This window comes from Haemaphysalis longicornis, unplaced genomic scaffold (assembly GCF_048455015.1).
Source record: "Haemaphysalis longicornis isolate Haplotype H1 unplaced genomic scaffold, Haemaphysalis longicornis Haplotype H1 scaffold_1, whole genome shotgun sequence".
NCBI classification, from domain to species: Eukaryota; Metazoa; Arthropoda; class Arachnida; order Ixodida; family Ixodidae; genus Haemaphysalis; species Haemaphysalis longicornis.
The window spans coordinates 463,024,902-463,096,397 of record NW_027526203.1 but is presented as its reverse complement, the minus strand read 5'-3'; the positions used below and the strand labels follow the sequence as shown (position 1 = coordinate 463,096,397).

Genomic DNA, 71,496 nt, shown 5'->3' with positions numbered 1-71,496 from the left:
GCCACTTAAGGCCAGCTAGCACAGTGTCCATGACTCTTTGAAACGTCGCTGGTGCTGTGCACAGCCCAAACGGCATCACCTTGAACTCGTATAGGCCGTCTGGGGTTATAAATGCAGTCTTCTCTCGGTCTCTCTCGTCCACTTCAATTTGCCAGTAGCCGGTCTTCAGGTCCATCGATGAGAAGTACTTCGCGTGGCAGAGGTGGTCGAGGGCGTCGTCGATTCGGGGGAGGGGGTACACGTCCTTTTTCGTGATTTTGTTCAGTCGCCGGTAGTCAACACAAAACCTTAATGTGCCGTCTTTTTTCTTTACGAGTACGACGGGCGCAGCCCAGGGGCTTTTCGATGCCTGTATAATGTCGTCGCTGAGCATGTCGTCGACTTGAGTCCGGATGGCTTCCCGTTCGTGTGAAGAGACGCGGTACGGTGACTGTCGGGTAGGTCGGGCTCCATCTTCGGTTATTATTCGGTGCTTCGCTAGAGGGGTCTGACGTAGTTTTGCGCTCGACGAAAAACATTCGCTATAGCGACGCAGCAAAGCCAATAATTTGTTCCGTTGTTCTTGCGGTAGCGCCGGATTCACGTCGAAGGGCTGCGGGAGCTTGAAGGTTTCTACGGGGGTGCGTTCAAAGTCGGCGACCGCGATCACGTCACTTGCTTCTTGCGTTTCTTCGAGGAATGCAATTGCCGCGCCCTTGTTTAAATGCTGGTACTCCTCGGTGAAATTAGTAACCAAAATGTGGGATTGGTGTTCCTTGAAGCGCGCAATGCCTCTTGCGACAGACACACCGCGGTCAAGAAGCAACCTTTGGTCACTCTCCACGATAGCGTCAACGTCAGGAGCAGCACCTTCACAGTAGACGGTGATCATCAAACTTGCGCGGGGTGGCAGGGTGACATGATCATCGGCTATCCTTACAGCTGCACGGATTTCGGGGTTCGATTCCGGCGTCATGGAGTGGTCGGAGGAAAACGTTATCGACTTCGTCTGCAGATCGATTATTGCGCCGTTGTCCGTCAAAAAGTCCATTCCGAGAATTACGTCGCGGGAGCAGTTGGGCAAAACGACGAACACTGCAGGGTACGTCGTGCCGTCTATGGTGACGCGCGATGTGCACGTTCCACTTGGCGTCACGAGGTGGCCTCCTGCTGTGCGTATGTGCGGACCGTCCCATCTGGTCATAACCTTCTTCAGCTTAGACGCAAATGGTCCGCTCAACACGGAGTAGTCGGCTCCCGTGTCTACGAGGGCGACTACATCAAAGCCGTCGATGGACACCTTGACGTCGGATGCCGCCTTCCTCGAGTTCCGGGTGCGTCGGGGCGTCGCATCTCGGCTTGTGCGTGTTGACGGTCGGGCACTGTGCGTCGTCGTTGTCATCGTCTTCTCAGCGGACGTCTCGGTCCGGTCGGGTGCGCGTCGCGGCGTATAGCTGTCGTCGTGTACGGAAGTCTCGTCAGGTCTGGGTCGGATCGTCGGGATGAGGGCATGTTGTGAGTCACTGTTTTCCGCGAGTCGTTGCGTCGTTGGAGGGTTTTCATTTTTCCGCGATCGTGCAACTTTACCTCCAGAAGTTGCTGCTTTTAGTTTCCCCCGCGTGGGCTGGGGGACCTTCCACGTGAGAACTCAGCATTGCTACGGCGGTTCGGCGACTGGTATGGGTAGGGTGACGGCGAACGGTTGAAACGGGCTGGTCGACGGCTGGTGTTGGACAGGTACTCTTCGATCTCCGATGGGCGCTGGCCAGTTCGGGGGCGGGGTGCGTCGACGGAGAACCCTCGCAAACCGAGCCTCCTGTAGGGGCAGCGACGGTAGACGTGGTCGGCCTCTCCGCAGTGGTAGCACAGCGGACGATTGTCGGACGTTCGCCACACGTCGGTCTTCCTTGGGGCAGGGGGTTGCGCCGCAGGTGGTCGGGCCGGCGAGAGGGGACGACGGTACGGAGCCTCGTGACGATAGGGTGCAGGTGGGCGAGGGCGATGTACAGCAGCCGCGTAGGTCATGGCTTGCGGCTCGCGAGGTGCTACTGGCGTCGTTGAAGTTCCCAGTGCTTGCTGCACTTCTTCTCTAATGACGTCGGTAAGAGAAGCGACTTGTGGTTGCGGCGGCGTCGGGAGCAGTTTCCGCAGCTCCTCCCTCACTATTTCGCGGATAGTGTCGCGTAGTGAGTCGGAGTTGATAGCGCTGGCACCAAGCGTCTCCGAAACCAGCGCATTGATTGGGCGGTCGTACTGCCTCGTTCTGATTTCGAGCGTCTTCTCCATCGCGGCGGCCTCAGACGCGAATTCGGACACGGTCTTGGGGGGGTTGCGAACAAGGCACGCGAAGAGCTCTTGCTTCACACCTCGCATCAGAAACCGTAGTTTCTTTTCTTCCGTCATTCCTGGGTCCGCACGGCGGAAAAGTCGCTTCATTTTCTCGACGAAGATTACGACTCCTTCGTTCGGGTGTTGCGTTCGAGTTTCCAGTAAAATCGCAGCTCGTTCTTTTCTCACCACGGTCGTGAAGGTCTTAAGGAACTCGCTTTTGAATTGCGTCCAGTCGGTCAAGGCGCTCTCGTGGTTTTCAAACCAAGTTCGGGCTGCATCCTCCAAGTAAAAGAAAACATGCCGGAAGGTTTCTTCATCGTCCCACCTGTTGAAGATCCGCACGCGCTCCAGCTTCTCCAACCATTCCTCTGGATCTTCAGCGGGGGCTCCCCGGAACGATGGCGGTTCCCGGGGCTGCTGCAGCATGATTGGCGACGTTGTTTCTTGTACCATGGTGTTGGTTGCAGCGTTCCTTCTCTTGGGCCCTTCTGGCATCAAACCGAACTCGGGTGGTAAACCTTGCAGGCGGAGGCTGGCTCTTCTTGGACTGGCTTGGCGGCTTCCCGAGGTTGCAGTGGGCATGAAGGGTGCGTACCCCGCACCTCCACCAGATGTCACGAAGCCAAGGACGACGCAGTTGTCTTGCAGGAGAAACAAGTTTATTGGAGCGAACTTGTGCTCCCCTAACAACTCAAAAGAATACAGAGGCGGCGAAGCAGCGGTCAACAAAGTGAATTGCGTCAGCGAGCGTCGCAGAATCGAATGCCCCGGCGTCCGCACTGCAGGCTTTTTATCTTTCGGTGCACGTGGTTCTCGAAACGTCGATTCACATCGAGAACATAGTAGATCCAAGTAGATTATTCTGGGCTGTACACGTTAGATCGGAATGCTCTCCCTATCACGACAGATAACAGATGCGGCACAGAAAGAAAGAATGGAACACGCGCTTCCCTTGGCGCAGAGATAACACAGACCGGCGCAGCCGGGCGGTAAAAGCAAAACACAAATAAACAAACCCAATGTATGGTTCGCGGCAATATTATATGACCTTTGCAGCGACTGTATCGTTATGCCGAGTTTTGTCTACGTGTCATAGTTCAGAAAGAAGTTGTAAGCGTTACAGTATTCCCATCTGCAGTCATTCCTGAAGCGTCCTGTCGACATCCCTGCTTCTATCCAGCCAGAAGAAAACATCTTCCCTATTGTCATCATGGTGTCGTCAATCCGACGGAATTTTATGCGAGTTCACAAGTGGAAGACGACTGGGAAAAGGTGGGCTCTCTGTCTCTCTTTGTCCCTCGCTTACAGCGGATTGTCCCCAAACATATTATATGACCTTTGCAGCGACTGTATCATTACGCCGAGTTTTGTCTACGTGTCATAGTTCAGAAAGAAGTTGTAAGCGTTACAGTATTCCCATCTGCAGTCATTCCTGAAGCGTCCTGTCGACATCCCTGCTTCTATCCAGCCGGAAGAAAACGTCTTCCCTATTGTCATCATGGTGTCGTCTATCCGACGGAATTTTATGCGAGTTCACAAGTGGAAGACGACTGGGAAAAGGTGGGCTCTCTGTCTCTTTTTGTCCCTCGCTTACAGCGGATTGTCCCCAAACATATTATATGACCTTTGCAGCGACTGTATCGTTATGCCGAGTTTTGTCTACGTGTCATAGTTCAGAAAGAAGTTGTAAGCGTTACAGTATTCCCATCTGCAGTCATTCCTGAAGCGTCCTGTCGACATCCCTGCTTCTATCCAGCCGGAAGAAAACGTCTTCCCTATCGTCGTCATGGTGTCGTCAATCCGACGGAATTTTATGCGAGTTCACAAGTGGAAGACGACTGGGAAAAGGTGGGTTCTCTTTCTCTTTTTCTCCCTCGCTTACAGCAGATTGTCCCCAAACATATTATATGACCTTTGCAGCGACTGTATCGTTATGCCGAGTTTTGTCTACGTGTCATAGTTCAGAAAGAAGTTGTAAGCGTTACAGTATTCCCATCTGCAGTCATTCCTGAAGCGTCCTGTCGACATCCCTGCTTCTATCCAGCCGGAAGAAAACGTCTTCCCTATTGTCATCATGGTGTCGTCAATCCGACGGAATTTTATGCGAGTTCACAAGTGGAAGACGACTTGGAAAAGGTGGGTTCTCTTTCTCTTTTTCTCCCTCGCTTACAGCAGATTGTCCCCAAACATATTATATGACCTTTGCAGCGACTGTATCATTACGCCGAGTTTTGTCTACGTGTCATAGTTCAGAAAGAAGTTGTAAGCGTTACAGTATTCCCATCTGCAGTCATTCCTGAAGCGTCCTGTCGACATCTCTGCTTCTATCCAGCCGGAAGAAAACGTCTTCCCTATTGTCATCATGGTGTCGTCAATCCGACGGAATTTTATGCGAGTTCACAAGTGGAAGACGACTTGGAAAAGGTGGGTTCTCTTTCTCTTTTTCTCCCTCGCTTACAGCAGATTGTCCCCAAACATATTATATGACCTTTGCAGCGACTGTATCATTACGCTGAGTTTCGTCTACGTGTAATAGTTCATAAAGAAGTTGTAAGCGTTACAGTATTCCCATCTGCAGTCATTCCTGAAGCGTCCTGTCGACATCCCTGCTTCTATCCAGCCGGAAGAAAACATCTTCCCTATTGTCATCATGGTGTCGTCAATCCGACGGAATTTTATGCGAGTTCACAAGTGGAAGACGACTGGGAAAAGGTGGGCTCTCTGTCTCTCTTTGTCCCTCGCTTACAGCGGATTGTCCCCAAACATATTATATGACCTTTGCAGCGACTGTATCATTACGCCGAGTTTTGTCTACGTGTCATAGTTCAGAAAGAAGTTGTAAGCGTTACAGTATTCCCATCTGCAGTCATTCCTGAAGCGTCCTGTCGACATCCCTGCTTCTATCCAGCTGGAAGAAAACGTCTTCCCTATTGTCATCATGGTGTCGTCAATCCGACGGAATTTTATGCGAGTTCACAAGTGGAAGACGACTTGGAAAAGGTGGGTTCTCTTTCTCTTTTTCTCCCTCGCTTACAGCAGATTGTCCCCAAACATTATATGACCTTTGCAGCGACTGTATCGTTATGCCGAGTTTTGTCTACGTGTCATAGTTCAGAAAGAAGTTGTAAGCGTTACAGTATTCCCATCTGCAGTCATTCCTGAAGCGTCCTGTCGACATCCCTGCTTCTATCCAGCCGGAAGAAAACGTCTTCCCTATTGTCATCATGGTGTCGTCAATCCGACGGAATTTTATGCGAGTTCACAAGTGGAAGACGACTTGGAAAAGGTGGGTTCTCTTTCTCTTTTTCTCCCTCGCTTACAGCAGATTGTCCCCAAACATATTATATGACCTTTGCAGCGACTGTATCATTACGCTGAGTTTCGTCTACATGTAATAGTTCATAAAGAAGTTGTAAGCGTTACAGTATTCCCATCTGCAGTCATTCCTGAAGCGTCCTGTCGACATCTCTGCTTCTATCCAGCAGGAAGAAAACATCTTCCCTATTGTCATCATGGTGTCGTCAATCCGACGGAATTTTATGCGAGTTCACAAGTGGAAGACGAATGGGAAAAGGTGGGCTCTCTTTCTCTTTTTGTCCCTCGCTTACAGCAGATTGTCCCCAAACATATTATATGACCTTTGCAGCGACTGCATCATTACGCCGAGTTTCGTCTACGTGTAATAGTTCAGAAAGAAGTTGTAACCGTTACAGTATTCCCATCTGCAGTCATTCCTGAAGCGTCCTGTCGACATTCCTGCTTCTATCCAGCCGGAAGAAAACGTCTTCCCTATTATCATCATGGTGTCGTCAATCCAACGGAATTTTATGCGAGTTCACAAGTGGAAGACGAATGGGAAAATATGGGCTCTCTTAATCTTTTTGTCCCTCGCTTACAGCGGATTGTCCCCAAACATATTATATGGCCTTTGCAGCGACTATCATTACGCCGAGTTTCGTCTACGTGTAATAGTTCAGAAAGAAGTTGTAAGCGTTACAGTATTCCCATCTGCAGTCATTCCTGAAGCGTCCTGTCGACATCTCTGCTTCTATCCAGCAGGAAGAAAACATCTTCCCTATTGTCATCATGGTGTCGTCAATCCGACGGAATTTTATGCGAGTTCACAAGTGGAAGACGACTGGGAAAAGGTGGGTTCTCTTTCTCTTTTTCTCCCTCGCTTACAGCAGATTGTCCCCAAACATATTATATGACCTTTGCAGCGACTGTATCATTATGCCGAGTTTTGTCTACGTGTCATAGTTCAGAAAGAAGTTATAAGCGTTACAGTATTCCCATCTGCAGTCATTCCTGAAGCGTCCTGTCGACATCCCTGCTTCTATCCAGCTGGAAGAAAACGTCTTCCCTATTGTCATCATGGTGTCGTCAATCCGACGGAATTTTATGCGAGTTCACAAGTGGAAGACGACTGGGAAAAGGTGGGTTCTCTTTCTCTTTTTCTCCCTCGCTTACAGCAGATTGTCCCCAAACATATTATATGACCTTTGCAGCGACTGTATCGTTATGCCGAGTTTTGTCTACGTGTCATAGTTCAGAAAGAAGTTGTAAGCGTTACAGTATTCCCATCTGCAGTCATTCCTGAAGCGTCCTGTCGACATCCCTGCTTCTATCCAGCCGGAAGAAAACGTCTTCCCTATTATCATCATGGTGTCGTCAATCCGACGGAATTTTATGCGAGTTCACAAGTGGAAGACGACTTGGAAAAGGTGGGTTCTCTTTCTCTTTTTCTCCCTCGCTTACAGCAGATTGTCCCCAAACATATTATATGACCTTTGCAGCGACTGTATCATTACGCTGAGTTTCGTCTACGTGTAATAGTTCATAAAGAAGTTGTAAGCGTTACAGTATTCCCATCTGCAGTCATTCCTGAAGCGTCCTGTCGACATCTCTGCTTCTATCCAGCAGGAAGAAAACATCTTCCCTATTGTCATCATGGTGTCGTCAATCCGACGGAATTTTATGCGAGTTCACAAGTGGAAGACGAATGGGAAAAGGTGGGCTCTCTTTCTCTTTTTGTCCCTCGCTTACAGCAGATTGTCCCCAAACATATTATATGACCTTTGCAGCGACTGCATCATTACGCCGAGTTTCGTCTACGTGTAATAGTTCAGAAAGAAGTTGTAACCGTTACAGTATTCCCATCTGCAGTCATTCCTGAAGCGTCCTGTCGACATTCCTGCTTCTATCCAGCCGGAAGAAAACGTCTTCCCTATTATCATCATGGTGTCGTCAATCCAACGGAATTTTATGCGAGTTCACAAGTGGAAGACGAATGGGAAAATATGGGCTCTCTTAATCTTTTTGTCCCTCGCTTACAGCGGATTGTCCCCAAACATATTATATGGCCTTTGCAGCGACTATCATTACGCCGAGTTTCGTCTACGTGTAATAGTTCAGAAAGAAGTTGTAAGCGTTACAGTATTCCCATCTGCAGTCATTCCTGAAGCGTCCTGTCGACATCTCTGCTTCTATCCAGCAGGAAGAAAACATCTTCCCTATTGTCATCATGGTGTCGTCAATCCGACGGAATTTTATGCGAGTTCACAAGTGGAAGACGACTTGGAAAAGGTGGGTTCTCTTTCTCTTTTTGTCCTTCGCTTACAGCGGATTGTCCCCAAACATATATGACCTTTGCAGCGACTGTATCATTACGCCGAGTTTTGTCTACGTGTCATAGTTCAGAAAGAAGTTGTAAGCGTTACAGTATTCCCATCTGCAGTCATTCCTAAAGCGTCCTGTCGACATCTCTGCTTCTATCCTGCCGGAAGAAAACGTCTTCCCTATTGTCATCATGGTGTCGCCAATCCGACGGAATTTTATGCGAGTTCACAAGTGGAAGACGACTGGGAAAAGGTGGGTTCTCTTTCTCTTTTTCTCCCTCGCTTACAGCAGATTGTCCCCAAACATATTATATGACCTTTGCAGCGACTGTATCGTTATGCCGAGTTTTGTCTACGTGTCATAGTTCAGAAAGAAGTTGTAAGCGTTACAGTATTCCCATCTGCAGTCATTCCTGAAGCGTCCTGTCGACATCCCTGCTTCTATCCAGCCGGAAGAAAACGTCTTCCCTATTGTCATCATGGTGTCGTCAATCCGACGGAATTTTATGCGAGTTCACAAGTGGAAGACGACTGGGAAAAGGTGGGTTCTCTTTCTCTTTTTCTCCCTCGCTTACAGCAGATTGTCCCCAAACATATTATATGACCTTTGCAGCGACTGTATCGTTATGCCGAGTTTTGTCTACGTGTCATAGTTCAGAAAGAAGTTGTAAGCGTTACAGTATTCCCATCTGCAGTCATTCCTGAAGCGTCCTGTCGACATCCCTGCTTCTATCCAGCCGGAAGAAAACATCTTCCCTATTGTCATCATGGTGTCGTCAATCCGACGGAATTTTATGCGAGTTCACAAGTGGAAGACGACTGGGAAAAGGTGGGCTTTCTGTCTCTCTTTGTCCCTCGCTTACAGCGGATTGTCCCCAAACATATTATATGACCTCCCTAGCAAAAATTCTGATACAAATTCTAATACACGTATATGCTTATTGCCACTAATAGACCTATCAGTCTGTATTAGTCTATTAGGTCTATCAGTTTGTATCAGCCTATTAGTCCTATCAGTCTGTATTAGTCTATTAGGTCTATTAGTCTGTATTAGGTCTATCAGTGTGTATTAGTCTGGTAGGTCTATCAGACTGTATTAGTCTGATAGGTCGACCAGAGTGTACTAGTTCTATCAGAACCAGTGCAAGTTCGAACAAAGCAATGAAACATGGCAACACATTTTATTATCAGGGTACACAGGCAAATTCCTCTGGCTGACAGAAATCTGGCTGAATAATTTAATGTTACATAAGTTCGTAACCTGATTAAGAACGAACGAATAAATTGCAATGCGAATCCACAAAATAGCTGCAGCATGCAATCAGAAAAGCTCGTCAAACCTGTACGGTCCAGCCATAGGTACATATCGAGCGCATTAATGGCCGATTGAACACCATTCCCATTTCGATGCAACTTCAAAACGGCATTCACCCTTCCGCAACACGCGATTAGAATGGAGTCTCTTCTTCGTGAGGCATTCCGTTGAGAATGAACAAAGGAGTCCGAAGCGGCGAGGTGACGGGTCAAAGATGGGTCGGGCGGCGGCCCGGATCACATTTGTCAATGTTCGGCGGGCGCTAGACACAGCGCCAACACTTCTGGATGACGTGATGCACACGCTTTCTTCGATGTCAGGCGTTCGTTAAACAGCATAGCAGACAGAGCAAAGATGTCCGGAGCCGCGAGGTGACGGGTCCATGATGGATCGCGCTGCGGCCTGGTTCATACTTGCCAAAGTTATACGGGCGTTAGACACATCTCCAACACTTCTACATGACGCGATGCACACGCGTCTGATGTGAAATAACGCTAGAAGCCGCTTCCTTCTAACCGTCTTCTTCCCGAACGTACACACACGCCAGCCGCACTTTGATACCGTCGCCATCTTGGCTACCCAACGAAGACCATTGGCATGGCTTGGCTTGACTTCGTTGCAGTTTTTTCGGCTTCGTTAGATTTCTTGCTGCTCTTCTTGCAGCCTCGCAGGTACGGTCAGGTTAAAGTCCGATCATCTGCTTTAACGCCGATCAAGGGCCTTTAGGTCAGGTTAGCGTCACTAAATAAAGGCGTAGCTTATTTAGTGACGCTAGGTCAGGTAAGGTGGCTTATCGCTGGCGCAGCACTCCCAGCTCCCATCAGCGCTCTTAATGTAGCGCATTTTTAGGAGCGAAAATGAAAAAAAAAAAGTTGACCTATTTTGCATAAGAATTTGGTTGGAGATTTACGGAGATTTGTTAGTGAACAAAACGCTTCATAATAATATACCAAATAAACATTATTGCTCAAGGGCGATCATTTCAACCTTTTTTGGCTTGTGATTTTCCAGAAAAAATAAAAATTCAGGAAATCGCACTTTGCGGGTTCATTTGTATTAGTTCTTATTAAAACCAATATGTCTCTATTAGTTCGTATTAGACTCAGGTCTATCAGATCTATTAGTATTTGTAAACTAATACAAACTAATAGGTGTATTTGTATTAGACTAATACAACTTGTATATGAAACTTATAAAACTGATACAAGTTTGTATAAGACTAATACATGTCTTATACACCTAATACAAAAATGTATAAGACTAATACAAGTTTCTATCAGAATTTTTGCTAGGGCTTTGCAGCGACTGTATCATTACGCCGAGTTTTGTCTACGTGTCATAGTTCAGAAAGAAGTTGTAAGCGTTACAGTATTCCCATCTGCAGTCATTCCTGAAGCGTCCTGTCGACATCCCTGCTTCTATCCAGCCGGAAGAAAACGTCTTCCCTATTGTCATCATGGTGTCGTCAATCCGACGGAATTTTATGCGAGTTCACAAGTGGAAGACGACTGGGAAAAGGTGGGTTCTCTTTCTCTTTTTCTCCCTCGCTTACAGCAGATTGTCCCCAAACATATTATATGACCTTTGCAGCGACTGTATCGTTATGCCGAGTTTTGTCTACGTGTCATAGTTCAGAAAGAAGTTGTAAGCGTTACAGTATTCCCATCTGCAGTCATTCCTGAAGCGTCCTGTCGACATCCCTGCTTCTATCCAGCCGGAAGAAAACGTCTTCCCTATTATCATCATGGTGTCGTCAATCCGACGGAATTTTATGCGAGTTCACAAGTGGAAGACGAATGGGAAAATATGGGCTCTCTTAATCTTTTTGTCCCTCGCTTACAGCGGATTGTCCCCAAACATATTATATGGCCTTTGCAGCGACTATCATTACGCCAAGTTTCGTCTACGTGTAATAGTTCAGAAAGAAGTTGTCAGCGTTACAGTATTCCCATCTGCAGTCATTCCTGAAGCGTCCTGTCGACATCTCTGCTTCTATCCAGCAGGAAGAAAACATCTTCCCTATTGTCATCATGGTGTCGTCAATCCGACGGAATTTTATGCGAGTTCACAAGTGGAAGACGACTGGGAAAAGGTGCGCTCTCTGTCTCTCTTTGTCCCTCGCTTACAGCGGATTGTCCCCAAACATATTATATGACCTTTGCAGCGACTGTATCATTACGCCGAGTTTTGTCTACGTGTCATAGTTCAGAAAGAAGTTGTAAGCGTTACAGTATTCCCATCTGCAGTCATTCCTGAAGCGTCCTGTCGACATCCCTGCTTCTATCCAGCCGGAAGAAAACGTCTTCCCTATTGTCATCATGGTGTCGTCAATCCGACGGAATTTTATGCGAGTTCACAAGTGGAAGACGACTGGGAAAAGGTGGGTTCTCTTTCTCTTTTTCTCCCTCGCTTACAGCAGATTGTCCCCAAACATATTATATGACCTTTGCAGCGACTGTATCGTTATGCCGAGTTTTGTCTACGTGTCATAGTTCAGAAAGAAGTTGTAAGCGTTACAGTATTCCCATCTGCAGTCATTCCTGAAGCGTCCTGTCGACATCCCTGCTTCTATCCAGCCGGAAGAAAACGTCTTCCCTATTGTCATCATGGTGTCGTCAATCCGACGGAATTTTATGCGAGTTCACAAGTGGAAGACGACTTGGAAAAGGTGGGTTCTCTTTCTCTTTTTCTCCCTCGCTTACAGCAGATTGTCCCCAAACATATTATATGACCTTTGCAGCGACTGTATCATTACGCTGAGTTTCGTCTACGTGTAATAGTTCATAAAGAAGTTGTAAGCGTTACAGTATTCCCATCTGCAGTCATTCCTGAAGCGTCCTGTCGACATCTCTGCTTCTATCCAGCAAGAAGAAAACATCTTCCCTATTGTCATCATGGTGTCGTCAATCCGACGGAATTTTATGCGAGTTCACAAGTGGAAGACGAATGGGAAAAGGTGGGCTCTCTTTCTCTTTTTGTCCCTCGCTTACAGCAGATTGTCCCCAAACATATTATATGACCTTTGCAGCGACTGTATCATTACGCCGAGTTTCGTCTACGTGTAATAGTTCAGAAAGAAGTTGTAACCGTTACAGTATTCCCATCTGCAGTCATTCCTGAAGCGTCCTGTCGACATTCCTGCTTCTATCCAGCCGGAAGAAAACGTCTTCCCTATTATCATCATGGTGTCGTCTATCCAACGGAATTTTATGCGAGTTCACAAGTGGAAGACGAATGGGAAAATATGGGCTCTCTTAATCTTTTTGTCCCACGCTTACAGCGGATTGTCCCCAAACATATTATATGGCCTTTGCAGCGACTATTATTACGCCGAGTTTCGTCTACGTGTAATAGTTCAGAAAGAAGTTGTAAGCGTTACAGTATTCCCATCTGCAGTCATTCCTGAAGCGTCCTGTCGACATCTCTGCTTCTATCCAGCAGGAAGAAAACATCTTCCCTATTGTCATCATGGTGTCGTCAATCCGACGGAATTTTATGCGAGTTCACAAGTGGAAGACGACTGGGAAAAGGTGGGTTCTCTTTCTCTTTTTCTCCCTCGCTTACAGCAGATTGTCCCCAAACATATTATATGACCTTTGCAGCGACTGTATCATTATGCCGAGTTTTGTCTACGTGTCATAGTTCAGAAAGAAGTTGTAAGCGTTACAGTATTCCCATCTGCAGTCATTCCTGAAGCGTCCTGTCGACATCCCTGCTTCTATCCAGCTGGAAGAAAACGTCTTCCCTATTGTCATCATGGTGTCGTCAATCCGACGGAATTTTGTGCGAGTTCACAAGTGGAAGACGACTGGGAAAAGGGGGGCTCTCTGTCTCTTTTTGTCCCTCGCTTACAGCGGATTGTCCCCAAACATATTATATGACCATTGCAGCGACTGTATCATTACGCCGAGTTTTGTCTACGTGTCATAGTTCAGAAAGAAGTTGTAAGCGTTACAGTATTCCCATCTGCAGTCATTCCTAAAGCGTCCAGTCGACATCTCTGCTTTTATCCAGCCGGAAGAAAACGTCTTCCCTATTGTCATCATGGTGTCGTCAATCCGACGGAATTTTATGCGAGTTCACAAGTGGAAGACGACTTGGAAAAGGTGGGTTCTCTTTCTCTTTTTCTCCCTCGCTTACAGCAGATTGTCCCCAAACATATTATATGACCTTTGCAGCAACTGTATCATTACGCTGATTTTCGTCTACGTGTAATAGTTCATAAAGAAGTTGTAAGCGTTACAGTATTCCCATCTGCAGTCATTCCTGAAGCGTCCTGTCGACATCTCTGCTTCTATCCAGCAGGAAGAAAACATCTTCCCTATTGTCATCATGGTGTCGTCAATTCGACGGAATTTTATGCGAGTTCACAAGTGGAAGACGACTTGGAAAAGGTGGGTTCTCTTTCTCTTTTTGTCCATCGCTTACAGCGGATTGTCCCCAAACATATTATATGACCTTTGCAGCGACTGTATCATTACGCCGAGTTTTGTCTACGTGTCATAGTTCAGAAAGAAGTTGTAAGCGTTACAGTATTCCCATCTGCAGTCATTCCTGAAGCGTCCTGTCGAAATCTCTGCTTTTATCCAGCCGGAAGAAAACGTCTTCCCTATTGTCATCATGGTGTCGTCAATCCGACGGAATTTTATGCGAGTTCAAAAGTGGAAGACGACTTGGAAAAGGTGGGTTCTCTTTCTCTTTTTCTCCCTCGCTTACAGCAGATTGTCCCCAAACATATTATATGACCTTTGCAGCGACTGTATCATTACGCTGAGTTTCGTCTACGTGTAATAGTTCATAAAGAAGTTGTAAGCGTTACAGTATTTCCATCTGCAGTCATTCCTGAAGCGTCCTGTCAACATCTCTGCTTCTATCCAGCAGGAAGAAAACATCTTCCCTATTGTCATCATGGTGTCGTCAATCCGACGGAATTTTATGCGAGTTCACAAGTGGAAGACGACTTGGAAAAGGTGGGTTCTCTTTCTCTTTTTGTCTTTCGCTTACAGCGGATTGTCCCCAAACATATATGACCTTTGCAGCGACTGTATCATTACGCCGAGTTTTGTCTACGTGTCATAGTTCAGAAAGAAGTTGTAAGCGTTACAGTATTCCCATCTGCAGTCATTCCTAAAGCGTCCTGTCGACATCTCTGCTTCTATCCAGCCGGAAGAAAACGTCTTCCCTATTGTCATCATGGTGTCGCCAATCCGACGGAATTTTATGCGAGTTCACAAGTGGAAGACGACTGGGAAAAGGTGGGTTCTCTTTCTCTTTTTCTCCCTCGCTTACAGCAGATTGTCCCCAAACATATTATATGACCTTTGCAGCGACTGTATCGTTATGCCGAGTTTTGTCTACGTGTCATAGTTCAGAAAGAAGTTGTAAGCGTTACAGTATTCCCATCTGCAGTCATTCCTGAAGCGTCCTGTCGACATCCCTGCTTCTATCCAGCCGGAAGAAAACATCTTCCCTATTGTCATCATGGTGTCGTCAATCCGACGGAATTTTATGCGAGTTCACAAGTGGAAGACGACTGGGAAAAGGTGGGCTCTCTGTCTCTCTTTGTCCCTCGCTTACAGCGGATTGTCCCCAAACATATTATATGACCTTTGCAGCGACTGTATCATTACGCCGAGTTTTGTCTACGTGTCATAGTTCAGAAAGAAGTTGTAAGCGTTACAGTATTCCCATCTGCAGTCATTCCTGAAGCGTCCTGTCGACATCCCTGCTTCTATCCAGCCGAAAGAAAACGTCTTCCCTATTGTCATCATGGTGTCGTCAATCCGACGGAATTTTATGCGAGTTCACAAGTGGAAGACGACTGGGAAAAGGTGGGTTCTCTTTCTCTTTTTCTCCCTCGCTTACAGCAGATTGTCCCCAAACATATTATATGACCTTTGCAGCGACTGTATCGTTATGCCGAGTTTTGTCTACGTGTCATAGTTCAGAAAGAAGTTGTAAGCGTTACAGTATTCCCATCTGCAGTCATTCCTGAAGCGTCCTGTCGACATCTCTGCTTCTATCCAGCAGGAAGAAAACATCTTCCCTATTGTCATCATGGTGTCGTCAATCCGACGGAATTTTATGCGAGTTCACAAGTGGAAGACGAATGGGAAAAGGTGGGCTCTCTTTCTCTTTTTGTCCCTCGCTTACAGCAGATTGTCCCCAAACATATTATATGACCTTTGCAGCGACTGTATCATTACGCCGAGTTTCGTCTACGTGTAATAGTTCAGAAAGAAGTTGTAACCGTTACAGTATTCCCATCTGCAGTCATTCCTGAAGCGTCCTGTCGACATTCCTGCTTCTATCCAGCCGGAAGAAAACGTCTTCCCTATTATCATCATGGTGTCGTCAATCCAACGGAATTTTATGCGAGTTCACAAGTGGAAGACGAATGGGAAAATATGGGCTCTCTTAATCTTTTTGTCCCTCGCTTACAGCGGATTGTCCCCAAACATATTATATGGCCTTTGCAGCGACTATCATTACGCCGAGTTTCGTCTACGTGTAATAGTTCAGAAAGAAGTTGTCAGCGTTACAGTATTCCCATCTGCAGTCATTCCTGAAGCGTCCTGTCGACATCTCTGCTTCTATCCAGCCAGAAGAAAACGTCTTCCCTATTGTCATCATGGTGTCGTCAATCCGACGGAATTTTATGCGAGTTCACAAGTGGAAGACGACTTGGAAAAGGTGGGTTCTCTTTCTCTTTTTCTCCCTCGCTTACAGCAGATTGTCCCCAAACATATTATATGACCTTTGCAGCGACTGTATTATTACGCTGAGTTTCGTCTACGTGTAATAGTTCATAAAGAAGTTGTAAGCGTTACAGTATTCCCATCTGCAGTCATTCCTGAAGCGTCCTGTCGACATCTCTGCTTCTATCCAGCAGGAAGAAAACATCTTCCCTATTGTCATCATGGTGTCGTCAATCCGACGGAATTTTATGCGAATTCACAAGTGGAAGACGACTTGGAAAAGGTGGGTTCTCTTTCTCTTTTTGTCCATCGCTTACAGCGGATTGTCCCCAAACATATTATATGACCTTTGCAGCGACTGTATCATTACGCCGAGTTTCGTCTACGTGTCATAGTTCAGAAAGAAGTTGTAAGCGTTACAGTATTCCCATCTGCAGTCATTCCTGAAGCGTCCTGTCGAAATCTCTGCTTCTATCCAGCCGGAAGAAAACGTCTTCCCTATTGTCATCATGGTGTCGTCAATCCGACGGAATTTTATGCGAGTTCACAAGTGGAAGACGACTTGGAAAAGGTGGGTTCTCTTTCTCTTTTTCTCCCTCGCTTACAGCAGATTGTCCCCAAACATATTATATGACCTTTGCAGCGACTGTATCATTACGCTGAGTTTCGTCTACGTGTAATAGTTCATAAAGAAGTTGTAAGCGTTACAGTATTTCCATCTGCAGTCATTCCTGAAGCGTCCTGTCAACATCTCTGCTTCTATCCAGCAGGAAGAAAACATCTTCCCTATTGTCATCATGGTGTCGTCAATCCGACGGAATTTTATGCGAGTTCACAAGTGGAAGACGACTTGGAAAAGGTGGGTTCTCTTTCTCTTTTTGTCCTTCGCTTACAGCGGATTGTCCCCAAACATATATGACCTTTGCAGCGACTGTATCATTACGCCGAGTTTTGTCTACGTGTCATAGTTCAGAAAGAAGTTGTAAGCGTTACAGTATTCCCATCTGCAGTCATTCCTAAAGCGTCCTGTCGACATCTCTGCTTCTATCCAGCCGGAAGAAAACGTCTTCCCTATTGTCATCATGGGGTCGCCAATCCGACGGAATTTTATGCGAGTTCACAAGTGGAAGACGACTGGGAAAAGGTGGGTTCTCTTCCTCTTTTTCTCCCTCGCTTACAGCAGATTGTCCCCAAACATATTATATGACCTTTGCAGCGACTGTATCGTTATGCCGAGTTTTGTCTACGTGTCATAGTTCAGAAAGAAGTTGTAAGCGTTACAGTATTCCCATCTGCAGTCATTCCTGAAGCGTCCTGTCGACATCCCTGCTTCTATCCAGCCGGAAGAAAACGTCTTCCCTATTGTCATCATGGTGTCGTCAATCCGACGGAATTTTATGCGAGTTCACAAGTGGAAGACGACTGGGAAAAGGTGGGTTCTTTTTCTCTTTTTCTCCCTCGCTTACAGCAGATTGTCCCCAAACATATTATATGACCTTTGCAGCGACTGTATCGTTATGCCGAGTTTTGTCTACGTGTCATAGTTCAGAAAGAAGTTGTAAGCGTTACAGTATTCCCATCTGCAGTCATTCCTGAAGCGTCCTGTCGACATCCCTGCTTCTATCCAGCCGGAAGAAAACATCTTCCCTATTGTCATCATGGTGTCGTCAATCCGACGGAATTTTATGCGAGTTCACAAGTGGAAGACGACTGGGAAAAGGTGGGCTCTCTGTCTCTCTTTGTCCCTCGCTTACAGCGGATTGTCCCCAAACATATTATATGACCTTTGCAGCGACTGTATCATTACGCCGAGTTTTGTCTACGTGTCATAGTTCAGAAAGAAGTTGTAAGCGTTACAGTATTCCCATCTGCAGTCATTCCTGAAGCGTCCTGTCGACATCCCTGCTTCTATCCAGCCGGAAGAAAACGTCTTCCCTATTGTCATCATGGTGTCGTCAATCCGACGGAATTTTATGCGAGTTCACAAGTGGAAGACGACTGGGAAAAGGTGGGTTCTCTTTCTCTTTTTCTCCCTCGCTTACAGCAGATTGTCCCCAAACATATTATATGACCTTTGCAGCGACTGTATCGTTATGCCGAGTTTTGTCTATGTGTCATAGTTCAGAAAGAAGTTGTAAGCGTTACAGTATTCCCATCTGCAGTCATTCCTGAAGCGTCCTGTCGACATCCCTGCTTCTATCCAGCCGGAAGAAAACGTCTTCCCTATTGTCATCATGGTGTCGTCAATCCGACGGAATTTTATGCGAGTTCACAAGTGGAAGACGACTTGGAAAAGGTGGGTTCTCTTTCTCTTTTTCTCCCTCGCTTACAGCAGATTGTCCCCAAACATATTATATGACCTTTGCAGCGACTGTATCATTACGCTGAGTTTCGTCTACGTGTAATAGTTCATAAAGAAGTTGTAAGCGTTACAGTATTCCCATCTGCAGTCATTCCTGAAGCGTCCTGTCGACATCTCTGCTTCTATCCAGCAGGAAGAAAACATCTTCCCTATTGTCATCATGGTGTCGTCAATTCGACGGAATTTTATGCGAGTTCACAAGTGGAAGACGACTTGGAAAAGGTGGGTTCTCTTTCTCTTTTTGTCCATCGCTTACAGCGGATTGTCCCCAAACATATTATATGACCTTTGCAGCGACTGTATCATTACGCCGAGTTTTGTCTACGTGTCATAGTTCAGAAAGAAGTTGTAAGCGTTACAGTATTCCCATCTGCAGTCATTCCTGAAGCGTCCTGTCGAAATCTCTGCTTTTATCCAGCCGGAAGAAAACGTCTTCCCTATTGTCATCATGGTGTCGTCAATCCGACGGAATTTTATGCGAGTTCAAAAGTGGAAGACGACTTGGAAAAGGTGGGTTCTCTTTCTCTTTTTCTCCCTCGCTTACAGCAGATTGTCCCCAAACATATTATATGACCTTTGCAGCGACTGTATCATTACGCTGAGTTTCGTCTACGTGTAATAGTTCATAAAGAAGTTGTAAGCGTTACAGTATTTCCATCTGCAGTCATTCCTGAAGCGTCCTGTCAACATCTCTGCTTCTATCCAGCAGGAAGAAAACATCTTCCCTATTGTCATCATGGTGTCGTCAATCCGACGGAATTTTATGCGAGTTCACAAGTGGAAGACGACTTGGAAAAGGTGGGTTCTCTTTCTCTTTTTGTCTTTCGCTTACAGCGGATTGTCCCCAAACATATATGACCTTTGCAGCGACTGTATCATTACGCCGAGTTTTGTCTACGTGTCATAGTTCAGAAAGAAGTTGTAAGCGTTACAGTATTCCCATCTGCAGTCATTCCTAAAGCGTCCTGTCGACATCTCTGCTTCTATCCAGCCGGAAGAAAACGTCTTCCCTATTGTCATCATGGTGTCGCCAATCCGACGGAATTTTATGCGAGTTCACAAGTGGAAGACGACTGGGAAAAGGTGGGTTCTCTTTCTCTTTTTCTCCCTCGCTTACAGCAGATTGTCCCCAAACATATTATATGACCTTTGCAGCGACTGTATCGTTATGCCGAGTTTTGTCTACGTGTCATAGTTCAGAAAGAAGTTGTAAGCGTTACAGTATTCCCATCTGCAGTCATTCCTGAAGCGTCCTGTCGACATCCCTGCTTCTATCCAGCCGGAAGAAAACATCTTCCCTATTGTCATCATGGTGTCGTCAATCCGACGGAATTTTATGCGAGTTCACAAGTGGAAGACGACTGGGAAAAGGTGGGCTCTCTGTCTCTCTTTGTCCCTCGCTTACAGCGGATTGTCCCCAAACATATTATATGACCTTTGCAGCGACTGTATCATTACGCCGAGTTTTGTCTACGTGTCATAGTTCAGAAAGAAGTTGTAAGCGTTACAGTATTCCCATCTGCAGTCATTCCTGAAGCGTCCTGTCGACATCCCTGCTTCTATCCAGCCGAAAGAAAACGTCTTCCCTATTGTCATCATGGTGTCGTCAATCCGACGGAATTTTATGCGAGTTCACAAGTGGAAGACGACTGGGAAAAGGTGGGTTCTCTTTCTCTTTTTCTCCCTCGCTTACAGCAGATTGTCCCCAAACATATTATATGACCTTTGCAGCGACTGTATCGTTATGCCGAGTTTTGTCTACGTGTCATAGTTCAGAAAGAAGTTGTAAGCGTTACAGTATTCCCATCTGCAGTCATTCCTGAAGCGTCCTGTCGACATCTCTGCTTCTATCCAGCAGGAAGAAAACATCTTCCCTATTGTCATCATGGTGTCGTCAATCCGACGGAATTTTATGCGAGTTCACAAGTGGAAGACGAATGGGAAAAGGTGGGCTCTCTTTCTCTTTTTGTCCCTCGCTTACAGCAGATTGTCCCCAAACATATTATATGACCTTTGCAGCGACTGTATCATTACGCCGAGTTTCGTCTACGTGTAATAGTTCAGAAAGAAGTTGTAACCGTTACAGTATTCCCATCTGCAGTCATTCCTGAAGCGTCCTGTCGACATTCCTGCTTCTATCCAGCCGGAAGAAAACGTCTTCCCTATTATCATCATGGTGTCGTCAATCCAACGGAATTTTATGCGAGTTCACAAGTGGAAGACGAATGGGAAAATATGGGCTCTCTTAATCTTTTTGTCCCTCGCTTACAGCGGATTGTCCCCAAACATATTATATGGCCTTTGCAGCGACTATCATTACGCCGAGTTTCGTCTACGTGTAATAGTTCAGAAAGAAGTTGTCAGCGTTACAGTATTCCCATCTGCAGTCATTCCTGAAGCGTCCTGTCGACATCTCTGCTTCTATCCAGCCAGAAGAAAACGTCTTCCCTATTGTCATCATGGTGTCGTCAATCCGACGGAATTTTATGCGAGTTCACAAGTGGAAGACGACTTGGAAAAGGTGGGTTCTCTTTCTCTTTTTCTCCCTCGCTTACAGCAGATTGTCCCCAAACATATTATATGACCTTTGCAGCGACTGTATTATTACGCTGAGTTTCGTCTACGTGTAATAGTTCATAAAGAAGTTGTAAGCGTTACAGTATTCCCATCTGCAGTCATTCCTGAAGCGTCCTGTCGACATCTCTGCTTCTATCCAGCAGGAAGAAAACATCTTCCCTATTGTCATCATGGTGTCGTCAATCCGACGGAATTTTATGCGAATTCACAAGTGGAAGACGACTTGGAAAAGGTGGGTTCTCTTTCTCTTTTTGTCCATCGCTTACAGCGGATTGTCCCCAAACATATTATATGACCTTTGCAGCGACTGTATCATTACGCCGAGTTTCGTCTACGTGTCATAGTTCAGAAAGAAGTTGTAAGCGTTACAGTATTCCCATCTGCAGTCATTCCTGAAGCGTCCTGTCGAAATCTCTGCTTCTATCCAGCCGGAAGAAAACGTCTTCCCTATTGTCATCATGGTGTCGTCAATCCGACGGAATTTTATGCGAGTTCACAAGTGGAAGACGACTTGGAAAAGGTGGGTTCTCTTTCTCTTTTTCTCCCTCGCTTACAGCAGATTGTCCCCAAACATATTATATGACCTTTGCAGCGACTGTATCATTACGCTGAGTTTCGTCTACGTGTAATAGTTCATAAAGAAGTTGTAAGCGTTACAGTATTTCCATCTGCAGTCATTCCTGAAGCGTCCTGTCAACATCTCTGCTTCTATCCAGCAGGAAGAAAACATCTTCCCTATTGTCATCATGGTGTCGTCAATCCGACGGAATTTTATGCGAGTTCACAAGTGGAAGACGACTTGGAAAAGGTGGGTTCTCTTTCTCTTTTTGTCCTTCGCTTACAGCGGATTGTCCCCAAACATATATGACCTTTGCAGCGACTGTATCATTACGCCGAGTTTTGTCTACGTGTCATAGTTCAGAAAGAAGTTGTAAGCGTTACAGTATTCCCATCTGCAGTCATTCCTAAAGCGTCCTGTCGACATCTCTGCTTCTATCCAGCCGGAAGAAAACGTCTTCCCTATTGTCATCATGGGGTCGCCAATCCGACGGAATTTTATGCGAGTTCACAAGTGGAAGACGACTGGGAAAAGGTGGGTTCTCTTCCTCTTTTTCTCCCTCGCTTACAGCAGATTGTCCCCAAACATATTATATGACCTTTGCAGCGACTGTATCGTTATGCCGAGTTTTGTCTACGTGTCATAGTTCAGAAAGAAGTTGTAAGCGTTACAGTATTCCCATCTGCAGTCATTCCTGAAGCGTCCTGTCGACATCCCTGCTTCTATCCAGCCGGAAGAAAACGTCTTCCCTATTGTCATCATGGTGTCGTCAATCCGACGGAATTGTATGCGAGTTCACAAGTGGAAGACGACTGGGAAAAGGTGGGTTCTCTTTCTCTTTTTCTCCCTCGCTTACAGCAGATTGTCCCCAAACATATTATATGACCTTTGCAGCGACTGTATCGTTATGCCGAGTTTTGTCTACGTGTCATAGTTCAGAAAGAAGTTGTAAGCGTTACAGTATTCCCATCTGCAGTCATTCCTGAAGCGTCCTGTCGACATCCCTGCTTCTATCCAGCCGGAAGAAAACATCTTCCCTATTGTCATCATGGTGTCGTCAATCCGACGGAATTTTATGCGAGTTCACAAGTGGAAGACGACTGGGAAAAGGTGGGCTCTCTGTCTCTCTTTGTCCCTCGCTTACAGCGGATTGTCCCCAAACATATTATATGACCTTTGCAGCGACTGTATCATTACGCCGAGTTTTGTCTACGTGTCATAGTTCAGAAAGAAGTTGTAAGCGTTACAGTATTCCCATCTGCAGTCATTCCTGAAGCGTCCTGTCGACATCCCTGCTTCTATCCAGCCGGAAGAAAACGTCTTCCCTATTGTCATCATGGTGTCGTCAATCCGACGGAATTTTATGCGAGTTCACAAGTGGAAGACGACTGGGAAAAGGTGGGTTCTCTTTCTCTTTTTCTCCCTCGCTTACAGCAGATTGTCCCCAAACATATTATATGACCTTTGCAGCGACTGTATCGTTATGCCGAGTTTTGTCTATGTGTCATAGTTCAGAAAGAAGTTGTAAGCGTTACAGTATTCCCATCTGCAGTCATTCCTGAAGCGTCCTGTCGACATCCCTGCTTCTATCCAGCCGGAAGAAAACGTCTTCCCTATTGTCATCATGGTGTCGTCAATCCGACGGAATTTTATGCGAGTTCACAAGTGGAAGACGACTTGGAAAAGGTGGGTTCTCTTTCTCTTTTTCTCCCTCGCTTACAGCAGATTGTCCCCAAACATATTATATGACCTTTGCAGCGACTGTATCATTACGCTGAGTTTCGTCTACGTGTAATAGTTCATAAAGAAGTTGTAAGCGTTACAGTATTCCCATCTGCAGTCATTCCTGAAGCGTCCTGTCGACATCTCTGCTTCTATCCAGCAGGAAGAAAACATCTTCCCTATTGTCATCATGGTGTCGTCAATCCGACGGAATTTTATGCGAGTTCACAAGTGGGAGACGAATGGGAAAAGGTGGGCTCTCTTTCTCTTTTTGTCCCTCGCTTACAGCAGATTGTCCCCAAACATATTATATGACCTTTGCAGCGACTGTATCATTACGCCGAGTTTCGTCTACGTGTAATAGTTCAGAAAGAAGTTGTAACCGTTACAGTATTCCCATCTGCAGTCATTCCTGAAGCGTCCTGTCGACATTCCTGCTTCTATCCAGCCGGAAGAAAACGTCTTCCCTATTATCATCATGGTGTCGTCAATCCAACGGAATTTTATGCGAGTTCACAAGTGGAAGACGAATGGGAAAATATGGGCTCTCTTAATCTTTTTGTCCCTCGCTTACAGCGGATTGTCCCCAAACATATTATATGGCCTTTGCAGCGACTATCATTACGCCGAGTTTCGTCTACGTGTAATAGTTCAGAAAGAAGTTGTAAGCGTTACAGTATTCCCATCTGCAGTCATTCCTGAAGCGTCCTGTCGACATCTCTGCTTCTATCCAGCAGGAAGAAAACATCTTCCCTATTGTCATCATGGTGTCGTCAATCCGACGGAATTTTATGCGAGTTCACAAGTGGAAGACGACTTGGAAAAGGTGGGTTCTCTTTCTCTTTTTGTCCTTCGCTTACAGCGGATTGTCCCCAAACATATATGACCTTTGCAGCGACTGTATCATTACGCCGAGTTTCGTCTACGTGTAATAGTTCAGAAAGAAGTTGTAAGCGTTACTAGTATTCCCATCTGCAGTCATTCCTGAAGCGTCCTGTCGACATCTCTGCTTCTATCCAGCCGGAAGAAAACGTCTTCCCTATTGTCATCATGGTGTCGTCAATCCGACGGAATTTTATGCGAGTTCACAAGTGGAAGACGACTGGGAAAAGGTGGGTTCTCTTTCTCTTTTTCTCCCTCGCTTACAGCAGATTGTCCCCAAACATATTATATGACCTTTGGAGCGACTGTATCATTATGCCGAGTTTCGTCTACGTGTAATAGTTCAGAAAGAAGTTGTAAGCGTTACAGTATTCCCATCTGCAGTCATTCCTGAAGCGTCCTGTCGACATCCCTGCTTCTATCCAGCCGGAAGAAAACGTCTTCCCTATTGTCATCATGGTGTCGTCAATCCGACGGAATTGTATGCGAGTTCACAAGTGGAAGACGACTGGGAAAAGGTGGGTTCTCTTTCTCTTTTTCTCCCTCGCTTACAGCAGATTGTCCCCAAACATATTATATGACCTTTGCAGCGACTGTATCGTTATGCCGAGTTTTGTCTACGTGTCATAGTTCAGAAAGAAGTTGTAAGCGTTACAGTATTCCCATCTGCAGTCATTCCTGAAGCGTCCTGTCGACATCCCTGCTTCTATCCAGCCGGAAGAAAACATCTTCCCTATTGTCATCATGGTGTCGTCAATCCGACGGAATTTTATGCGAGTTCACAAGTGGAAGACGACTGGGAAAAGGTGGGCTCTCTGTCTCTCTTTGTCCCTCGCTTACAGCGGATTGTCCCCAAACATATTATATGACCTTTGCAGCGACTGTATCATTACGCCGAGTTTTGTCTACGTGTCATAGTTCAGAAAGAAGTTGTAAGCGTTACAGTATTCCCATCTGCAGTCATTCCTGAAGCGTCCTGTCGACATCCCTGCTTCTATCCAGCCGGAAGAAAACGTCTTCCCTATTGTCATCATGGTGTCGTCAATCCGACGGAATTTTATGCGAGTTCACAAGTGGAAGACGACTGGGAAAAGGTGGGTTCTCTTTCTCTTTTTCTCCCTCGCTTACAGCAGATTGTCCCCAAACATATTATATGACCTTTGCAGCGACTGTATCGTTATGCCGAGTTTTGTCTATGTGTCATAGTTCAGAAAGAAGTTGTAAGCGTTACAGTATTCCCATCTGCAGTCATTCCTGAAGCGTCCTGTCGACATCCCTGCTTCTATCCAGCCGGAAGAAAACGTCTTCCCTATTGTCATCATGGTGTCGTCAATCCGACGGAATTTTATGCGAGTTCACAAGTGGAAGACGACTTGGAAAAGGTGGGTTCTCTTTCTCTTTTTCTCCCTCGCTTACAGCAGATTGTCCCCAAACATATTATATGACCTTTGCAGCGACTGTATCATTACGCTGAGTTTCGTCTACGTGTAATAGTTCATAAAGAAGTTGTAAGCGTTACAGTATTCCCATCTGCAGTCATTCCTGAAGCGTCCTGTCGACATCTCTGCTTCTATCCAGCAGGAAGAAAACATCTTCCCTATTGTCATCATGGTGTCGTCAATCCGACGGAATTTTATGCGAGTTCACAAGTGGGAGACGAATGGGAAAAGGTGGGCTCTCTTTCTCTTTTTGTCCCTCGCTTACAGCAGATTGTCCCCAAACATATTATATGACCTTTGCAGCGACTGTATCATTACGCCGAGTTTCGTCTACGTGTAATAGTTCAGAAAGAAGTTGTAACCGTTACAGTATTCCCATCTGCAGTCATTCCTGAAGCGTCCTGTCGACATTCCTGCTTCTATCCAGCCGGAAGAAAACGTCTTCCCTATTATCATCATGGTGTCGTCAATCCAACGGAATTTTATGCGAGTTCACAAGTGGAAGACGAATGGGAAAATATGGGCTCTCTTAATCTTTTTGTCCCTCGCTTACAGCGGATTGTCCCCAAACATATTATATGGCCTTTGCAGCGACTATCATTACGCCGAGTTTCGTCTACGTGTAATAGTTCAGAAAGAAGTTGTAAGCGTTACAGTATTCCCATCTGCAGTCATTCCTGAAGCGTCCTGTCGACATCTCTGCTTCTATCCAGCAGGAAGAAAACATCTTCCCTATTGTCATCATGGTGTCGTCAATCCGACGGAATTTTATGCGAGTTCACAAGTGGAAGACGACTTGGAAAAGGTGGGTTCTCTTTCTCTTTTTGTCCTTCGCTTACAGCGGATTGTCCCCAAACATATATGACCTTTGCAGCGACTGTATCATTACGCCGAGTTTCGTCTACGTGTAATAGTTCAGAAAGAAGTTGTAAGCGTTACTAGTATTCCCATCTGCAGTCATTCCTGAAGCGTCCTGTCGACATCTCTGCTTCTATCCAGCCGGAAGAAAACGTCTTCCCTATTGTCATCATGGTGTCGTCAATCCGACGGAATTTTATGCGAGTTCACAAGTGGAAGACGACTGGGAAAAGGTGGGTTCTCTTTCTCTTTTTCTCCCTCGCTTACAGCAGATTGTCCCCAAACATATTATATGACCTTTGGAGCGACTGTATCATTATGCCGAGTTTCGTCTACGTGTAATAGTTCAGAAAGAAGTTGTAAGCGTTACAGTATTCCCATCTGCAGTCATTCCTGAAGCGTCCTGTCGACATCCCTGCTTCTATCCAGCCGGAAGAAAACGTCTTCCCTATTGTCATCATGGTGTCGTCAATCCGACGGAATTTTATGCGAGTTCACAAGTGGAAGACGACTTGGAAAAGGTGGGTTCTCTTTCTCTTTTTCTCCCTCGCTTACAGCAGATTGTCCCCAAACATATTATATGACCTTTGCAGCGACTGTATCATTACGCCGAGTTTCGTCTACGTGTAATAGTTCAGAAAGAAGTTGTAAGATTTACAGTATTCCCATCTGCAGTCATTCCTGACGCGTCCTGTCGACATCTCTGCTTCTATCCAGCCGGAAGAAAACATCTTCCCTATTGTCATCATGGTGTCGTCAATCCGACGGAATTTTATGCGAGTTCACAAGTGGAAGACGACTTGGAAAAGGTGGGTTCTCTTTTTCTCCCTCGCTTACAGCAGATTGTCCCCAAACATATTATATGACCTTTGCAGCGACTGTATCATTACGCCGAGTTTCGTCTACGTGTAATAGTTCAGAAAGAAGTTGTAAGCGTTACAGTATTCCCATCTGCAGTCATTCCTGAAGCGTCCTGTCGACATCTCTGCTTCTATCCAGCAGGAAGAAAACATCTTCCCTATTGTCATCATGGTGTCGTCAATCCGACGGAATTTTATGTGAGTTCACAAGTGGAAGACGACTGGGAAAAGGTGGGTTCTCTTTCTCTTTTTCTCCCTCGCTTACAGCAGATTGTCCCCAAACATATTATATGACCTTTGCAGCGACTGTATCGTTATGCCGAGTTTTGTCTACGTGTCATAGTTCAGAAAGAAGTTGTAAGCGTTACAGTATTCCCGTCTGCAGTCATTCCTGAAGCGTCCTGTCGACATCCCTGCTTTTATACAGCCGGAAGAAAACGTCTTCCCTATTGTCATCATGGTGTCGTCAATCTGACGGAATTTTATGCGAGTTCACAAGTGGAAGACGACTTGGAAAAGGTGGGCTCTCTCTCTCTTTTTGTCCCTCGCTTACAGCGGATTGCCCCCAAACATATTATATGACCTTATAATGACATATTTTATGACCTTATATTATAAACATATTATATGAGAATAGATCATTTTGCCGCGCGAGCAGCGCCGCAGCTGCAAATTCGCAGGCGAAACTCGCACCATGTAGAACAGGCTTTTAGGTCTGCCATAACAAAGGGTCCCGTCAGGTGGCGTGCCAACAGTGCGAATGCGAGAAAATTGAAGTGAATTCAGCAAACTCTTCTTGCATTTATCATGGGAGGGTTGGGACAGTAGGGGAACAGCATGCGAGATGGACGGAGGAGAGGGGAGAGGCAGTTATGTGGCTGGGGCGGCAGAATACTGGCGTCTGTCGACGACATTTGCAGCAAAGGGAAAAGACACGCGGCCATTTTTTTGTTTGATGAATTCGTGCAATAATACTGTTACTTATACATCGAGTCCAATGTCAAAACTGTTCATTATCACGGTTGGCCCATGGCAGGCAATAGTTTTAGGTGTTTGTTTTTTTACTTTGATTTGTGAAAGCAAGGTATAATCACCCTCGAATTTCCAGGAACCTGTTTGTAGATGCTAGATACTAAAACCTCGTGCGAGGAATGCTAGAAGCCGCTTTAACTTTTCGGCAAAAATTTCAACGGTGGAGAAGGTCGACTGATTTAGTTTCCCTTGCCTTTCTTGGTATTGCGCCATCAGTGCCGGCATTTTCTCGGAAACGAACGAAGTTTGGTACCTAGGTGCCTTGCTTTTAGAACACAGGGGCTCTTTTAGGATTTTGCTAGAAATTTGAAAAGTGTGGCTCGTGTCTTGCTCTACCCAAGTCTGTTTATTGCACACCTGCCCAGTGTCGGGTAAAAACTTGACCCTAATGCCAGGAGCGCTGTAAGCCTTCAATATTGCTGGCGGCAATTTTCGAAGTATACACGGCCCACCTCTGTCCTTGCTTGTGCCCGTCAACTGCCTTACAGTTTTCTTCTGCCGCAGCGTGTCAAAGTCCTGTTCGTGGACTTCGGCAACAGCACCCTGGCACCCATGTCCAACCTGCGACCTCTGCCGACCCATCTGGCGGAGGTGCCCGCGGGTGCTCACCGAATGGCGCTCGCCTTCGTGGCCCCAAAGGGAGACAAGTGGGACAGGGAAGGCCATCGACCTTTTTGTCCTCAACACCGGCTTTGAAACGGTGCTCCATGTCAGGAAGAAGGGCCAGTTTCACCTTGGGTGAGGACGCCTCAAAAAACAAAAACGCGTTTCTCTTGGCCAGGTTCATTGACTAGTCTTCTATGGATCCTGATGCTAAGCCTACAACGATGACATCGGACTCACTGCAGCCGCTTTTCGCAGAACTGCTGCGGCGAAACTGCCACCACAAAGCTGAAGGTGAAGCAAGACTGCGGGCAGAATGCTTCGTCGATGGCCTCTTGTTTTATTTGTGATGCGTGTGCAGTGGAAAGTAGCTGGCGCATGGGAATTCTGGGCAGGACTTAACTATATATCTATTTGGGCGCTCGCCCTTGCCAGCCTAGCCACGAAAGGTTTTCGCAATAAAACATGCACCGGCGGCATTGACACAACTTATTTACTTAACACGGAAAAAGCTGCTACAGAAAAGCCCGCTTGAAAGCAAATAGTTGCTTGCTACTTGCAGATTGGATTGGATAAACTTTATTTAAGTCTGCAGAGCGACGTTTTTACGCGCCGCGCCGCGGGCCTCAGCGTCGTTCTGGTGGTTAAATTTCCCACACCAAACATGAGCGCAGTCCTGAGCGTTTGCTTTGTTGATCAGTGGCTACAATGGACGATTTGGCGAGTGTGTGCATCGTGCTTACTAACAGCGCTGTCTGTCCCCTTCTCTTATCTCATGTTTGCGCTGTTAGTGTAGGACACGGAGCAAGAATATATAGGAGGTGAAACGGCCCATTGTGGCGAGCGCGAGCGAGCGACTAGATAATGTCACAATGAAAATCAAGGTGGACTGCAAGGCTTCGAGAGGGTAGTGGCACCTGATGGATGAAATGATAGCGGCCGCAATTCATTCTGTGGCGGCACAGTGCATGCTGATTGCGGTGGCCGTGCAGCTTCTTCACCTGCGGCAGATGCTACTACTAGCTTAATCTATGATGAGCGCTTGTGACATTATCTGGCCACTCTAGAAAGCCTCGTTTCACCTCCTATCTTATTCTTGCCTCGTGGTGTAGGATTATTGACCCTCAAGTTCATGTTTTCATGCGCAGGGTGAACGTGGCAGAGTGATAGCTTTGCGCCGCCTTGTCCTTGATGTCACTTTTCATTCTCAGCAATGCTTCTAAGTCCCTAGAGTACAATGTGCGCATCAGCAATACTAGTCTTGCCTCCTTTTTGTTTGCGACAAGTAATTTTACGTTTCATTTTAAAGACCAGTGACTTTCATTCCCTCGCAGTAATTTCCATTGCACACGACAACACAAGTGATCTAAATTGATCCGCAGCACCCCTACTGCGCGGCTCGCAGCTTCGATGCAGCTTTAAGGTTTTCGATGTAATTGCATCACGTATAGGAACGAACGATGGTGGAGATCAAAATTCTACAGAAATTGTCAATTGACCTGGTATGAGCCACTTGTACAGTATTCGCTGCAATATTTAACATTTTTAAAACAGCACAGCAAACGTTCAACTTCATTTTAAGCAAATCTGTTGGGCAAGTTCAACAGATTCAACTGACATCACTGATAATGTTAAAAGGGGATGAAAACATTATGGTCTGTGCTGGCTGCGAGTTTAAAGTTTAAGGGAGCTTGATTTCAGTTGTGTTTGCACTGGTCGCGCCCTGTGTTTTTTTTTTCCTCAATGGAACTATTGAGTCCTGCGGCAGTTCTCCCTCCCAGTTTGTTCCCGTTTCACTGCTGGTACTTTTTGTTTGCTTTATTGTTGCCGGGTGGCGGCAACTTTTTTTGTTCTAGTTGCTTGGCATTGAATCCACATGGGAGCTGAGCGCAATTCATGGCACAAAGTAAAAAACAAATAAGGATGATTGCAGGTAGTTTGTGTGTCAAGCAATATCCATGCATGACAGCAGGAATGGTTGCAACGTGCACTGTGGTGAAACTCGCCCACACTGAGCAGCACACGGTGTGTGTCAGAGCACGCTGGTGCCATGTTAGCGTTGAGGAAACACAGTAAAGACCTGTGCGGCTACGAGCCCCACGAGGAGGTGTTGTAACGAGGTGCGCCAACTCGTGGGGAGAGTATGAATAAAATTAAGCGGGAGGGTGTCGCAGGAAAAACGGGCGCCGCAGATTTGCAATCCATGGATTTATAATGGTAGTGATGGCTATCATTTAGAGTATTCCTAATGTACGCTTCTCTTCTCCTTTCTTTTGCCAGTTACGAGACCGTTACGGAGGTCCTGTTGACGAACGGAAGTTGCAGGCCAATGGTGAACCTGAACCTGTTGCTGCTGGAGCAGAAATTGGCCAAGCTCAAGTCCAAAACGGATTAGGAGCGCAGGGGCAAAGAATGTGATGTGGTTCTGTCTCTCTTCTACTGACAAGCTTGTCTTCTTTTGTTTGATTTTTCGTCAATAAAAAGGGAAAAACTTTAGCCATCTTTGGACATATACGTGTGAGAAGGAATAAACTTTATTTTGGGTCTCCTCAGTCCAGAAGTCGCTGTCTGGCACGCCCTTTTAACCAGCCGAAGCAGAGCGGGCTGGCTAGCATTCCTTCCCACTGCTCATGGTTGGGGGAAGGGATGGTGTGTGGGAGCACACCCAGATCATGTGGTACAGTGTACAGGTTTGGGAACTGTACTTGAAGGTGGGCGAGTAGGGGGGGATGGCGTGGAGGAGGGTGCCGTGCGGGTATGTGTTGGTGAGAAGGCGGTGGTAGGGGGTGGCTTCTTCCTTAGTCAACTTGTCATGGGGCGGGAGCGTTCCAGGATATCTTTGTATTTGTGAGGCCCAGAAATGGTACTCTTCGGACGGTGACGCTGGAGGGGAACACCCAGTAGGTATGCGCGTGGGCAGCAGCAAGAGCCGCCTCATTCCCCTCCAGAGACTTATGTCGTGGGGTCCTGATGATGTAGAGGTCAGAGGGGTTAGGGATGGACTGTAGGATGTGGAGGGTTAAGGTAGCAATGCAACTGGTGGTGTAATGGCCATCTTTTCTTTCACTTCTCTCAAGCCCGGTAAGCTTATTTGCTTGGGCGGCATAACAAACTATGCGAGGTGTTAGCAGAATTCCAAGAGCTTTGGAGTCCTCCACCCTGCCTTGTGGTCTGTGAGCTTGTAAAGTTTTGCTAGTGCTTCAGTACACCCAAGAGCTACCTCACTTGAGCATAGTATCAATTAGTGCCCAGACTGGAAACCACAGAATATTTCCCACAACTTTTAATAGTGAAACTGTTGAGCAAATCGTCAACCAAGAAAATGCCCAGCCCACGTGAGCGTGTGCCTCGCGACGACCGCCTGGCAGTTAAAAGAAAATGCCGAGCGTTCGTGTATGCGTGCCTCGCGGCGACCGCCCAGCATCCTCGGCGCACGTTTTGTCAATCCAAGCATACCCACTTGGGGAGATAAGCGGTGGTGGTAAAAACATTTGAGCTTGAGGGGAAAGGGAAGGGGAAGTGGTCAGCCTCCCATGTCCAGGAGGCCACGAGCCCACGCCAATTCCAGAGCTCGTTTCACCAGGGCAAGTTGCTGCTCCAGTGCCGAGCTGGTCAGAGTGGACTCCCACTGCTCAAGGGTGGGGGAGTGAGGGGGTTGGGTGATGCAGGCAGAAGACTGGGTGGTAGGTGGTAAGAGGAAGGTCACACGCTTGGCAGTTATGGGGAAGAGGGATGGGGAGGTGTGTGAGAGAATCGTGCGATTATAGAAAGTTTCTGTCTGAAGGCGGCGATAGACATAGGCTTCATGTGGGGTAAGGGATGGGTGGGGAGGAGGGTACCTTTTGTTGTTTGTGTAGTGGGAAAGGATGGAGCTATAGGTAGAGTCGAGTGGTGTTAAGGTGGTGCTTGCGGAATCTGGACGTCCTGTGGTGTCTAGCCTTGCAGAGGTGAGTGACCGGTAGTGGAGAGCACGGGCTGCAGCATGGGCCGCTTCATTCTCAGCAAGACCAGAGTGGCCAGGGGTCCAAACTATTGTTATGTCTATTTCTTCGGGGAGACAGTGAAAAATGGGAAGAGCTTGAGGGGGTGCCAGGCCAGCTTGATACCACCGGCATGCTTGCTGAGAATCGGCGATGATGGTCAGGTAGGGCTGTTTTTGGTGGGTGGTGGTCGCCTGAGCGACGGTGAGTGCCTCTGCTGTGGGAACTGGTAGCTGCTTGTAGGTGGCTGCAGTGGCGAGATGGCCGGTAGAGTCCAGGGTGACGAGGGTGGAGTGTGAACCGTTTGGAGTATGGGGGATATCCATGTAGTGCGTTTGGGCGTCGGTTCCATATCGTCTTGTGAGTGTTCTAACACGAGCGTCTTGCCTTCCCCTATTTAACGATGGATGCATATGTTTTGGGATTTGGGCGACCCTAAGCCGCTGCGAATGTGAAGAGGGATGCATTGAAGTTCGTGAGTTGCAGACGTGGTGGTCCGGCCGGTGGTGCGAAGCACGTTCCTGCCAGTGGGAGTAAGGGCCAACCGTTGTAGCTGTAAGGTTCGTTGGGCTTCCAGAATTTCGCCGCGGGTATTGTGCAGCCCAAGTTGAAGCAGACGGTCATTGGAGGTAAATGTAGGGAGGCCCAAGACAGCTTTGTAAGTTTTGCGGATTAGGGCGTCCAGCTTGCTGGTTTCTTGAGGTTTGAGATTCACGAACAGGGTTCCGTAGATGAGACGGCTGACCATGAGGGCTTGGGCTAGACGGCAAGTGTCTGGCTCTTTTAGACCGTATGCAGATCCCCAGATTCGGCGTTCGGCATAATCGTGGCAACACTTGCTCGAAACGAGAAAGACACGTCAATGTGTAAGGGGATATTGTACACCATTCCTCTACTTTTAAAAAATGAATAAATGCTGCACCAGCAAAAAATAGGTTCCTACAGCAGCGTGCATGCCTGCTCAGTGGGAGCAGATTTTTGTACACTTTGCATGCTCATCAGGTGTTCCACTAAGTGGTTATAAGAACGCAGCAGATACCTGCAGATTTACGTCACCTATCCTGTCCAAGGCTAAGTTAGTTTGCCAAATTCGTACAAGTTAGACAAGGAGGAGGAGGAGAAACACTATTTGCAAACTGGGTCTAGGGGAGAGGGGTGGCGGAGGATGCGATGTTCTCCGCGACCTGGGCGGCCCGGTTGGTTAGTGCCAACTGCACTTCCGGGTCGGAGCTCTCCAGGGCCTGCTCCCAGTGTAAGGGGGAAGGAAAAGGGGGAAATGGGTCGTGGGGACACTCGCAAAGGGAATGGTAGCGGGTGTCCGGTTCGAGACATTGAGGGCAAATAGGCGAAGGGTAGAGATTGGGGTTGATGCGGTGTAGGAGAGTTCGGCAGGGGGTTGTGTGGGTTTGTATCAGTCGCCAGTGGCGAGCGGCGTCGTGGGTGAGGGAAGGGTGTGGGGGAGGATATATCCCGCGGAGGAGGCGGAAGTGCTGGGTAATGTCCCGGTACGAGACTAGAGAAGGCTGGCACCACGGAGCACAGACAGTGTGCGTGGCAACCACATGTTGCACTCCGGCAGCGCTGCTACAGTGCTGTGCAGTTGTAGCTTCAAATGACGGAAGCTGTCAATGCACAAGTTGATAATGTACCACTGCAAAAATGTGCTTCTTTGCTGCACTGTTTTGTTTGTGCATCCTGCCACAGGCACTCAAAATAGCTACCTAGATCCAGTAAATCGCCTGTAAAATTAGTTGGCCATGTGCTGCTTACCTGCAATAGCATGTGCAAAGAAATAATACTGTCCCACACGCAAATTTCCTTAGTCTTACATGGCCTTGTCTTTGTCGGTTACTTTGGCCGCTTCTTCTTTTGGCGCCCAAAATGCTTGCAGAGGCAGCAATTGCAACATTACCGTACTAAGAAATATTGCTCGAAAACCCTTCACCTGTGGGACTACAATTCGGTCACATTTTTGGTGTCTGCTGAATTTTTTCTTCAGTGATGAAGCGTCTGTGCAGAGAGCAACACTATATTTGTGTGGCACTGTCAAAACCTACACTAAGCTGCCCTCTAAGAATCTCTTTAATACTGTTTCAACAACACTGCATTTTGTTCTTACACCAATTCTGATACCGATAAAAAGCAACTACGTACATGAAGAATGACCCAAAGGCACTGTGCAAGACAGCTGTAAATACTGTTCTATACAGCATTCGTAGTTCCAATGAGTAAAAAAATGACAACACACAATAGCATCACTTCTGATTTTATTTTTTAAAAAACGCAATCTGCGAGGACCAAAAAGAGCCCCACAACTGTAAACAAAAGCCAGAAAAGCACGACTGCACACACAAAACAAGACTAGAATATAAATCCAGAAAAACAAGGCTTCCAGCAATTACATACAGTTTTGTAAGAATCAGTACTATGCTGAATTATAACTGTAAAACAGCTACAAATTAGTTGATAAGCTCCTACCAAAAGTTCAGCCATCTTTAAATAACAGCGTGAACTGCCAAGCTTCTTTTTCTTGCAGGGATTTGAATTTTACACACAAGAAATGCCACCATTGGCTTAAGGTGTATGTTAACAATTCGAATCAGATCATTAAAATGAGTGCTCTTTTATAAATAAATGATGCACAAAGCAAAGCAAAAAAACTGCATGCACTAGTTAAAGGAACATGCATGCACACACAAAGAACATGACTAGTAATGTGCAACACATCCTGTGAAGGACAATTAACAGCAGGAGCAACACAACTGCACAGATCGTAAATGCATATAAAAATCTGAAGACTTCACACGCTTGAAAATGTCTTGAGAAAAAAAAAAAAAAAAAAAAAAAAAAAAACAATTGAACCTGCAAAACGTACGAGTTAATAGCAGGGAATCTTAACATTCACCTCCGCACCGAATGGACAAACAGTAAGATCAGGCAAACTTAGGTATAAAATAATATTCGCTGCAGCCTCAGAAAAAGAGAGAGAGAGAGAGAGAGAGAGAGGGAGATAGAGGATTGCGATAAACCTTCTCCACAAAACTTTTGTTCATTCCCGTCTCTTGCATGTGCTTTATCTAGATAATGGGGTGTAAGGTAGCTGTTATTTGAAACTGAAGACTGGCTTGGCAGAAGTAATACATGTAACAATAAAAAACTAATCACTCGCAAAAATAATTGCTTCCCTTTTTGCACACATATGACCAGTGTGTTTTCAATATGGCATAAAATAAAAAAAGGAGAATATCTTCAAAATACATCCAAGTATTTCAAAAATTCACCACACAATGCCACTTCACACGTAGGCAGTCACATTTAAAAATGCCTATCCATCTCCCCTCGCCCCCAAAAAAGGACAAGTACAGCAACTGGAACTGACTGACCCATAGCTACAGCTTCACAGCCTTCGAAAGGTTTGATGAGCACGTTTCCTTCAAATGTGTTGATAATTGCGCACAATCTAGCCAACCTTTCAAGGCAGGCGTTTCATGAAAAGTTTGCAGTGGCTCATGATAAGCACCATTATCAAGAGTGCGTTCCCTGCATCGAGCCTTACTTTGTTTCCACCTAAACAATTCTCGTCAGGACACCTCATGCCGCGGAAAGTGCGTGCATGCCGACCCCACCGGTAAACACAGCATAGAAAATCCTTACCTGTACAACAGTGAAAAAAGTGGACAGCAGGTTTGCTTTATTACACTCAGACAGGCTGTCCCGTGGTGCAACCCGCCGAGGGCATAATACTGGCGGCCTCTCTAGCAACCCCCGTAGCGGACCAAGCCACGCAGCCGGGAATGAGCCCCCCCCACAAACAGGAGTGCACCACAGGGGGAGGACGATCCACAGGAGGAGGCATGACTGACCAGCTGCCGAAATCCTAGGCCACACCTATGCCAGACGCATCTGAAACTTTGAAAACTGCTGCTTTAATGGACAGGGACAGAAATTTTGATGGGAAGGTCACCGGGTGACCCTAATGTTGCGGGGTGGCTGCTCCACGGTTGCTGCCTTCTTGCTCTGCGGCCCCGGGAATGCATCTTCCTCCTGACAACGCTCGAGGGGGCCTCCTTCAACAGTTGCGGTCTTCTTCAGTCGACTTTTTGCCAATGGCGTCCGGGTTGGCCAGGGGGTCCAGGTCAGCGAACAGGTTGAACCAGGCAGACATGTCTTTCTTGTCCTTCAAGCAAACAAAAGAGGCACGTTTATGCACACACATCTCTTCTCCAACCTCAGGCAGTGTGCGTGTCAAGTGTCTCGTAGCAGCCCAGGCTACAGAAGCGTACTGTGACCAGGCAGCAGGGATGAAATCAAAAGAATGGAAGGAATGTGCAATGAATCTTCATCACACTTGGCACCCCTTTTTTTTGTTCCAGAACTGGATCCCCAAAGCACTTTCATTTCCCTTGCAGTGAATTCAAGCGCTCTGGTTTTCAATAATAAAATGAATGTGCTCGTGCTGAGAACACGCAAATGTGATGGCACAAACATGCAAGATGTAGCACTGGCCTACCAATTGATTGATTGTGGGGTTTAACGCGCCGACGCAACGCAGGCGATGAGGCGCGCCGTAGTGGAGGGCTCCGGATTAATTTTGACCACCTGGGGATCTTCAACGTGCGTCGAAATCTCGTACACACGGGCGTTTTTGCTTTTCGCCTCCATCAGAAAAGCAGCCGCCGCACTGGCCTACCAACAACCTCGTGATGTAATAATGGATGGAGAAATCTGGCCTTACATTACCCTGCCTACACCTTATATAAAAATTTCAACTTTTATTGGATTGAGTCTTCATCTTGTATGCTTTGCTTAATAATGAAATGATTACCGTACTTACTCTAACCTTACGCGCCACCGATTCTACCGCGCATCTGATCTTTCGACCCAAAAAAGCAGCACAAAAAGTTTTTCTCACAAAACAAGTCGCTTATGGGTGCATGTCATTTATTATCGTGCTAGGATGGCTCTCATCACCCTCCAGTCCCAACAATACTGCAAGTAAAACCACCCATGGTGACTGCCCTTCCAAACTCAGGCAGTGAAGACTCAAAAAAATATTTTTACCAGTTTCCCCATTTACTGACAAATGACATGACAAACCATACAGTGGAAAAAAATGCATGAAGTGGCGATACTTGTTTCTGAGCTTTCGGCATTTTCTGCATTAGTACTATTCAACAATTGCTGCCACAAGTGGGGCTTTTCAGTTCTGTGATGTACCGATATAAGCCATCATGTTTTCCCACTTTAGTATCCCTTGAAGATCAATGCACCAAGTCCCCCCCCCCTTCAATTTGCAAAAGCATTAGAAACATGTGGCTTCCCTACACACAATTCCCAAGGCCACCCTGGGATACAGTCTGCTTCCCCCACGTCTCGTTTTAGAGGAGGGCAAAATCCTGCATTGTACCTTCTTGAGAGCTGATCCTCTGGCAATGGGCCCTGGCATCGTGGGCGTTTTCTGGGCAGCCATAGGGGGAGGACCCTGACACACAGGCTTGATGGGCTCCAGACTTGGGACCAGGGCATCAGAGGGTGCACCTGCAAGTTTGAATGACGGCCATCACTCCCCACAATATTCCCGCAGTTCCACAAATCACCCATTCACCAGGCCTCGGTGAGAAAGTCCAAAGTTGTGAGCACCATAGTGACCTACGATGTACCCCAGGAAGGCACAAAAGCTGGTCACACACTCACACTATGGGACAGACAGACAGCAAAGATACAAAACAGGGAACAGGACAACGCATGTCCTGCCCTCTCTTTCCCTTGTGTTCCATTAGTGTGAGCTCCTCATTCTGTTCCTCTTTCCTTTGCATCCCTATCTGCAACTGAGCTGTTGCTATTAGCAACGTGCCCCGCTTTCAGATTTTGCGAGCTGCCAACATTTGTCGACTTCAGCTAAAAAACATGCGTAGCACAACTCATTTCAAGTGTTACTCTGGGAGGGGGGAACGAACGAATGACATATATAAATGACATTGGCACAGGAATGACTTCGAAAATCCGGCTGTATGCAGATGATTACTTCTCTTACAGAGAAATTAATAACGATTCCGACCAAGTAGCATTGCAAGCACACTTCAATAAAATTCCTTCCTGCTGTGACAAGTGGCTTATGTTCCTAAACTTCTCAAAATGTAAGCATATTTGTTTACCCACAAACAACAACCGACCCGTACACAGTATTACTTGAACGGCACCCCATTATCAGAAACAAGTGAAGCAAAATACTTAGGTGTCACATTTTCGCTGTCTGACATGGAATCACCCTGTACAAGCATCACTTTAAAAGCAGGGTGAGTACTTAATTAGGCACACACCACTAGACGTGAAGGGAACACTTTACCTAAGCAACGTTTGCCCGATTCTTGAATAGGCATCTGTTGTGTGGGGTCTGCATACGCAAATTCTTGTAGATAGTTTAGAAATGATACAAAAACATGCCGCCCGATCCATTACCGGCATTTACTCATTCCCAAGCAGTGTCACAGAATTAAAACGGCACTTATGTTTGCAAGATCTTTCACTGAACTGTTGTTCACCTCTCTTTCCTTTGAGATACGGTTCTCAATTGCACACCACTAAACAAAGAGTCTTATCTGCAACCACCAACATACATATCCGGGCATCATGACCATTCACTTGATAAAAGAAATATGCGTGCGCACAACTACCTACCAAAACTCCTTTTTACCCTGCACAATACACGAATGAAACCTGCTGCCTTATGCAGTAATTCAAGTTGCTTCTGATGTAACGTCTCCCACTGTTCTTTGAGATTATATTTGTAGATAAGAATGCATTCGCCATTTAGAACTAACATTGCTGTTTATGCTTTGCAATGCTAGCCAGCATGCTGTGTTAATGAATGCATTGTTGATGATAATAAAGAGGAGGCTCGCACGGGCACGGGGGCACGGGCATGGCTCGCTCCTCGCGCTCGCGGCAGTGGCTCGTGTTCAGCCCTAGGAATCGGGCAATCGGCTGCTTGGCTCTTTTCTCCGTCGCTTCCTGCGACATTCTGGTGCCGTCACACCCGAGAGATCTAACCACGAGCAGAATCGACTCGACGCAGCGCAGACGCCGAGGTACGCTACGCTAGGGATTCCTTGGAATCCAGCTGACTTGAGACGCCTCGTCCTCGAACGCTGCTCGTCGCTCGTGCTCGGGCCGGAGCCACCCGGTCGCCCGGCTTCACTGCCGTCTGCCATGGAGGAGCTACGCCGCCACCGTGACTTCGTGAGGCAAGCTGTCACAAAGAGTGTAGCTGCTATTGAATCGTTGCTAGAAGATGCAGACTCACCGACCGAGCAGATCCGCTCGCACCTGCTCGCCGTCAACACCAAGTATGAGGAGATGAAGGTCCTTGACAAGCGCGTCCAGGAAATCATCGATTTAGATGAGTTGGAAGCTGACTACTTCTCCAGCTTTGAATACGCCGAAAAGGTGCACTTGATACGCGCGCGCGTTTCCTTCGCCTGACCCTCCGCGGTTCCTTTTCAAGTTGCTGCTGAGAGTACCGGAGCGCTGAGCCCTGATTTTGCCGTCACCCGGCACGGCAAGACTGCTGCGCTCCCCGGTGACAGCAAGGCAACCGTGGAGGCCAAAAAAGTGGCGAATGTGGACGCTGTGTGTGAGCCGCGCGTCTGCGATATACACGGGCGCACAGCTAGCGAGGACTCTCACTGCCCGGAACAACTGGAGGAGCTTGCACCAGATTCCCTTGAGGGACTGTTGGACACACCTATCAGCCCGCCTAGCGACGACTGCGTCGTCCTCGCGGACGGCCAGGTCACCGGGCTCTCCAAGGAACTCGTGTCCACGGCGTACAATGATGCGGCCGACCCAGACCGACCTACCTTGAGGTTCTCCGGTGGTTCGGACGTCGCTGTCGCTCAGAGGGGTTCCCTGCTGAGAGAGCACGTGGTTGGGCATCGCGAGCGGGCGCCGTTCCCCCCTTCACAATGGAGGCCGTGCAGCTCCCGGCGCTCGCTTCTCTTCTGGTCACTATGCTTCCCTAAATCTCTGCCTCTGATCGACGCACCGAGCTGGAAAATCGGATCACGTGAATCGCTAAACGAACCCTGTGCCGGCGAACTCGTGAATGGTGACCGGGCAACTTCAAAGACCCCGCGTGGCAGCCCCCTGAAAAGATCATGGAAGCTGTCGCATCCGCTACCACGATCGTCGTTCCGGAGGCACGGTGGCACTGCTCACCGTCCCGATCCGTGCAACTTACGACAACGAGTGGTCACCTGTGACCAGCTACAAGCCATGGCGCTCTGCGCAGCCTACACGCAGGCTAGCCAGGGGCACATGGTGGAGCACGGCAATCGGAGAGAGCTGCCAGTGAAATGCGAATTCCCCTATGACCCCGGTGGTTACGGTGGATCACGAGGCAACCAGGGCGGCGATCAAGGCACCGGGCATAACGCTCACGCCGGCTTGGACGAGGATGCATTTCTTACCGACCAGCGCGACTACGCCATCACCCACACCACCGCGAAGAAATCTTGCAGCAGAAAGTTGAACAAGATGATGGTGTGGTCGTTCTAGATGCCCTGCATCCTGATAAACGTCATGCCCAGCTTCTGTACCTGGACATCCTCAACTGTGTGGGTGAACTCGGGGTGCACGACGATATGTTCACGTGTGTTCGAGCTCCACAAGTACTTTTCTTCCGTTTGACTGTTACACTGTGTGGGAATCGTGGAGAACCGCGACCTGCGATCCCGAGCCAGCGCGCGCTTCGGGAGAGACGCTTGTGCGCTGAAACCGGTCCGGCGCTTTGCTGGTTCGTCGGCGTCCCCCGAGAGATGGCACCACCTATGTGTGCGGGGATAGGCGCGCGGGCGCGGGCGGCGCGAACGTGCGCGCAGGGGAGTCGGGAGAGTCTCGTCGGAGACCCGGTTGGGGCGAGATCGGCGGAACATCGCGGCGATTGCGGATACCATGCATCTCAGGTGGGAGCTTTGTTTGTCGCGCGCCGTGAGTGCCCACCTCCCGTTCGCGGTCACGACCCGGACGGCGTGATTCGTGAACGCCGTCGAGCCTTGTGCTCGCATGCTTTGGGATTCCCCAAATAAACGGCTGTGCTTCGGCACTACTGTCTACTGTGTTCTCGTATCGGCGAACCTCGCTGGGCTGCCGTAGCCATGGGAGCCCGCGTGGTTGACACGCCGGGAGCTAGCGTGGGGGCCTACCCCAGAGAGCTGGCAAGGCCCCCGAGGAACCCCCCCATATATCCCACAACTGTCATCGCCGTGTTCTCTCTCCCTGAACGTCGTATGCTGTGCCGGACCACCCGTCTCGTCTAAACTACATGAATGTACTGTGGGTGTGAACCGCCTACTACCCGCTTCCTCCTGCTCGACCATCGCAACTTGGCGGCGGCGGGAGTGTGTTGAAGATAATAAAGAGGCAGCTCGCATGGGCACGGGGGCACGGGCATGGCTCGCTCCTCGCGCTAGTGGCAGTGGCTCGTGTTCAGCCGTAGGAATCGGGTGATCGGCTGCTTGGCTCCTTTCACCATCGCTTTCCGCGACATGCATCTTGTGACCTGAGCTGTATGTTCCATGCACTGGGCGAAACTTAGTTCTTTAGTGCTGTGTTGTTTTGTGCTGTCTCAGAATGTACCACATGTACGTTTAGTATTGTAGTCACGGTCTAAAGTGTGTGGCCTACAAATTTAAACCTTGTATGTTTTCTTATAATTTTTTTTCTTTCCTACCTTTTAATGAGTTTGCAATCTTATATTTCATATCCACTATAATGCCCCCCCCCCCCCCCCTACTCCCCCCTATCCACCCCCCTACTATAATGCCCAACAGGCGATGTAGGTGTGTAAACAAATAAATAGATGCAACATGCCAGTTAGCAAGATTACCCAAATTTGGCCCCCTGCAATACGTCGGAAATGAAGCAAGAGCCAAATGAAGGCTATTCCTATCTACACTTCCTTTCAAAAAAGAACACCATGTCAATTACAGCCACAGCACTGGTTGGAATAGGAGCAAGCTGGCACGTGCCAACATTTGCTTCTGGCACGACACTCTCGACATGGTTGGTCCTCGCACGTGCCACGCTATAAGCTTGACATGCTACCCCACAGTACTCAGTCGGCAGTTCACAAAGTGCAATGAGGTGATAGCAAACCATTTGGAGACTTGTTGAACAATGCATGTGATACATGTTATTATCATTGTTACTTTTTTTTTAATTTTATGACCAAAGAAAGGTAACACAAGTTCAAAAGTGATCATGACACGAGACGTGAACTGGCAGCTGCAGCTGTGGCCAAAGAAGAGTGTGTCCCTTCCCTCACTTTCGTCAGGCATGAGATACAATATCTAGTTCAGATGCTGGAGGTGTAGCACGTGTCACCAGTATGGGCTTTCACAAGCTCCCTCTGTTTTGACTCATTGTAATATTTACCACTTCCCCCTTGTATCTCAACTAATTTAACACCTGGGTTTAACTGGGGAAGATTGAAGAAAAAATACACCTTCTTAATCCACTTCTCACTGACATGAAGAGTGGATGACATGCCATTGTCCTCAAGGACGGAAATCCTAGTTCCTTTTTCCCCGATTCTGCTGAATTGCGCACCAGTGTCCCTCATGATGACCTTGCTCCTCAAATGGGGTGTCGTCCTACTCTACCATTCACTTGCCTGTCAGCGTCCTTCGAGAAGAGATGGCATCATGCTACCTACCACTGCACACCCTGACATTATTGAGGAGGGGTGACGACAGTGAAGATGATGCAGGCACGCACACACACAAACAAACAAAACACCCAACATGGCATGGCCCCAGAGGTTAATGGCCCACTTGATGCTTGAAAGTAAAGCGGGAGCACTTGTATGCACCTGCTGCCAGAGTGCCTCCGATTAACTATTTTAATGGCATTGACGAAGCGCCAACATGCGAATGGCAGCTACTATTAACACCAGCCATCTCTGAGACGTTACAGTGTGAAGCAGGCGCCTAATGCCTGGGCAGGCAGTCACAGAAGCTGACCTTTGCTGTCAAGTGCCCCAATGCCATCCTCCAAGTCCAACAGCTGCGAGGGCAGAAACTGGGACGGGGCGTCCGTCCCAGCCGCCAGGGGTGGCAGGGTGGCCGTGGCACTGGCTGCCGGTGGATTGGCTTGAGGCTCAGGCTTGGCCAGCAGCGAGCCGCCAAAGGACAGGCCCTTCTGTGGAGACGGAGGCTGATGGCCAAAGGCCGTCTGCCACTGCTTCGCAAAGCTGTCCTCTGGGGCACCCGACTCAAAGGCGCCCGGGTAGACCGACTCGGATGAGGTCAGGATCTCAGTCAGCAGCGTCATGTCGTCCTTCTCCAAGTCGCTGATCTCGGGGTTGTGCGTCAGCAGGTCCTCGCGCCCTGGGGTCAAGTGTGCAAGACATAAGCAAACCACTTGGCAACCATGCAAGATGCCAACCACAAAACCCTGCAGCAAGGCATTGGTGAACAAGTGTTTTAGATGCTGCTTCGCGTTACCTATGACTCCTGTGACACAGCACCTGAGCTCCACATTCTTAACACACAGGTATTAGTTGTAATTCTAAAAATGCATTGCTATCACTCTCAACATGTCCTTATAGATGCATCTAACTCCTAAGATACTGTGCTGCACATTCAGAGTTTGAAATACTTGCACAAAGGTGCTCTAGAACAAACAAAAGGGAGCAGAGAGTTTAACTCTGGAGATTTTCTGCCCTGATGTTTTTGCACTCTCCAAAGTGTCATACTCTGCTCTTCTTTGCCCCTTCCCTCCCCAATCTCCCATCTGCTATCTCCCATGAAATTATCATGTCCCTGTGCACATCTGTTTACATTTTCATCAAAACATAGCTGGCCTAGTAGGCAATGATCGACGAATCTAGAATCATACATAAATCTTGAAACAAATGGCTAAAAATTTGCAGCTTTCTGATAGCATCCACCGCACGAAACTCAAGCAGGAACCAAGGTATTGAAGTTTGTTTGCAGCTATTAGACATGGACCCAAAATGAAGGGGACGCAAGTTGCATTGACTGTTACCACGGAGCAAAAATTATTCAGGAGGCGCCACTGCCCTTGCTCCGGCGGCGCGATAAAGTCACGGCGCCGGGCACGGCACCGACGCACGCTCCGTCGCGAGGCGCCAAAGGAAAAAGGCTCGCCGGTTCAAGGTCAGTCAGTGCATAACCGGCCGCTGTGGGCAGACGACGCCGACGAATCTCTCGCGCGACTACACTTTCATTGGAGACGGTTTGCGGCGGATGAAGTCATCGCGTTTCAAACATTTTTCGTAGGACGAAGGGGCTTTGATTTTTTTTAGAACACGAACCTACAACAAAAAAACCTAGTTGAGAACCTAGGTTCCAGTGAATGATAGTTCCAGTGAATGATGGTTCTTATCTTCAATGCAATTAGTTCATAATTAGGCTGCCCTAACTTCGCCGCCCTGTCTGCCAACATGAAAAGCGCGCGCAAATCTGAGAAGCCGCCCGCGAGAGGAGAGAGCGGTGAGAGTGAACCACTTGTGGCAAGAAGGCGGCGTCGGCAGACGTCGTCTGCTCCGGGATTCCTTCCAGTGCTTCTTTTCAAGTGCGGTACGGCTTGTAACTAGGGCAGTATTTATTAATAACTGGTGCTAAAATGTCGAGCACTTCTATTTATTTATTTTACAGGAAGAAATCTGGCAATTTTCACAATAGTTTCGATGATATTACGATTTTTGTGAGTCGTGCCCGTAGAAGAACATGTAAACTATGGCAACGCGCTTGACGCGCCATCTGTTGTGCTGCTCCGCAAGCTGCGTTTCCCCTCGCCAGACAGTGACATTAACGCGCAGCCCACCCGCGCTGTCCCAGCCAAGCGGATTCCCCTCCTGAAATACTTCTTTCTCTGTGACTGTTACACAGCACCGCGCAGTGTCCATACCCACTTCATAGCAAGACCATGTTGCGGAAGAAGGAGCATCCCAGGCAAGTTTGACTCTGAGGGGAGAAAGCAAGGAGCTAGGCAAGCAAGCAAGCAAGCAAGCAAGAGTGGGAGCAAGTAAGCAACCAACCACATGGGCACCAAGCCAGACAGCCTGTGGACCACTAAGTGGGTGAGCAAGCTGGAATGAACTGCTGGAATGAAAGAGTGTGGACAAGTGGCATTGGGGGACTTGCCGAGATAAGCCCAGGAAAAAAACCGGAGGGAGCTGGCAATGGAGCAAACCAGCTGGTGCGGAACTGAAACGAACGACAGTATGAAGCAGCAATGAAAAGAAAAGCTAAAACAAAAACAAAACAACTGACAAAGTGACGCGGCAACCACCATGAAAAACATCAATAGCAGAGACTGAGGCAGAAAAAAGTGAGAGGAGGTTGGAAACGGCGATGGACACAGCAGTGAGGAGATAAGGCGTTGTTGGAGAAAAAGGAACAAGGAAGGCGGCACATAAGGTGGGAAAGGCGCCGGTTCCTCAACCGCCATAGGCATTTCCAGACGTCAGCCATCGTACAAAGTAGACAACGTACGCTCTTGCACATTTTATCGGGAGCTTCCTGGGACGACAGTGACTCATTGTGAGAAGTGGGTCATCACATAACTCGGGGGTGTATAATTGGGGTTTCATGGCATTTAGCAGCCTGACAATGACTCGATTAGCCTAGCCAGTTTTTGAGATGCTCTTTGACGCGACACACACTAGCTTTATCTCTAAGAAACAAGCTATATTTTGTTGTCAAACAAAAGGCAAAGGATGCGCAACAGGTGTGCTCTTTCTGTTAAAAAAAAAAAAAGTAAAAAGTTACTGTCTTTAATTTCCCTCGAAAACACAAATGAGCTGGACGGTCGAGCGTGAACCAAAGATAAGCAACACTGCAAATTGTTGCAAAGGGCCCTTCACCAAGTAAATGCTAATACTGTATGCCAATTCCTTCTTTCTTACCATATGCATTTTTTTTTTCAAACCTGTTCGATTTACCAGCTGAATCTGGTTATATTACTCCCCTGACTAATGCCCATGGGGCCGTAAATGCATTGGAAACAAACAAACAAACAAATATAGGAGAGCTGGCAAAGCATGAAACACATGGCGGTGCCCACAGCAGAGCTGAAGGAGCGGAGGAGAAAGGAAAGGCAGGAGCCGTGCAGCCTCCAGAGTGCTCACAGAGGGGCGACTTGCCAGCATCGCGAACAGCAGCCGAGGCAAGCTGGGGCTTCTCCTCCGTAGCCGAGTCATCAAGGCTCAGCAGCGGCACGTCGTCTAGGCTGCCCTGCGACTTGGTGTCCGGCTGCGCATTTAGCTTCTCCTTGCTGGCCGACTTGCCCGCCGGGCCGTCCGGCCGCGGCGGGGACAGCGCGTCTTTCTTCTTTCGCTTTTTGTCCTTGGCAGAGGCATCCTGCTTCGCCTCATCATGGTACTCGGACTCGAAGAATAGCATCCTGGAAACAGGAACGCTCATTAGTTGGCCCCACACCTCAGGAGTTAGGCCATGGACTAGAATACCAGTCTTACTGTCATAAGAGCCACAATGATGGACTTTCATCTTAACCACAGCAACACACAGCTTACTGCACTTCTTTACGCTACAACAACCTTTCACAATAACTTCTCATTCACAACAGGCAATGCACTGCGGCGACAAAGACCACTAAAAAGACTGATAGTTTTTAAAATTTCTACAACTTGTAGCATCTGGAGTGAGATAGACAGTCCAGCATAATCAGATATGTGGAAGGCACAGAGAACTTAGTAAACCAAAAGGATTAGTTCTTTTGAACCGGCACCGAATGCCCTAAAAATTCAGAAGGGGCGACGTTCTGTGCTGAAGCTTCCTTACAACAGATGAAGGGGAAATGAGGGACTAAAACTTTGAAATCACATATCTCATTCAAATTCAATGAAAATCAAGCACCAAAAACATTTTATGCACTATTGCACTTTTTTTTTTTTTCCACTTAAAGCTTTGAAATATGACTAAAAGAGCTCATGATGCATCGATGTGGGTGCGGTGGTGAAGATAACAGTCCTTCATTCCATCCCTTTCTGCCCTCACCCTTTTCCGCCACTAGGTAAAGCAATGGTCTCCTCTTTTACATTCAGACAACCCACACTAAAATTTATTTATATTTTTGCTTGTTCTAAGTTCCAGATAACATAGCAAAATTAACTGTTTTGACACTGCATGCTGCCCTAGCAATCCACTTCACTTCAGTGGGTGCTTTTAGCATCTTGCACTAAAGCAGTAGTACTTAGCAGCCGCTAACCAACCACATGCAGACTTGACCAATACTGATTTTATTCATTAGAAAAATTTCGGGGCTACTTTTGATATTGCACATTTTCACTTCAAAATTTACTCCCAACATTCGTTCCGCTCTGTGCTCGTGCGATAACATGGCAGCCATGAATTTGAGATGAATGCTTCCCACAGTTATGACGAGCGTTTCTCCTGTTTTCTGCCTTCATGAAGAATGAAGCAGAGTATGCTTTTCTTTACGACAATGTGCTCGGTTCATAATTCTCAACATCAAGAAAGGAAAAAGATGAAAAACAAATCCACAGTAATTTTCACTAGTCACATGCAAAAAATGCAAAAGTGAAAACAACAAAAAAATTTTTCACACAGGAAATATTTTACAACTACGTTAACATTACATTTCTAAACAGTTTCTGTAAGACAACTTTTTTTTTTTTTTTGACAGCCTGGGTTTCCGACCCAGGCAGCAGGCTGGGTTTAGGAAAGTGTACTTAATGATGGATCACATCCACGTTGTCAATCAAGTGAAAGAAAAATCCGCAGAATACACTTAACCCCTTCACAAGTCATTTATAGACTATGAGCAGCATTAGATACCGTACTCACTGCAGCCATGCTAGAAGCACTAAAAAACCAGGAAATAGAGGAGACCTACACAAGACTTCTAGAAGACATATAAGAAATGCATGGTCAGGATAGCCCTCCACAAGCAAAGTGATAAATTCCTGATCGAAAAGGGAGTAAGTCTGGAGTCATAGCATGGAGTCACAGTCACAGTAAGTCTGGAGTCACAGTAAGTCACAGCATGTCTGGAGGGTGTGTTTAGAAAGCTTGACTGGGAAAACATAGAATTAAGGATAAACAGGGAATACTTGAGCCATTTGAGGTTTGCAGACGACATAGTTTCGCTGAGTGAGAATGCAGAACACATGCAACCAATGCTTGAGGAACTACAAACAAAGCACAGCCGTGGGGCTAAAAGTAAATATGAATAAATCTAAATTAATGAGGAATACGCATGCCAAGAACGTCTTATTCAGCTCAGGAAACAAAACGCTAGAAGAAGTAACTGAATATAACTACCTCGGTCAGATGGTTAGTGCTGACCCCAACCACGAAAGAGAAATCCGGCGCAAAATAGGTATGAGTTGGGGAGCACTCAGCAAGCACTTTCAGATAATGAAAACTAAGCTACCTCTGTCACTCAAGATAAAAATCTGCAACCAGTGCATACTGCCAGCTATGACATGCGAAGCTGAAAATTGACGCCTTAATAAAGAAGACAGCAAACTTAGGTCGACTCAACGGGCCATGGAACGAATAATGTTAGCAATTACACTCAAGGACAGGATACGAGCTACCTGGATCAGAGAAACTAGAGCACAAGATATCATAGTTCAAATAAAGAAAAAGAACTGGTCTCGGGCTGGCCATGTAGTGAGACGAACTGACAACTGGTGCACAATTACGGTAATGAGTGCACATCAAGAGATCGGTCTAGAAGAATGGGAAGGCCATTCATCCGATGGAGGGATGAAGTAAAGAAATTCAGGGGTAAACAGTGTACTTGAGCCGCGCAGGTCAGGAGCGGTTGGAGGTCAATGGGAGAGGCCTTCATCCAGCAGTGGACCCGAGTAGGCTGATGATGATGCGTGAACTAAACATGTCTACAGAACTTTAGTTAAAAATAATGCACCTCCGTATGAAAAATCTCATTTTTAGTATAAGTGTGTAAATATTCAAAACTTTCAAACATCAAAGCAAATACTAATACGATATTTGATTTGGCTTCAAACTATTCTGATAAGCCTTGCTTGAAAACTACGAATACTTTCAAAGTATTTTTGAGTCCAAAGGCGCAAATTGACAGATCCAGTGACCTGGATGCATTACGTTATACCTTGCTGCAAACGAAAAATGTCCCATCAAAAGCACATAAATATTCTTTACGAGCCGGAACCAGTTGGGCATTGGATGTATCGTACTTTGAGCAAACGTGCCAAAAACAAGGACTGGCTTCCTCCACCTGCAGCAACACTTTCTCACAATGCAATGGCATTGTGCGCCGAAAGGAGGGCAAGAGGCAAGTGCTTTCAGGGTGCCACGCATATCCTTGGCGTTGCCCAAACTCCGTCCCCCTGCTTCTCTTTTCACATCCTCATAACACGGTTGCACTCAAGCTTCCCAGAACTGCATGCCGACAGTTTTTGATCAAATGGTGCGCAAAGATGATTTTTTTTAACCTGTAATGATCCCTTTTAGGGCGTAGGAAAAATGACAAACTTGTTCAGCTTTGTATTCCTAGACACTGAGCTAAAGCTTTCTTGACAAGTAGGCATTGGCACTGGCAAAGCTAATTTGCCAACCATGCATATTCTTTTCCGAACTTGGTATCACTCTCGACACACTCTTTTTGAACAGAATCCATATTTAGGATTCCTGTGCGTGAAGGGCCATTAGTGGCACAAGCGTTGCGTTTTTTTTATTCGCTGTTAGTACCAGAAATAGAACTTCCAAAGCAGAGGGTTGCAAAGTGGATAAGATACCACCACACCATGAAGGCATGCCTGCAAGGGTTTCTAAACCAGGCTAAATTTTCCCACCTTGCATTGCCCCATATATTAATTCCAGAATTGACATAACCTCCATAAATCTGTCTCTTCCTTCAGACAAATGGGCTAATCACCGCTTGTCAGAATCTATACCCTCACTACACTAATACTGAAACACTTGCGTTTAAGGCCACCACACAAGATGCAAGTTGCCCCATATAAAACGTAATATAATCAATAAAGCTAGAAAATGCAGGATAGCTTCCGAGTTTGCCATAAAAATTTATTTCCGAAGGCCTTTTTAGTGGAACCCCCTTCTTTTTGTAAGCTATTTAAAGCATACCCGAAAAGTTGTAGTTTACATGTTTTTTATATAACTCAAAAATATTTGCCTTGATCCGTAACTATTACAACAATATTATTATTTGCTTTGTACATATTCACTTCAAAAGCAGACACCACCATTTGCACACCCTAAGTTTAAGCCAGAGTTGCAAAACTTTTTGTGCGTTTATGCTCAAATGACTGCCAGTTAAGGCTTCAGGGCTTGTTGCTGGTTCAACGCTTTTGGCAAACAACAGCTTCAGCGACTTATTACCCTCAACTATGACCGTAACATCAGCTAGTAGAAAGTTCCGTGTTCTGATCTGAACATTGTCAGCCATGCCAGTCATGTACCTAAGTTAGCATTTTGCAACAGCTCTTTAAAAATTGAAGTATTAGTACTTAGGACACTTGCACCTCAGGCAAAGTATGCACGCATTAAGAAAGGATGGCACCAGGTACTAGCCACAGATTTTGGAAGTGAACTGCATGCCAGTATGTGCCACACATCTCACTATCTTGCATTACCGAACCAAGTCAATTTTTGTTGTTGTGGCCCTTACCAACGACCAGCTTTTTAAATAAATGCAAGCAGCTAAGATGATTGGACGTCACCCAGCCTGCCACAAAGCGGAGAATTCTACAGCAAGCACCCAAGCTCTCCATACCTTCCTTATGTCTCGGAGTAAGATGGTGGTTACAGAATAAAACTTAACTTAAAAACTTCGCCTTGCTGTTCACGCTTGTGTCCTATGCAGCACAGATTTACATCAAATTCCCTCTATGTGCTACCATCACACTACACTTTTAACATGGCCATACTTGTCTTTGTCAGCGTCATCTTTGTTTTCTTTAGTTTCCTTGTCTTTGTTGGGCTTCTCTTCCCCATTGCCCATTTCTTCAGCGAGTTTCCTGCTTGGCTCCTGAAGCTCCTGAAAAAAACAGTCATCCCCAGTGAGCAATCACCAGCATAATTTTGCTTTTAACACAAACAATTTAGGCTCATTATACCCTCTTAGATATACTGGAGAAGTGTGGCATAGTAATGAGATAATCCAAGTCAGACCTGCTTAAATCTCAGACATGCTCTTCTTTACCCAAGATGGTCAACGCTTTGGTCTTGGTCAGTACGACGAAAGACAAAATCATACGATAGCAACCTGCAATTATTTCATTGACCAGGGTCACATTGATTTCAGTCGGGAATTCTCTCCTCTAATGTCACAGCGTTAAGCGATGTGGTACCAGTTGAATACACCGAAAATAAAAAGCTAAGCTGGACAGTGTCCAACTTCATGATATTAGGGTCAAATCATCCACAATCAGAGGCAAAATGTTGAACAAGGAATCCTTCAAGGTTTGCATCACTTATCTAACACTTTTATGACTGCACCTATTCCCATGGATAGTATGTTATCGATGAATAGAAATTCAAATTTTGGCGTTCTCCGAGCGTTTCTGGACAGCTAATGGCATTCAAAGGGTAAAAGAGGAAGTATTTCATCAGTTTTGCTTCAGAGTTTCTTTTTTCCCCTGAGGGGAGGGGGATCACGTTGTTTCCCCAGAACGCATGCACACTTTGCAAGCTCTAATGCGGTAATTATCCCTGACAACTAGAGAGGCTCTCAGGGTCTCAAAACACCGTCGGTGCTGCTCGGACCTAAGACAACAATGGTACGGCTTGCCACAAAAGGGCACTGACAACCTTTCCTTTGCAGGGATCATTTCTATCGGCACGCTTTCACCTCGCGTGCAGCTCGGCGTCAGAAGGAAAGCAAAATAGCGATGCTTTCTCGTTGTTTTCTCTGTAACCAGAATGGCAGCCAGGAATGCAACAAGTTCACGACATGACTGTTCACAACACTTCTGAGCACTCAAAATAACCGGTCCATTTCAGTGGCACACAACAGATAAAGTGAACGAGCCCTGCTAATATCGCAGGGAGCGTCTGCTCTGCACTGTACTCCTCTCCGACAACTTTCCCAGCTGCCCCATGGCCAATGCCAGAGGCGCGGCGCAGCCTCCTTCGGCAGCGCATCAAGCTTTCCCATAGTGTGACAGCGGAGTTTCATGACCAGAAAAGCACTGAAGGACTCTTACGTAAGTCACATTTGTGTCCAAGTCACGTTTACTATCCAAATGCTCTGCATCCCCAAAACGTGGAGGCTTTTGAGTGTCACCGTTTTGGCAACGGGCAAGTGAAGCACACACACACACACACCACCTAGTAGTGAGCAGTGAGAGCCCGTACCTTGACAACGATGAAGTCATAGTGCTGGTAGCCCTTGAAGCTTTCGGCCACACTGGTCATGGTGGAGGAGGTCTTCTCCCAGAAGGAGAGCAGCGCATTCTGGTAGGTGGCCAACACGTGCGAGAACATGTTGCAGCGCGAGGCCGCCAACAGGTCCACCTTCTGCAGCGTGTCCAGCTTCAGCTTCTCAAACTGCATCTTGGTGCGCTTCACATGCCCCTGCACCTGCAAGCCGAGGAGACTCAGCTCAGGCTCAGGATTGCCAGCAATCTCCCGTGTCATGTGCCAGCGACACGGTGCCAGTCTCTTGGATCTGACTGTTCACCTGCTCCCTCGCTAATTTAATAATAACAATAATAACAATCTTTATTACAGGAAAAGTACACATGACATCCCACTTAATTAGGCAGCGATGCTTGTGAGCAGCTTGGCAGCCCAACTTTGTGCACGGGGCACATGCCTGTGCCCTGTACAAAATATACAAAGATAAAGAGGAGGAGGGAATTTCCTCTGGCAGAACAACTATACTATATCACAACGCAGACTAATAAAAAAAGCAAAACAAAAAACTTCTTCATTATAACACAAGGTAATGGAAGAGCATGAATGAACAATGCAAATTTAAATATGCAACTGTTAACAAAACCTATAGGATACGAGCATGAGCATGTCAAGTGTGCGGGTGTCTAGCCAATAAATCAAGGATTTTTGGTTAGCCATAAGTGCAGGAACAATTTGATTTTTTTAAAGCTATGAAGGGCAACATTAAAAAGACAAGGTACACCCAAGAACAGAAGTTTACAGACCACGAAGGCAGCAATTTTGAGTTATTTCTCTGCCGCACGGCAGCCCGGAGTACTATGTGTGGTAGATTTCATTAGTTCAGTACTTATACGACATCTCGCATGCATTCGACAGTTTGTCGGGCTGCTATAGGAAGAGAAATACCGTATTTACTCGCGTAATCCTTGCACTCGCGTAATCCTCGCACCCCTAATGTGAGCCACCAAAACTTGGATTTTTTGGTTCCTCGCATAATCCTCGCACCCCCAACTTTGCAGCGGTGAAAGTTGCCTGCTCGCGAAACCCGCATGGTGCACGCGCTCTCCAACGCGCGCCCTCCCCCGCCGCCTCTCCGTTCGGCGGAGAGCGCTGTGTATCCAAGGCCATCCAGGCGCCCTAACAACCTGCATGGCTACTCCCTAACAGGCGCCCTAACACGCTACTCACACTGTCCTTGAGCCGGTTTCGCGTGTGCGCAACTAGACGGCGTTCGCGCAGCCCGCTGTCGTGTCGTGTCGCCGTCGTGGTCCCGTCGTTGAGCACCAGCAGTCAGTGAGTCACTCGCGTCAGTGGTGGATAGCTCGCTGCCATTTTGAGAACTTTTTATCTCTTTGTTTTGTGCTTGGTGCCGCTTCGCCATGGGGAAGAACGCCAGCTACAATGCCGCTTACAAATTGAAAGCGATAGAGTACGCGATGGAACCCGGCAACCGCGCCGCAGGCAGGCACTTCGGCGTCACCGACTTCAACGTGTGTTACTGGAGTAGGGCACGCACATGACGACGACGAGATAGGGCGCGCGCAAGAAAGCAAAGGCGGCAATTTCATGATCGCTGATCGATGGGAGACGGTTTACGTTGTAAATAATAAAATAAAAAGAAATAGCTGCTGTTCGCAACACTGAGATCACACATACAAAAAACGACCGCTACATTTAGCGGGACTGGCAGAAGCCAAATTGGCATCACTGTGCACCGGATTTTTTTTTCCCCCGCATAATTCTCGCACCCCTATCTTCGCGTTGACTTTTACGAAAAAAAAAGTGCGAGGATTATGCGAGTAAATACGGTAACCTAAAATTGCCATTTGCCCGGTACGTAAACTTCTAATCATGGCTGCCCATAGTAGGACAGTGTTCTTTTCCTATAATTGGTGAAAACACAAGTGAAAAGTTTGCCAGTGCAATTGGCGGCTCTGTGGTATTCCCGCAGCACGGGCAAGCACCCATCGAGTTGACGGCACCGCCTGCTCTCCAGAGCAGAGGTGCAAAAGCAGGGGGAGAGTGCAGGGCTGGTTTTGGAAATAGAGGCCAAAGTGAAGAGACCTCTCACTGAGTACAGATTCCGGGGGGGGGGGGGGGGGGGGGGGGAGAGAGAGAGAGAGAGAGAGAGAGAGAGAGAGAGCTTTACTTTGGGGCCTGTGTTGAAAGGGCTGCTCGGCTCCTTGGTTGGGTTACAGGGACTTGTCTAGTCCTGGCATGTCTTTCATGTGGCTCACTAGCATAGTCCACAAAGAGCTCTTCAAGCACCTTAGGGGGTATGACCCATGCCTCCCAGCTAGAAGGGCACTTGGTGGCAGGAATTGGCTGGAGGGAAGATCTCAGGGTGGCCTGTATGTTTGGGCATGTCCAGAGGGTGTGTTCACTGTCGACCTATAAAAGCAGCATGGTGAGTTGCTTTTCCTTTTCGTTACTGCGGGTGAGCCTCCTTGGGCAATTCTTCTATGGGCAGCATCCTCAAGCTCAGCAATAGGGCACTTCTAACTCACTTTCCGGAACTTCTCCAGCTGCTTGTACGTGTCGGGATCCAGCTGCTGCGAAATGTCTTTCATCCAAAGCAAGGCCCCTCGATAGTCCGTCCTGGACCGTTCCATTTTCTCGACAGTGGCCAGAGTGTCAGCAATTGCACGGAACTGGTAGGTTTCCACTTCTTGATACAGGCGCACAAGGGGCACACGGAGGGTCAGCCTGCATACAAACAGTAGCCACCAGATGTCAGACTGGGTCAGGATAAAAAGGAATATGGCTCTGCTCATGGTTCACACTAAATATTTAAATGGACATTCAAGGGTGCCAAGGACAGAATTCACAGACTATAAAAGAATTCTTTCCATAACATGGCTTATAAGCACTGCAGTATATGTTATTCATTTCTGTCTCTCATCAACAAGCTATTGGCAAGACTGCTCATTTGGGCCTGTTGGTATGACACCACAAATACTTTGTAGCACAGACTCTCCCTCAGAGCAAGCGAGGAACACACACGACTCTGTGTGCAGCCCGCTGTGTGTGTTCCCACGCTTCGTCCTCGTCCGTGTCAGTGCTACAAAATATAAGCTACTCGCCCAAAAAACCTACCGTGGCACCACCTGTGTTAGACATCAAAAGTAGAATGCTGAGTGGTGTCTTTTGCGAGCACACCACATTTTCTATGCTTTGCGCGACTACATACTTCATATTGTGGCCTCAGTGCGTGATCCCCATGTGGTTTTAATGCACATGACGCAAGAAAGCAGCCTGCTGACCACGTAGTAATGCCTACGAGACAAGCAAACAATAGCTTGTTGATGGCTGTCCAGCACCAAACGTCCTGGTTGCTATATCGTCACCCACATGCACTACCGCCAACGGCGTATAGAGGAAGAAGCTGCTTTTGAGAAAGGCACGCTGCTAATTCAGTGAGAAATACAACTGCTCTTGTAGAATAAAGACTTGCAGCCATATCCTCACCTTACGGCACATGTGGCTCGTATGCAGCATCCGCAATAACGAACACATGGGTTCAGAAAATAATTTGAAGCGAACACATACCTGGCTAGAAGTGCTGGTAGAAAGTGAGATTCCCATTCTCAAGTCTTTTCGCAGCACCTAGCTCTAATGCTCTTTTTATCCATGCCTTGATGCGATTACCAATCAGCACTGTTTTGTTTACTCCTGGCGCTATGTTGATTTCAACTTTCATTTTTCATCTCAGGCTAGGTGCAGTGTGATGCTATATATGGTATCCACTGAAAAGTTTAGCGGGTGATTTCTTCGCTTGGCAACACTGAAAACCGCCATGCCAGTGCCCAATGTGCCTGCTCCTGTGCTGTGCGTCCGCATCTCGCAGGAAAAAACAAAAAACACCAGCGTGCATCGTCTGCCGCATTTCAACCTGATTCTCAGTGGTGGCAACAACTGATATATAATTAATAGCTCTCAGATTATGTGATGGCGCTCTACTTGCCCTCGAGCCCTCCATATCCCCAGAGAATGAAACCGCGGCTGCAAACAAAAGTGACACGGCATGCAAGAGGCCGACGGTGCAGTTGCCTACGACCTTAGATGTCGTCACAAGTGCCCTCTAATGCGTGGTTGAGTACAAAAATCAGATAATGGTTTTGAAGAAGTGTTGCACGCGTATGCCGACTTAGATGCGATGGTAGCTAGAGCATGCGAGGCCATCTCCCGAGCCGTGCCATGCTTGCACTGCCCATCCAGCACAAGCACTGGCAAATCGCAAGCAACCTTTTGAATAAATACCTTAAATTTGGCTTCTAAAATTTTCGGCGACAATATTTCTGTTGTTGTCCTTGAACAAGTGACAGACCTTGAGTGGCAATTGGCTGGCACTTGCATACACACGAGACTTCGTTCATCACAACGCAGTCGCACGCACGCATATGTAGGCTAAAAAGTTTTTACTGCTCTACCTAGTTGTGCGACGATTTCAACCGTGTCTGGCAATAAGCAGATCGTAGGGTGCTGTGCATAACAGTACATGGCGTCGCGATATTACTTTGTGTTTGGTGGGGCATAGTTTGGAACATAGAACAGCTCGCTGTTGTCATGTGCTGTGCTAGGGCACCAGCACGGACAAGTACTGCCACCTCGTGGAGCCCAACGTAACCAATGTTGCATCGCCTTGCACAAAGGTGCTTGGGCAATAGCATGGCGGCACATGCGCATAGTTTCCAGCACGCGTGCCACGCTAGTGAATACAACCTATTGAACTGGAAATTTTACGCTGGTGGGGAAAAACATTCTTGCCCATACCCATTTATTTCTCCAATCAACACTTTAGACACAACAAAAGCCCTCAGAATGGCAATTCTGCTCACTATAATATGGTTTGTACCTTTGCTGTGCAGAGTAGCTCATGGTCTTCCCAGTCGCCCCCATCATTTTGCCAGCACGGGTCTTGTCCTGTTTCCCGCATTCCTTTAGGAAACGTCCCAGTGCATTTTCTTCTTGGCTGAGTGCTGCAACAAAGAAAAACACGCAGCGATGGCTAAAACATGCTAGCACAAATAAAGCAGCGCAGCATTCCAGCTGTTGCACGTTCGGCTGTGACAGAAAAATAAGAATGGAACAAATACACTATTATGGTTGGTTGGAAACAGCGCGTTAAAATGGGATCACTAAGAAAACAACCGGACAGGACGAGCGCTAACACTATCAACTGAGATTTATTGAAAAAGAAGAAACATTTATATCCGGCCACAGTAAACTTGTAAAGAACTCTATTGCCTTGTCTAGCATTCGTTCAGCGTTGTCTAAATCATGCATACACTCTATGAATGAAAGTTTCAAAGAACAGGTCCAAAAACTAAAAGAAGCAGGTTTTCCAACCAGTGCTTTGGCACCAGCATGCAATAAGCTCGTCAAAATGATAAGAGGTCGAGATAAGACTGGCGCACATAAGGAAGTAGCACAACAGGAAAAGTATGCCGTGGTCCCATATGTTCACAAACCACTCATTGGCTAAAAAAAGTTGCTTCTAGATATGGGGTGCAGGTAGCCATATCGGCACCAAACAAACTAGGAAAAATATGTGCCTTAGTGGACAGAAAGAAACAAGGTAAGGAAGCCGGTAGACATAAGTGCTCGGTTAATCACAAGAACAAATATGTGCTATGCTGTGTTGGTGTTGTTTACAAAATCCCTTTGTCATGCGGTCTGTTTTATGTTGGCCAGACGGGCCGGTGCTTAAATGCGCGTTTAAGAGAGCACTTTAATTCATTAAAAGGCACACCCACATCTTATTTGTCGGATCATTGCCGTTCATGTTCCTTGCGCGCCTGTCAGCCCCATTTCGATAAAACCTCATTATCGATTATTCTGTCATCACATTCAGCTTAAGCGAGAGATTATAGAGGCATCTAACATAACCAGGCTTGGTGATAAGTGTGTTAGTCAGCCCTCTGTATGTCTACACGAGAAAGAAGTGGCTATCCTTGATTGCTGTTAAACGACGAGGCAAGGGTCAACCGTTCCTGTTATCCCTCTCAGCGTTTGAATGCGATTCTCACCATTGCGCATGCGCAGATTTGAATTTTCATGTATAAATGTTTCTTCTTTTTCAAAAAATCTCAGTTGATAGTGCTAGCGCTCGTCCTGTCCAATTCTTTTCTTAGTGATCCCGTTTTAACGCGCTGTTTCCAACCAACCATGTCGCTTTACCAACTCGCCCAACTCTCCATCCTACTGCACACTACTACATGCAGGGCATGCAACATCTGCCTTCCTGAAAAAGCAAACTGAACATGACTCAACCACTTTTTACACAGACGAAAGACAGCAAAAGAAAAATAAAGCCCATAAGGTGGCACACTACACAGCACAGAAAATATTTCACCGTTGTGCACAGATACTTCTCGATATGTGGAGCTTAGAAAGACCATTTCCGGGCAGTTGCAAATGGTGGCTGAAGGCCTGTCACAGGTGAGACAGACTGCTGTACAGTTAAAGAAGATTTCGACACTCAATAATCCACAAATATCGCATGTTTTTTTGAAGTGATAATGATGTAAAGGCCCAACCACATGCACGTGTAAAATCGATGTACTCGCGTGACGACATAAACCGGAGTAAGCACGCGTAAAGTTGGCATACTCCAGCATACACCGAATACATCGCTACACACTTGTTACCCCCAAGTCAGAGCCAGCCAGACATCGATGCAAACTTTCCGGCACATGGTGTTGGCGTCAACCTCTGGCGGTGATGTTATCGGGCGGCCAGGTCGCATAACAAGAAATCTAATGGATAAATCAGCCAACTTAAGTATTATTTATGTGTTAAAACTATGTAATTTTTAAAATGTGGAGATCAGGCAACGGGATAAAACACACGAAGCAATGAGCAGCTAAGGGAGCAAGGAAGTTTACGCCAAATGTAGCAGAGGGTTTTGTGCCTGCCAAGTAAGCATACTAACTCTTAACATTTTCCCATGTCCCAGGAACTGTTTTAGCTGTTTCTGTATTAAATATATGTATTTTGTGAGAATAGGCATTATTTGCTTTATGTCAGTTAAATTCAAGCATGCACGTGGTAGGGCCTTTTTAATGAAAAACACGAACACATGAAACAAAAGTAATTTTCTATAAAACAATTTTAACTCTTTTCTTGCCACATTGGGAAGTGCCAATACGTCGGTATTGATAGATTCCCAGACTCATTTCAAATCTACGCTGGCCCTCTCAGGTGCGTAAATGCACAAATTTGACGTTAACAAGAACACGACGAGGCATGTCCACGTTGACATGAAATCCTGCTACTGGCATGCAGTTGCAAGACAACAGTTCAGTTTGAGTATGATGCCTTGTTTTTCTTTGTGCCTGCTATTTCTGTGCTCATAAAGATGGCCACTGACCTGAACACTATGCATGCTCTTAAACCATGCCAACCTTGTAATTACTTTTTACTTCAACAGTTGATTTGCTGGATTCCAACAGCACTGAGACTGATGATGATGCCAGACTTTGGTCCAGGCAGCAGAAATCGGCAAAACTAAAATGTGTACAGTGGCTTATCAGCAAATCCTGCTTTGTCCTGGCCAGTTTTTTACATTTCAATGCATTCAGCTTCATTGTCCGAGTATATTGGCAATGTCATTTTATGTCGTTTGGGCAGCTGCTGTTTGCATGATGAAGAGGGTGTTTTGCCCCACAAAAGAACCCAGCATTGTTTGCCCTATGGCACACCTGTCATAAGGCACGACACGGCTTCCCTGCCAGGCAATTTACTGAAAAGAATTGCGATGTGGTCAGACAGTGGTAAGAATTTTGCAATCTGACTTTAATGGGTTCCCTAGCACGTAGCAATGAAGGGGTACAAGAGAGGTGATCAGTTGGTTCCGCTTATAATAGAAAGTTTTCGCTGACCATTTCTGACGGTCTGCTCTGCCCTGATAGCAAGTGGGAGCACCATTGCGCATGCACCGCGTGCTTCGGCGCAAGCGGCGTTACCAGAGTGGGACCCCACTACGCTCGCTGAGCTCTCTGAGCGGACTGTCGCAGCACGCTGCCACGTGGAATTCCAACATGGCAGCTCACAGCGAGGTGAGTGCACTACTGCGAACTCAGTTTCTTCAGTTGAAACATGAGTGACGAAACCCCGAAAGCGCTTCCGAATAGGCAAAGATGTCACACACCTCAACGAGGTTTAGAACGCAAGCGAAAAACGCCGACCGAAGCACGGGCCTACTTCTTTGCAGCGCCCAGGCAGACAGCCTTGTCTTGGCTATTTGAAAGTTGAATGGCTCATTTTAAAGAATTTTGAACCATTATATCGGGTCAGCAACAGCACTAGATAAAAAAGGTGAAAAAAAAGGCAATAAACACGGTATTACGCTTGATTTCAGTGACCAAAATATAGTCTTATACAGAATTTCCTTTTGGATGAAGACTTGGTTTACACATGCGTAGGGCACTACCAGTGATGCGAATGATTCTCCGTCAAGGGAGATACGGTTATCAGTTAGCCAAAAGCCTTTCAACTTTCAAAAGTCTTTCAACTTTTAAAAGCCGTTGGAAGTGGAGCGAACCGTCAAGAACGCTCAGCTAAAGCTCCCTAATACCTCGCCCTTGCATCAGTATACTGCTTCTCTGTTCCCAGGAGGATCCTCTATCATTTCATGTTCATTTACACACCTTGCACTAGCCTCGCATGGCAAAGGGTTTATCATGAGAGGCTACCTTTTTGTACATACTGCAAACGGGTCCAGTGCCTACACTCCAGCTTGGCTGAAAAAACTTGCTACACTTTTTTCAACCCTCTGCATGCTCTACAATGTTGTTTACACATGAACCCATTCTATCACTTAACAAAGACTACTGGATGCATCCACTCGTCTTTGGTCATGGCTTCCTGATGTAGCTGCTGCACCCCGGTGGTGCAAAGTAGGAGAGGAAGGGCGTGCCACGGTTCCAATGAATGTCTCACCAACAGTGTGCGGGGAAAACTGGTGCGAATGGCCATGGCAGCCAATGAGAACAGCAAAGGTGCCCATTTAAACACTTGTGGACAAGGCTTTCATGTACAACAGCATTTTAGGGCGACATACAAATAAGTGTTCAAACTTGCTGAATGCGGAGTGGTCGGACAACACTTGCGTCACAGCCTAAACGTGCCACTGTTGATAAGGCTGTGGGCACATTTGTTATTTTGATGTTCCATGTTTATTGACTTACTGTTAATTGTGCCCCCCAGGAGCGAACCACAAGAAGGGCCAGATGGCAACTTTTAAGATCTGTTGCTGATGACAAGCTCCACCTTTTTTATTGGCTGCAAAGTGCTGCAGATGTGGCAACACTGCAGGCAGTGTACAAGAAGCAAAACTAGTTTCAGAGCTATTGTGCACAGATACTTCTCGATGCGTCCAGCCTGCACGGTCATGTCAGCAAAAGCAACGACATTGCGTTCTCATAAGCTAGAATTAACAAGTAGTCCTAAACAGTCTCCCTGCTCTCCATCGTATGAATGATTGATGACGATGGCTGCTTTCTCGGGCAAGCCTAATAATGCTCATAGATAGCATTATTGCTTCGCAATAAAAACTGGGCACAGCATTGCTTTTTTCAGCGATTCTGTCACTCAAGCTTACAACCATGACCATGGCCAAAATATGGGAGTTTTCTGGATAATCTAAGAAAAGAGGTTAGCAATGGCCTTCTGGTAATCCAAGGCACCTGGTAGGTATGATACAGTATGTCAACCAAGCTACCATTAGCACTAGCAAGTCTATGCACTAACATATGATGCACCACAACGCTATGCGTTGTGGTGCATATAGCGTTGTGGTGCATCATATGTTACTGAGGCAATGGCCACTGAGGCAAGCTTACCGTCATCTCTGGTCACATCTAAGGATGGTGCAATTACATGACCCTTCCAAATCACATACCTAAAAGGAGTCCCTGCATGATCTCATTGTCACCTGTTAAGGTATAAAGACCTAGCCCTTAACTTTTTCCTTTGACGGCACAGCCCTTTGGTGGTCGGTTCCTGGGTTTCGTGGTGGTGGCGTCTGTCTATATCCGCATAACTGAGTGAGCGAACAAAGCAGCGAAGGCAGAAAGAAAACCGGGATGAGCGCCTGGCGAAGGGTGAGGAGGACGGCGGCACGAACGGCTATGGCGTCATCTCTCTCACTGCCCCTCCCTCACACTTTCACCATGCGTCGCCGCCAAGGAGTGCCCTCACCCTGACACTTTCCCCAGATACTTATAATGCGAACCACGTGACATTTGCGCTCCCCCGTACGTGGCTAATCGAACTATGTGACATTTGTGCGGGAGGTTCAAACACGATTTGCAACAACACGCTGGCTGGCGGTGGCGACACACCAAAAGATAACAGCAGAGTAGCGCGCGACGCTGTGCGTTTGCTGATCACGCAATCACTTCCCAAGACGCAGCAGATATGCGCCATGACCAAGAAGACTGCAGTTCGCGCCGCACACAAATTTTGCATTAGGGAGTATGTAATCAGTGCATTTTTTTCTAATTTCTTATATCACACAGTGTACATGAGTAAATCCCTTTTTTAAATCGACCGTGCTTACAATTTTCCATGCTCCTCAGAAGATGAAAAATAAATTTATGTGCTGTAGATCCTCCAGGAAAGCCCCCACAGTGTAGAACATCTCCTCAACAGCTAGGTTATCACTAGAGAGCGGCTTTCCATTCTATCCGACTGCATCTAGCACTAGATTTACAGTATGTGCGGTCATTTGTAAAGAATCGATACCTGAGATGGTTCAATGTTTGCAATACCTCGTTAAAGTAAAGTGCAATAAAAATAGTCCCAAACAGAAAAATAAGAGCCACCTCTTCCCTGTTCAGGAGCCAACTGGCCCATGAATAGTATGGGCAAATACAACATGTGCCACATCAGAAGCAACTACGCACCCAAAATGCGGTCCTGGTAATTTTCCAGTACCCGCAGCAAGTTGGTGCACGATTCCTGGATGGCTCCGAAGAGCTCCAGCTTGGCATCAAGCTCAGCATCGCTGGCGATGATGCAGTCATCTTCCTTGCGACCAATCTTGCGGAAGAAAGCCTGCTTGGTGGTCCAGTACTGCTGCTGCATACGCGACACTGTCGATGACTGCCCATAGTATGCAGTGGGCCTTGTGCTGCACAAAGGGGCACACCCGCTACTGAGCACAGCCACAAGCGTTCGCAGTCCCCCCCCACCAACTGGAGCAGGGGTGCGCACAAGAAGCAAGCAGCAAACTCCCAATTGACCGAAGGCCTTAAAAACAAGGAAGAGCATAACTTTACAGACAAAAAAGCTTCAACGTGCTAGAAAAACATTGTACAGTCCTTGATCACCTTGCAGCAACTGAATGAAAAGTGGTGTATGCGGCACGTAGATAGTACCTCACCTGAAACTCGAATCAATTTCTCTACCTTGCCTTAATCTTGCCATGAGAGCCAGTTTATGCTAGCTCTCAGCGTTGCTGCCACATACAGCCCCACCTCAAAGTAAACCTCACCTTAACGACATATATCAGTCACCTTTGCTATCCTTTAGATGATTAAAGCTTTCATCAAAAACATCATGTACATTGCATGCACGTGAAGCGGACACTCATTTACTTGGTATCAGCTCGAGTACGATTGCCCAAGAAAGGAACACAGACAAAAGAGAGGATGGCCACAAGTAGTGCAAAGTGTGTGTATGTGCGCGTGTCAGTCCTCCCTTTTGTCTATGTTTCTTTTTTGCACAATCGTACTCAATTAACAGATTACCAATGGGCCCAGAATGTTACCTAAATTGGCATCAACCACTCATATGTATCAGAACAATAAATGGTAAGCTGCTAAAGTACAGGAAGTTTAGGCCAGATTTTGAAAACATTTTGAAGAGCATTCTAGAGGTTTTAAAGCATTGCTTAACTGGTAAAAACCTATTACAAACCAAAACCAAAGCAATAAGTAAAGAAAGAGCACAAATGGGCACATGGAGCATATTGACCGAGCATGTACAATTTCAAATAGGTTTTTTTAAACAGTGAAAATCTTGCATAAACTGGCTCTAATGCTTGAGCCATGAAGAGAAAATACAACTTCGTGTACTCTGAAAGAACTAGGATTCAGTATCTCACTCAGCTCCATTACAGCCCCAAAAGGTGTTTTTTTAACGAAAAAAAGCAAGAAGTGTTTAAAAACTTTCAAATTTTGCGCCACAGTGACGTGTTATGAGCAAGAATGACGTCATACGGCCCAACAATAAAACATAATTTTCAGTGCGTTAACTGCACGTTAGCATTCAAGTGATGCGGTCAAATGGAACCAGAGGCCCCATTACAGATGACCAGTCATGTGTCGTCGCGACAGGTGAGTTAGGCAGCCGCCAATCGCACAAACAAGGTTCCGTGACGTCATAGAAAAGTTGCGGGAAATTGGCTAGGGGGTCGCGACTGCTTCACACGTTTTCTTTAATATCTCCGTTATTTGTTCGAAGATTGCGTTGATATTGGTATCATTGTTATCGGGACTAAGCAGTCTTTCTAATAAACCCAACTTATTAGAAACCAAAACCAGAGCAATAAGTAAAGAAAGAGCACAAATGGGCATATGGAGCACATTGACCGAACATATAGGATTTCAAATAGGTTTTTTTAAACTGTGAAAATCTGGTATAAACTCGCCCTATGGCAAGGTTGAGGCGAGATAGAGAAATTGATTTGAGTTTCAGGTGACGTCAAAGCTAATGAGGTAATTTAGCCACCTATGCGTGCCCCTACCTATATGATTTCATCAATCACAATAAAAACTGCAAAGGTGTCCACACAGGAAAGTAAGCACACCCCTTTCACCCAATCTCAAGCTTCAACCTGCCCCTCCTCAAGCTTGTCATAAAAAAAGGATACAGCCGGCTTGGGCAGTAACACAAAAAAGAAACACCGGACACGGCACTGACAGTGCTTTCTTCCTCACAGTACTCTGTCCTGTGTTCCCACCTGAGCATGCTGTACCCCCTTTTTAAGATGAGCACCACCTAGCCCACCAAGCCATCTTCGCCAAGCTTGTCTGCTAAGGAAGCCAAAACTTCAGACATCACATTCTCAACAGAGGTCACTCTCAACTTTATCTTCATCTTCATGATAGTTTACATCTGTTCAAGGTTAAGGTCAACCTCAGGGGGTCGCAACCTCGTGAGGTTGCCCACCTCTGGTGTCGCGGAAACCCTTCCGTCCCAACCTTCCACACACTTACTTCACCTCACTTTCTTCGTTTAGGTTTTTCACCAGCTATTTGCCCCCTTTCAAATGTGCTAAAAACTTTGTGGCCTGCTAGGTAGCACTTGCACCGACTTTGCCTGATCTTTTTTCCTCTACCCCCTATTTTCAGGATAAAACACGAAAACAGTGATGACCCAGTAACTAGCACGCCTATTCAGTGAGGGTTGGATTTCCGCCACTGCCTGGCTTGCTTTCCCCCAGGGGCAATTTTCCTTTTGGGGAAGACAATTTGGGGTACAGACAAAAGACAGACAAGAACAAAAAAAATCCCGAAAAGCTTATTTGTAAGCAGTGCTTCTTATGAGATCAGCATTCTTGAAGACGGTCAGTGTCTTCCAAGAAGGCTGGTTTCATGCACAAAACACACCTGCTTTCATTCTCCTGACTATCAGCGGCAACCAGCCCAGTTTATTTTGTGGGTCCTCGCTGGGCAATGTTACATAGGTTACATAAAAAGTGGAATTACAACTGAAAGCTCTATCCACATATAAAAAAAATTTACAGCACGTATCCCAACGACTTTCTGGGAGCCCATAAAAATTTACTGACATTTAATACACTCTCTCCCATCTGTAAAAGGTAGAGTGCAGGAGACATAAAGCCTTCAATACCACCGCCATTTCTCGCTTCAGTGTCGCATTAATGGGTTACTGAGGGCAGCTAAAGTTCCAGTGTGAATCTCCCATAGCTTTCTCAGCATTTATTTGGCAACAAAAGGAGCACCTATCTGCTTATCTGCCTATCCCTTATCTGCTTTTTTTTTTCTGAGACATAATAAAGCCTCAGCCATGAGCAAGATATGTGTGCATTCTAGCAGAAACTACACACTGGTCTGCCAAAATTTGTCCTATATCTAGGAGCCTGTACTTTCTCTACTTTATGCTTTAAAATAAGGCCTGTGAATATGCCCATACCATTTGTAACATCCCGAATCATATGGTAGAACAATGCCTGGGGTGGTAACAACTGTACTACCCGCGTGGTGGTTCAGTGACTAAGGCATGCTGCTGAGCACGAGGACGTGGGTTCGATTCCCGGCTGCAGCGGCTGCTTTTCTGATGGAGGCGAAAAGCAAAAACGCCCGCATGAAGGAGAGGTGCACGTTAAAGATCCCCAGGTGGTCAAAATTAATCCGGAGCCCTCCGCTACGGCGCGCCTCATCACCTGCGTTGCGTCGGCGCATTAAACCCGACAATCGAATCGTAATAATTATACTCACAATATTGTTTTCTAGTTTGCAAAGAAACTAGACTCACTTGAAGTGACATATATGGCACTTAGGCACATTATTATATCAATGTAGACCAATTACCTTAGCTTTTACTTTGGTGTCCCTTCAAGCTTTTCTACACACAATTCTAGCTTTAGGTCATTCCACTTCACAAGTGATACAGTCAATTGATTATGAGGTTTAACATGCTGACGCTACACAGGCGATGAGGCGCGCCATAATGGAGGGCTCCGGATTAATTTTGATCACCTGGGGATCTTTAATCGAACACTCAGCTGTTTTAACTTTTCGCCTCCAAAGTACAACTGTCAAGATAGCTGTGCTACGTTTTCACTTTTCGCCTCCAAAGTCCAACTGTCAAGATGGCTGTGCTACAATCATGAAACACAAAGGAACGAATATGTTTTCTCAATCACAGCATTACCACACCACCTTCTCTAGTCACAAAAAACAAGTGAGGAAAACTACGATGTGCACTTTGGCAGAATATGGTGTCTTACAGCTATTTTTGAAACCCAGCATCGAAGAAAAATGTGCCAGTACGCATTTCGCGTTGGTGAATGCATCTGGCCGCATTAATCACGATGTCCAGAATGAATAAACAACATGCGCTCATCACAAGCGTTATAGTTCCAGTTTCTTGGCTAAAATAAACCTCGTACCAAAACTGGTGCATCGCACGCCTTCAAGCAATCATCCTACATGCTGCCACTCCTTAAAATTTCCTTTTGAAAGAACTGTACGCAACACCAACCCGGCGCGCAGACTAGGCACTAGAAGCTTGTTAATGGTACCACGGTACCATTACTAAAGCAGGAGGCTAGTGGATCGGAAGGGTTCACCCGTTTCGCCCCCCCCCCCCCTCCGGTACGTAAGAAAAAACGGTACACACGCTACAATAAAATGAATTAACGTAATGCCCTGCCCGCATTCAGTGAGTTATTTGGCGTGCGCATGAATACAAGGTGAAGACTCATCGCGCCTTACCTTCACGGCTGAGCAGTGAATTTTTTTTTATATATATATGGATGCATCAGATTTCCGTCTAGCTGAACCAAATCTTGACATAACGGGCTGCTAGGCCGTGCAACCATATGGCATGAGTCAAGCGACGATCACTTATCAAGCACACGCAACTCAGGCTCGCGATGGTTAGGCGGCAAGGATCGCGAGATGCGGCATTATAAGCACAACAAAAATAGGGTTGGCAGGAAAAGGGTTACTTACAAATCATTCATTATCGTTTCAGGAAATAATCATTCCCAGACCTATGATCAGTTGCTAGTAGGCTGTCGTTCGGATTATATCTGAAGGAGAGGTGCCAACAGTTAGTGATTAGGAGGCAAGCAGGGAAGCAGCGGCGTAGTGGTTGGCTGGTGCAGGTACGCAACCACTGATGTTAGTAGACGTTACAACGGTCACACTCTCAGCGATATCAATGCAACAGGAGGAAAACGAGACGAGGTAAAGGCAAAATTACAGCATTAAAATGCGTGAAGGCTTCAACCGAATTCCATATTGAAATCAATGCCATGCAAGCTTCAATTCGATTAGCAAAGCACCCAACCACAAGACAGACAGGCGAGTAAGTTTGCCCCGAGCGGAGCACAAAAACTCATACGATATTTCTCGCAACTAACAGCCGCGTTAAATAATTCTTTCACACAAACGGAAAACCAAACCTGCTTACCCATAACGGAAGCAACGCCATATTCCGCACTGCAACTTCCGGCGAAGCACTCTATTGCCCTCTGCCGTCTGAAAAAGAGAAAAACGTATGCGACAAAATACCCGCCGTACAGAAACAGCAGTATTTTTTCGCTTTCGTAAAAGAATAAAAATTCTCACTCGTTAGTGTACGAAGATTGTATGCCCTTTGGGGACAATGCGGCGTTCCACATCACGGCGGTGACGTCGACATCGCGGCCTACAATCGCAACCACACCAGCCAACGTTTTGAGATTAAATTAAAAAACTTTGACATTAGCTAACAAATTGTTGTGATAATGATGATGATGGTGTTTCTTGAGGTTTCGGTTCCTTTTTTTCTTTCCACGGTATTTCATTTGTCACCTCCACAAGATGGTTTTCGATCCCATTGTGCTTCCTCCACTCTTCCCTGTCATTCCCAACGTTTTTAAAACCCAATCTTCCGTCGCCTCCATGATCAATGCAATGCGCTGCCTGAATTGTTTTACTCTTTCTCACCTTTTCGTTTGCATCTCCATCACCGTAACGTGCCCTGGGAAAGCGGGACGAAAATATAGCCCTCCTCATATGATCAGCAAGGCTAAAACGGGGGCTATCTAAAAAGGGACGAGCACACAAAGACGGAACGATGTGCGAACTATCAGCTGATTTATTTTCCACAGCATGCACTAATATACATAAAAAGGCACTGAGGAAATCAAAAGTTATGGATGGGTAACAAGAAAATGCCAACCCGTCAAAACCTCGCTCGTCTCAGCGCCTCTGCGGGTGCGTTAGCATTTCTACCTCACTATCTGTGAGGGTAACTGACGGCAAGCTTATAGCATCTGTTTTCATAATGGCAAAGGCTTTAGAATCTCCCTTTCTATCTTTTCCTTGGCCGATGACACTTGTCTTGGCGAAATGATGCCACTTCAGAGATGAGATAGCACCCTCATATGATGCAGCTTCCGAGATGGCAAATGGTGGTGAAGGAGGTACCAGTGAGATGGCTCATACCCACCAGTGTTGCGGAATTACCAATCCGGAATTGGAATGACTCCGGAATCATTCCACATTTTCGCGACCCCGGAATGGAATGGGAATGGAATTGCAGCAATATTTGGAGGAATGGAATGGGAATGGAATTAGAAGCATTTTGCCCGGAATGGAGTGGGAATGGAATTACATGTATTTTTCCAAAAACAAAGCGCTTTCCCTTCTACGCGTTGTTGTATAAAAATATGCAAAAAGACGCAAAAGAACCCACCAGTCCAAGTTCAAACAAAAGGGCGCCCCTCAGGTTTCCCTTTAGGGAGCGGCTATACTGTCTAGCGCTGCACGTTTTCTTTTCTTTTTTTTTTTTTTCCTCTTTCAACACCTCGGGGTGGGTTCGTAAGTGAACACATTAATGGCTTTCTAAGAGAAGGGGCAACCACGTTTCAGGCTGACCACACTACCAGCACATGGCTGTTAGTGAGGGGGTAACGAAAATTAAAAAAAAAAAAAAACCGACAAGGGGCGCTTTTAACACCGCAGATTAGTCACGATAATGTGCGCCTGCTGCCGTGACATTCATGTGAAAGGTACGGGTGACGGGTCAGTGCGGGAGGGACTGCAGGAGCAGGATATTTTGTGCACGAGTTCTCCGAAAGCCAAACTTTCTCGGGGGCGTGCCTTACTTCCGATTTTAGTTCGCCGCGGCGGCCACAGGAGGACCGGTACTGGAAAAGGGGCCATTCTAATTTCTGTCCTTAGACAGCGCTGCTAGGATGTTCATCGTGATTCTCCGCGTAATAACCCCGGCTTTAAGCCGTTGGTGTCCGTCATTGGGGAACCACGGCTGCGGTATCCTCCCCTCTCTACCACCAACTGCGCCTTGTGATTGTTTACCTCAGCGGCGCCTTCGCCCCGGCCGCAAGCTGTCTCCCCACCCTTCACTTTCTTTTCTGCTTCACTTTTCTTCTTTGCTTCTTTTCTTTTTTGCGAGACGCTAGCGCGATGCTTGTGTTCGCAGCAAGCTTTCGCATATCAGCTTACGCGACATCTCACCTTGCGCTCCCCCCTTCTCCCCAGGACCTTTTGCATTACT

At 46.7% G+C, this 71,496-nt stretch overlaps 2 protein-coding genes across 6 annotated transcripts; one reads left to right on the top strand and one right to left on the bottom strand.

Moving 5' to 3' along the window:
* Positions 1–27,600: 27,600 nt before the first annotated feature.
* On the top strand, positions 27,601–31,369 carry LOC144173524 (uncharacterized). The gene is made up of 3 exons (XM_077701911.1): positions 27,601–27,719; positions 28,737–28,970; positions 31,116–31,369. The coding sequence occupies exons 1-3, from the start codon at positions 27,685–27,687 to the stop codon at positions 31,228–31,230; spliced, it is 384 nt and encodes a 127-aa protein (XP_077558037.1). The 5' UTR covers positions 27,601–27,684; the 3' UTR covers positions 31,231–31,369.
* A 3,698-nt stretch (positions 31,370–35,067) lies between these two features.
* On the bottom strand, positions 35,068–69,462 carry Ica69 (islet cell autoantigen 1-like protein). 5 transcript variants are annotated; one of them, XM_077688023.1, is made up of 11 exons: positions 69,406–69,462; positions 68,943–69,022; positions 64,143–64,369; positions 58,088–58,211; positions 55,740–55,938; positions 53,191–53,415; positions 51,762–51,871; positions 46,971–47,245; positions 43,837–44,202; positions 38,223–38,353; positions 35,068–36,992 (listed from the first exon to the last, which is right to left on the bottom strand). In XM_077688023.1, exons 2-11 carry the CDS (start codon positions 68,951–68,953, stop codon positions 36,885–36,887), a joined length of 1,776 nt encoding a protein of 591 aa, XP_077544149.1. In that variant the 5' UTR covers positions 68,954–69,022; positions 69,406–69,462; the 3' UTR covers positions 35,068–36,884. The 5 variants fall into 5 exon arrangements, with proteins under 5 accessions (XP_077544149.1, XP_077544150.1, XP_077544151.1 ...); XM_077688024.1 differs by lacking the exon at positions 69,406–69,462 and adding an exon at positions 69,196–69,395; XM_077688025.1 differs by lacking the exon at positions 69,406–69,462 and adding an exon at positions 69,337–69,355.
* Positions 69,463–71,496: the final 2,034 nt, after the last annotated feature.

Coding starts and splice junctions, on each gene's coding strand:
- Ica69 (XM_077688023.1), bottom strand. Junction 38,354..43,836: donor TGGGGCACTTGACAGCAAAG/GTCAGCTTCTGT, acceptor TCAAACTTGCAG/GTGCACCCTCTGATGCCCTG. Junction 36,993..38,222: donor GAGGATCAGCTCTCAAGAAG/GTACAATGCAGG, acceptor GTTTGCTTGAAG/GACAAGAAAGACATGTCTGC.
- LOC144173524 (XM_077701911.1), top strand. CDS start 27,685: ATGCGAGTTCACAAGTGGAAGACGACTTGGAAAAG. Junction 27,720..28,736: donor TGGAAGACGACTTGGAAAAG/GTGGGCTCTCTC, acceptor CTTCTGCCGCAG/CGTGTCAAAGTCCTGTTCGT. Junction 28,971..31,115: donor AAGGGCCAGTTTCACCTTGG/GTGAGGACGCCT, acceptor TTCTTTTGCCAG/TTACGAGACCGTTACGGAGG.